This window comes from Dasypus novemcinctus, chromosome 10 (assembly GCF_030445035.2).
Source record: "Dasypus novemcinctus isolate mDasNov1 chromosome 10, mDasNov1.1.hap2, whole genome shotgun sequence".
NCBI classification, from domain to species: Eukaryota; Metazoa; Chordata; class Mammalia; order Cingulata; family Dasypodidae; genus Dasypus; species Dasypus novemcinctus.
This window is the reverse complement of record NC_080682.1, coordinates 30159597-30231685: the sequence shown is the minus strand read 5'-3', so window position 1 is coordinate 30231685 and position 72089 is coordinate 30159597. Positions and strand designations below refer to the sequence as shown.

General features: G+C 38.6%; 3 protein-coding genes and 2 pseudogenes across 3 annotated transcripts; 4 read left to right on the top strand and 1 right to left on the bottom strand.

Annotated features, from left to right (window-relative positions):
- Positions 1-2715: 2715 nt before the first annotated feature.
- Positions 2716-3321, bottom strand: LOC101444932 (cytokine receptor-like factor 3 pseudogene; annotated as a pseudogene).
- A 19400-nt stretch (positions 3322-22721) lies between these two features.
- LOC101445380 (olfactory receptor 5D13-like) lies at positions 22722-23666 on the top strand. The gene has a single exon (XM_004466638.1). The coding sequence runs from the start codon at positions 22722-22724 to the stop codon at positions 23664-23666; it is 945 nt and encodes a 314-aa protein (XP_004466695.1).
- A 943-nt stretch (positions 23667-24609) lies between these two features.
- Positions 24610-28130, top strand: LOC101445831 (olfactory receptor 5D14-like; annotated as a pseudogene).
- A 3304-nt stretch (positions 28131-31434) lies between these two features.
- LOC101446285 (uncharacterized) lies at positions 31435-61524 on the top strand. The gene is given in 6 exon segments (XM_071218346.1): positions 31435-31470; positions 31472-31518; positions 31520-32247; positions 32250-32377; positions 60522-60675; positions 60773-61524. Coding segments are annotated over 6 exon segments (1845 nt in total).
- Positions 61525-62627: 1103 nt separating this feature from the next.
- On the top strand, positions 62628-62993 carry LOC105746894 (endogenous retrovirus group K member 6 Pro protein-like). The gene has a single exon (XM_012528302.2). The coding sequence runs from the start codon at positions 62628-62630 to the stop codon at positions 62991-62993; it is 366 nt and encodes a 121-aa protein (XP_012383756.2).
- The last annotated feature ends 9096 nt before the right edge of the window (positions 62994-72089 follow it).

Sequence of the window (72089 nt, the reverse complement as noted above, 5' to 3'; positions counted from 1 at the left end):
ATTTTTCCAAATTATTTTATCATGAAAAGGATGTTTGTCAGTTGCCATTTCTGCATCAATTTAAATGATCTTTTTTTTCTTCCCTCCATTTTAATAATGTGGTATATTATGATTGATTTGATGATGTTGATCCACCCTTGCATTCTTGGGATAAATCCCACTTGGTTATGGTGTATAATCCTCTTAACATGCTGTTAGGTTCAGTTTTCTGAATCTAGCATTTTTTGAGGATTTTTACATCATATTCATAAAGGATATTGGTCTGAATTTTTCTATTCTTAAAATATCTTTATCTGGCTCTGATATCAGAGTAATGCTGACCTCAAAGAATGTGTTAGGAAGTACTCCCTGCTCTTAAATTTTTTGGAAAAGTTTGAGAAGAACTGACATTAATTCTCATTTCAGTGTTTGGTAGAATTCATCAGTGAAGCGATCTATTTCATACTTTTCTTTTTTGGAGGTTTATGATTACTGATTTGATATTTTTACTTGTTATTGGTCTATTGAGATTTTCTCTTTTTTTGTGCCAGCTTAGGTTTTTTGTTGTTTCAAAGAACTTGGTCATTTAATATAAATTATCGAATTTGCTGATGTTGTGCTATTGTTTATAGTACTTTCTTATAATATTTTAATTTCTGTTAGGTCAATAGCAATGGGTTATTTTCATTTCTAATTTAGTTATTTCTGTCTTCTCTGTCCTTTTTTGTTATTAGTTTAGCTAAAGGTTTGTCAAAGTACCATTCTTTTGGTTCCATTGATTCTATTATTTTTCTATTCTCTATTTCATTTATCTCTACCATAGTATTTATTATATCTTTCTCTGTTAACTTTCAGTTTAGTTTGTTCTTTTTTCTATGTCCTCAAGCTGTGAAGTCAGGTTATTGATTAGGAAGCTTTCTTCTTTTTTTAATGTAGATATTTACAACTTAAATTTCCCTCTGAGTGTGGCATTCCTTGTATCCCATACATTTTGTTATGTTGTGTTTCCATTTTCATTCATTCTATTCACTTTCAAATTACATTTGTGATTTCTTCTTTGACCCATTTGTTTAAGATTTTACTGTTTAATTTCCACATATTTATATATTTTCCAGTTTTTTTACTGTTATTGATTTCCAACTTCATTCCATTTTGGTCTTAGAAGATACTAGGTCTAATTCCAATCGTCAATCGAGATTTGTTTTGAGACCTAATATATGACATGTCCTGGAGAATAATTCACATACACTTGAGAGTAATGAGTATTCTGATGTTGTAGGGTGGAAAGTTTTCGATATAGCTGTTAGGTCTAGTTGGTTTATAGTGCTGTTCAAGTCCTCTGTTTCCTTATCGATCATCTGTCTAACAACTATTGAAACTATTGAAATGGTATATTGAAGTTCCCTATCATTGTAGAATTGTCTATTTCTCCTTCAATTATATTAATGTTGTATCTTATATTTTAGGACTCTTTTATCAGACTACCTATCTAGCTATCTATATTTCATTCCACCCAATATTTATTGTGCACATGTTTTGTGTCAGGCACTATGCTTGGTATCAAATATGTAGAATATAAGAAAGGACAAATTATCTTTTCATAACTTACAGTGAAGTCTGAATTAAAATGATCGGCCACAAGAAGCCCCTTTCCCCTTCTATTGAACAGTATGTGGTTAATAAAGAAAAAAGATTAAAATTAGGTTCACAAAATCTCACAGAAATAAAATATATATATGACTTTTAGTTTTTGCTTTTTTTAAAATTTTGCTTCAGACAGCTAGACAAGGCATCTACAATCTATCACATCTTTTTAACAACCTCCAATCAAAGTGAAAGACTAACAGCATAAAATGTAAGGGAAAGAAGTCATGATTACCGACAGGGAATTTGAATCCCCAAATAAATTAGTGTTAATAAATGACAAACTTTCTTTTCTAAACACTTTTCTACTGGTAAAAAATAAAAAATAAATTCACATTAGAAATCTCTAGGCTGGGGAGCAGATGTAGTTCAGTGGTTGAGCACCTGTTTCCTATGTACAAGGTCTTGGGTCCAATCTCCAGTATCTCCTTAAAAAAAAATTTGTAGGCTGATAAAGCACATTATTTTTACATCATTTTTTACATAGTAAATTTTTACATAGTAAATTCATGAAATAATTATTTTACCCAATTTAAGTTTTCAAAAAATAAGACAAATATTTACATTATATTGGTTTGGTCCCATAAAGTCCATTTAACAAACTGACATTAAACTTCAGGTCATAGACTACAAATGGTACATGCATATCACCGAGGCTGGATATACACATGTTCATATTACATACTTGTGAAATGGCTAACACTGCTCTGTTTGCTAATTCCATAAATAGTTTTACCCTTTAAAAGTTCTCTAGCCTACCATGAATCAAAATCCAAAGAGAACAAGAGAAAATACTTTGATTCTTTTATATATTTGCTCGGGATTTTTAAGATGCAATCATTATAATGCTTTTGGGACGTAGAGATTATTGAACATAAATTAAAGTCAATACTGCTTACAAAGTACCTGACAAAAGTATCACAAAATTCAAGTATCTTATTGCTAAAAAATTCCACAAATAATTCAGTAAACATTTTTCATTACTAATTGCCTGAGAAATGAATCCAACTATTTTTATCAATTTCAATTATACTGAGAACAGCTATGTTAAAACCCTGAAAACCGAAGCCAATTATCCAAAAATCTAACATACTAACACGTTCCATTAGTATAGAAAAATGAGCATTCAAAGTAAAGAGAACTGCATGATTGATCAAGTAACTAATTAAAAACCACTTGTCTGTTATTTGCATTGATAGTTACTCAAAGCTTGAAGTCTCTGCCTCCATTTTGGTTTCTAGAGTAACAGCTTCAATGTCAAACGTGACAATGAATCCAGAAGTACCTGCAGGCAAATGATTATTCATTTTATTTTCCGTAAATAAAAACTGCACTATTGGTGCTAATACACATGGCTTGATCCCATGGCAAAAAGTCATAACCATACTGTTTTTCTGCACACACTACTATAGTGTCTCTTCTGACTGGTTGTCCTACAATTTCAACTCTGAATGTTAATGTCTGCCAACAAAAATAATTTGGAACGTTATAGTAGAGAACATCTATGATTCAGTTCATTCTGGGGTGTTATATTTCTTGGACTGCTGAGCTATGTCCCTAAAAGTCAGCTGTTTATTCATGAAGTACCAATGTAGAGTGACTTATCCAGGGAACACTCCAAGGAATTCACTCCTGCAGAATCTCCTCAGTGCAGAATCTTAACTGATAATCAACACTGAGTTCTGTGTGCAATACTATGAATTAATTTCAAAGCACCAAGCACTTATCCAGGAGCTTCCCAAGGATTCCCTTTAAATCATTAAAATGCTGTTTGAGGACATTCCTTGTCTGTGATATACTGTCTTTGATGTGACTCTGAGTTTCCTGAAACCCATGCAGCCTCTGGCCCAGTTCTGGCTGGTAGCTCTGCCCATATCTTGATTTGGGACTTCTAGCATCAAAACTATAAACCAATAAATTCCCGTTGTTAAGCCAAAACCAGTTGGTGGTATTTGTGATAGCAGCTCTATCAAATTAAGACAAAATTTAAATTCCTATTATTATTCTTATTTTATATTTTAAACTTGATTTTTAAAGAAGTGTTAGATCCCAGAAAAGTTGCATAAAAAATATAGCAGATTCCAGATACCCCAGCCCTTCCCCCTCTCACATTTTCCCCAATTATTAACATCTTTCATTAGTGTGGTACATGTGTTACAATTGATGAACCAATGTCGGAGCATTGACACTCAGCTAACATGGAGGTGAAGAAGGTCAACCAACACACCAGGGAGCCAAGAGTGCCTACAACTGAAAGCAGGAGAATTGCATCCAGCATTCCTGTGGAATCTAAGCCCCCTCTTCATATAGATGTGGAGTGGACACAACCATTCTAAGGTCCACAGGATGGAGGAATAGAGTATGGATTAGAATGGACTTGCTGATATTCTATTCATGAACTATTGTGATTAATAATCAAAGAAAATATGGCCTTGGTGTGGAGAAAGTGGTCATGGTGGCTGCTAGGGTTAGGGAGTTAGAGGAAGAGATGTGATGTGGGGGCACTTTGGGGGGTTGGAGTTGTCCTGGGTGGTGCTGCAGGGACAGTTACCAGACATTGTATGTCCTCCCATGGTCCACTGGGTGGACTGTGGGAAAATGTGGGCTATGGTGTGGACCATTGACCATGAGGTGCTGCAGTGCTCAGAGATGTATTCACCAAATGCAATGAATGTCTCATGATGATGGAGGAGGTTGTTGTTATGGGGGGGAGGAGTGGGAGTGGGGGGTATATGGGGACCTCATATTTTTTTAATGTAACATTAAAAAAATAAAGACAAAAAAATTATATTTTTATTTACACTTTGCACCAATTTTATAGGTTTTGACAACATGTATAATGGCCTATATTCTTCATTGCAATATCATGCAGGACAATTCCAATGTCCCAGAAATGTCCCATTTTATACCTATTCTTTCCTCTCCCTCCTCTAGAACTTCTGGTAACAATTATTTTTATATAAGTGTTACAACTTCTTCCATTACTAGTATAATAATTGGTTTACTTTGGTCCATAGTTGCATTCCCTCCTTTTGTTTATTCATTCCTCAATCTTGAGGATTTTAGGATGGTGATGCTCACTCTGCTCCAATTGAGAGGGGGCTTAGATCCCATGGGACAGATGGATGGAACTGTCTTGCTTTCAGTTGTAGATACTCTCTGTTTTTTGGAATGGGGCTGCCCATCTTCATTTTGTTAGTTGTCCTGGGCATATCTGGTGAGCTGGAGAGTAGGTGTTGGCTGTAACTCTGCTAATATTCAGGGCTCAACCAGCATATGAACAGCTGGAAGATTGAAGTTTCAGGCATATTTTAATAGGTATAGTGCTAATTGTAGGTTTAAATAAAAGGGGCAGCAGAACCATGTTTAAGGAAATTATAAATGAGTCTAACTCTGTTACATTGGGGAGATAGGTTAACATATATTTCTAGGTAAGGCCCACTAACTGTGACCCGATTCTTGGGAATGTGTGCCCTGCCTATAGTGTCCAGATGTCTCTAGCACTCTCAGGAGCACCCCTGCTTGAGGCATTGTTTGCTGTGAAAGTCAGTGAGATCCTCCTGAGACACGTATAAGTGCAGCCTCTAAAATGATCTCCCGACTCACTTTGAAATCTCTTAGCCTAAAAAACTATTTTGTAGTTAATAATTCTCACTGTTCTTTGAGGTTTTCTTCTAAATCCATCACTAGTAGACACTTGGTAATAATCTTTCAGTGCAACGGAAGCCCATTCCCCACTGTCATGTCCCATGCCATGGGAAGGCAGTGAGTTTATATGCTGATTTTGGGTTAGAGAGAGACCACATTTGAGTAACAAGGAGGTTTTCAGGAGGTAACTCTTAGGCATTATATATTAATTCACTAAGATTGAATTTTACAGGAATAAATCTCATAAGTACAAGCATTAATATCTATAATGATCATTTGGATTTGTTTTCTCTTTGAACTACTTATTCAGATTTTTTTACCCATTTTTCTGTTGAGTTGTTTGTCTCTTTATTACTGGTTTGTAGGATTTCTTTATACATTCTGAATGTAAGTACTTTATTGAATACATGTATTTTGAGTATTTCCTCCTAGATTGCAGCTTGTATATTCACTCCCCTGCTGAGGTATTTATGTCCTAATTCTTAATGCAGTACAATTTAGCAATTTGTTCCTTTATATAGTAAAGTGCTTTTAGTTTCCTCATAATGAAACATTTCTCTCCAACATCCTGATGTTATTATATTTTATATGCTAACTTGTCTCAAATTCCATACAGTGTACTGTATTTTATATAATATTTTCTCTTATTTTCTAGATTTTATGTAAATTTAACATTTTGCTTTTTGTGTGGATTTTTATCAAAAGTAGACCATATAACAATGTATGAATTGATGTATAGCATTATGAATGCAGATTTACCTTAGCAATATTTATTTAAAATGTAATCATTTATACACTGCTCTACAGTGCCACATTTTTCATAAAGTAATTGTCCCTAATGATGACTCTATTTCTTGACCCTCTATGTATTTCCAATATCCTTGTTACCTATAATTAGAACCACCCATAATGAATAAGCGTTGATATCTAATAAAACAATCCTACAACCTTGTTCTTTTCTTTGAAGAGTGATTGAGATATTCTCAGGCCTTTGCCTTTTCAAACAAATTTTAAAATCATCTTTGTTTGGATTTAGGGTAAAATTTCAGTAGAACTGTAGAACCATTTGGAAATAAATGGAAAGTTTTCATCATCTAGTTTACAAATTAAGAGCATAGTATACATTTCTACTTATATGTATTTAGTCTAATTTCTTTCATGCAAGTTTTATCATAGCTATTTTCTAAAACTTTTCCAAGGTACTCTTTTTTTTATTTTTTTTATTGACTTTGTAATAATATTACATTAAAAATATATATGTGAGGTCCCATTCAACCCCACCCCCCCACCCCCCCTGTCCCCCCCCCAACAACACTCGTTCCCATCTCTCTTGCATATCATTTGTTAAAGTAGTCCACAGGCACTTGATATTTTTCATGTTATTTTTCCATGGCATTTAAAAAAATATCGGCTGTTTTTTTTATCAGAATACAATTTATTTTATATTGACTTTGCTTCTGCATCCTCTACCAAGATCTCATATTAATTTCATAATTTATTTATAGATTATTTTGGATTTTAAACATTTACATACATAATGTCTCTATATATTTTTATTTTGTTGTTTCCAATTTTAAACCTTTTTGTTGTTTTGGTTGCCTGTAGAGATATCAGCAGTATATTGAATAAAAATGTTAAAATAGGGCGTATCTTCCTGATCTTACAGGGAAAATATTTATATTTCATAATTTAAAATGTTGTTTACTGTAGATTTCTTATAGATTCCTTTTTTCCCCCCAGATTAGTAAAGTTCTCTCCTCTTGTTTTGGAGTTTGCTTTTTAGTGAGTTGAGATGAATTTTCCAAGGTATTTTTTCTTTATTTTATAATGCGACAATGTGATACAGCTCCTTTAATATTTAATACAGCAGCTTGCATTTATTTTATTTTTCTAATATTAAACCAAAGATGTTTTCTGAGAAAATTAATTTGGATGTGATATAATATACTGTCTTTTTAATTTGTTGATTAGTTCAATGTGTCAAAATTTTATTTAGGATTTGAAAATCTATGTTCATGGGTGAAAATGTTCTACAATTTTATCTTTTTTATATCTCCTTGTTAGTTTTGGGACAGAAAATTGTGCTGCTCTCTTAAAATGTGTTAGGAAGTCTATCATATTTAATTTTATTTTATTTAATTCAGTGACAAAGTCTACTGAAATTAGAGTGCACTGGTCAATAGCAAAATTTTGAATTGCATAGAAAAGTTTTCACTTATGGATTCACTTTCTTTAATAGTGGTAGGAAAATTATGATCTTAATTTCTTCAGTCAGTATTGTTTTTATATTTTCATTGGAATTTATCTGTTATAGTTACATTTTCAAAGTAATGTATACATTATTTGTCATACTCTCTAAAGTTGGCATAGTATCTATAGTGATGATATTGTTCATGGACAAAATACTAGTTATTTTTGCTTTCTTTCTCTTTTTCCCTTGATTAGACTTATGATGTTTTCCAAAAGAATTCAGGAAAAAATGTAAATTTGGCCAGTGTTGCAGTTGTGTTCTCTGGATATAGATGCTGAGACAGAGTGTGATGAAGGATAAGTTTTAGGGATATATAGCTGTGGGAGAAAAGAGAAGGATACAGTTTGGGACAGAGAGATAATTCAAACTGTGGTGCATCTACCAATCCCTGGCCTACCCCCATGGAAAGCTTTGCCACATATATGATCCTTAAGAGTTGTGCACCAGGGCCTAGGTCTTTATACTTTTACCTTAATCAGTTCTAAGAGCATAGTGGCTCATCAAAGCTGAGGTCACCTGTAAAGAAGTTTTAACAATTGGGAGAACATATCCTTTCTTAAAGGGGAATTTGTATAGTGCAACTCTACCCACCACAGCTAGGTGCAGAGAATCAATGAATCTCATAAATGCTGGCCAGACTGAATATTGGTAGAATTACCATACACAGCTATTTGGTAGTACACATCTAAATTAAAATATACCTTATGTCCCAATAATTCTGCTTCTGAGAATTAACTTTACAGACATTTTGACAGATAAAAAGGAATGGGCATTTAAATATTTTGAAGTATTATTTTGTAATAACAAAAGACTGGAAACCTCCACATGCCCGATAAAAATTGTTTGGCTAATAAATATAGCACGTTGAAACAATCATACCATGCAACCATTAAAAATATTACATCATTTAAAAATTATTTTTATTCAATTGCCTTTTTTAAAAAAGATACATAGATGACAAAAAATGTTACATTAAAAAAATATAAAAGGTTCCCATATACCCCACAACCCACCCTACACCATTCCTCCCACAACAACCTCTTTCATCATTGTGGCACATTTATTGCACTGGGTGAATATATTTTTGAGAACTGCTGCACCACACAGTAGTTTGCATTGTAGTTTACATTCTCCCCCGGACATATATCAGGATATGTAATGTCCAGTATCTGTCTCTGCAATATAATTTAGGACTACTCCAAGTCCTGAAAATGCCCCCACATAACATCTATTCTGCCCTCTCCCTGCCCTCAGCAACTACCATGGTCACTTTCTCCACATCAATGCTACAACTTCTTCCATTGCTAGTCACAATAGTTCGACAGTAGAATACCAGCAAGTCCACTTTAATCCACATTTTATTGCTCCACCCTGTAGACCTTGGGATGGCTCTAAATCGAGAGGGAGCTTAGATCCCACATGGTTGATGCATGTGATTCTTCTGCTTGTGGTTGCAGGCACACTTGGTTCCCTGGTGTGGTGGTTGACCATCTTCACCTCTTTGTTAGCAGACCTGGGTAAGTCCAACGAACTAGAGAGTAGGAGTCGCAATTCTGCTGAGGCTCAGGGCCCAGTTGGCACATAGTCAGTCTGGAGATTCAACTCTGCTGAGTATGCACCAACCCAGCACCAACCATGGTTTCAGTAAAAGTGAGAGAAAAGGCATGTGTAGAAAGCTCACATCTGAGTTCAACTCCATCACACTCAGGAACACAAATTTCAAAGTACAATCCACTGACAAGGGATTGAACTCCAGAGCCATCTGCCATGACCATAGAAGCTGTGGGTCTCTGTGGCCCTCAGGAGCATTAGTACTTGGGGTTGTATCTAATTTGGCTGTCTCTGGGATCCTGCTGAGATATGCATAAGTGTGACCCCTCTGATGACTTCCTGAATCTTTTTAGAAGACTCATAGCCATATAAATTCACTTGTCTTTACCATTTACCCATTTTATTTAAGGTCTTTTTGTAGTTGCATTCACCAGCTGGTGATTGGTAATAATCACTTCATGCCAGGAAGGCTCATCCCTGGGAGACATGTCCCATGCTAGGGAAAGGTAATATATTTACATCCTGAGTTTAGCTTAGAGAGTGGCCACATTTGAGTAACATGGAGGCACTCAGAAGGTAAATCTTAGGTACCCTGCAGCTCTAAGCCTTGTTGAAATTTCAGGCACACAGGCTCATAAGCATAGCCATCAGTATCCAGGGCCCATCATTAACCATCCTTCTTCACTGGTCTTTGCCCTTGGACTTGGGGAATTGTTGCTGTTCCTTTGGAGAATGTGCCAGAGCTCCTCTGGCTAGGAGTTCAGCACTCCCTCAGTTGTTATTTGTAACTGTAACTACTATGAAAATACCCAACATATATCCAAACATTTTTATATACTCTATATACACGCCCTGGATAAAGTCCTCCAACCACACATCCCCTATCAATAACACCCCACATCTGTGTTCCTCTTCTGCCATAGTTTAACCCCTTTGTGGTCCAAAACTTCTTCAAAAATGAAGCCTAATATATTGCCAAATTAATTTAGTAGGAAAATGAAATAATAATGATAAGTTTAAAGATTAGAAATAGAATACATAATAGTATAGAAGAACTAAAATATAGTAAAAAAAGAAATTAGAGTATTAAAAGAAGAAAAAGTCATAAAAATTGTTTTTGATATCTTGCCTTTTCATCACATAATAGGTGTTGCCCTGTATGTAGAGTGGTAAGGCAATTTCTTTCATTCCTTCCTCAGTGTCTACATTCTTTTTTTTTTTTTTTATTTTGACTTTATAAAAGTTTTAGATGAGAGTAAAGTCACATATACAATATAGGGGATTCCCATATATCCAACATCAAACTCTTTTCCCTCTTTCCCAACAATGATCTTTTTACATGTTCATGTTATATTTCCTGCTGCTTATATACAGATATTGACTACCAAATATGGTTCCATTTTGGTTTACATTATGGTTTATATTTTAGACTGCACAATTTTCTAAATTTTTAGTTACATTATGGTCTACATTATGGTTTATATTTTAGACTATACACTTTTATAAATTTTTGGCAAAATTTAACATGTCCTATATCCATGATTCCACGATCGTGTGGAACACTTCAATTGCCCCTCGGTTATCTTGTTTCCATCTATTCTATTCCTGTCTTCCCCTCCCCTAAGGGCCTAGAGAGACAAGCAAGCTTCACTGCTTGAAGGACCGAATTTACAGATACTTGCAACAAGGCTGAGGGCTTGACACACTAGACTGTCCTCCCACATTGGGAGCCACCAATTCTCTTGAGACACAATTCCCAAAGTTTGAGAACATCAGTCCTCCCTAGGATGGGGGTACACCTTCCCACCCATTGTAAGGGTCTCCACCCAATGATATAGCACACTATGACAAAATGAGAACTCACACACTCCCTAGAAGCCTGCTCCTGTGCCAGATGCCCCCCATTAAGCACCTTAAGCAGATAAACCTTCCTTATTATATTTTCTAAAGAGTTTTCTCAACATTACTGTTTCATCCACATAGCTGACAATCCCCCATGTTCATCTGTTCTTCCCAACTCTCCTCCCAAATCTTTGGACCATCTAAACCATCCTCTCAACCCTTGCCCTCCTCAAGCTTGCAAAGCCCCACCCAATAGTTTACCTGTGCCCGTGTCTTATCCTTTTCCTATACAACTACTTACCTCCCCTTTATTATAGATTTCACCCATGTAGGCATCATTTCACAACTTTCCTCTCCCCCACAATTTCCTGTAAGTCTATCATCCAGACTCTAGCTCCCTGAGGCAACCTGGTTTACTTATTTCATATTAGTGAGTTCATGTAGTATTTGTCCTTCAATGCCTGGCTTGCTTCACTCAACAAAAGGTCCTCAAGATTCATCTATGTTATACCATGTGTTTGTACTGTATTTCTTCTTATGGCTGAGTAGTATTCCATTGTATGTATATACCACATTTTGTTTAGCCATTCTTCTGTTGATGGGCATTTGGGTTGATTCCAACTTTTGGCAATAGTGAAAAATGCTGCTAGGAATACTGCTGTGCATATATCAGTTTTGTCCTTGTTTTCACTTCTTCTGGGTATATGCCCAGCAGTGGAATTGCTGGGTCATATGGCAAATCTGTAGCTAGTTTTTAAGAAACTGCCAAACTGTCCTCCAGAATGGCTGGATCCTTCTGCATTCCCACCAGCTGTGGATGAGTGTTCCCATTCTTCCACATCCTCTCCAACACTTGTAGTCTCCTCTTTTTTTAATAGCCACCAGTCTAATTGGAGTAAGATGTTATCTCATTGTAGTTTTGATTTATATTTCCCTAATAGCTAGTGATTTTAAGCATCTTTTCACATATTTTATTGCCATTTGTATTTCTTCTTGGAGAAGCATCTGTTCAAATCTCTTGCCCATTTTTAAAATGGGTTGTTTGTCATTTTGTTTTCCAAATATAGAATTTCTTTATACATACAGTATGTTAGTCTCCTATCAGATATATGGTCAATAAATATTTTCTCCCATTGGGTAGGCAGTCTTTTCACTTTCTTGACAAACTCCTTTGAGGAGCAAAAGGTTTTAATTTTGAGGATGTCCCATTCATCTATTTGTTCTCTTGCTGCTCATGCTTTGGGTGTGAAGTTCATGAAGCTATTCCCTATTATAAGGTCCTGTACCTGCTTCCCTACATTGTTTTCCAAGGCCTTTTTGGTCTTGGCTCTTAAATTTAGGTCTTTGTTCCATCTTCAGTTGATTTTTGTATAAGATGTGAGATGGTAACCCTCTTTCTTTCTTTTACTTATGTATATCCAGTTCTCCAGGTAATATTTTTTGAAGAAGCCATTCTCTCCCAGTTTAGGGGGCTTGGTGGTTTTGTCAAATATCAGATAACTGGATATCTGAGGATCTATATCAGTACTCTCAATTTGATTCCATTGGTCAGTATGTCTATCCTTGTGCCAATACCATGCCATTTTCATCACTTTATCTTTGTAGTATGTTTTGAAGTCAGGTAGTGTTATTCCTCCAATTTCATTTTTCTTTTTTTATATGTCTTTAGCTATTCAGGGACTCCTTCCTTTCCAAATAAATTTCATAGTTAGTTTTTCCAGTTCATTAAAAAACTGCTGTGTTGATTTTTTATTGGGGTTACATTGAATCTGTAGATCAGTCTGGGTAGGATAGACATCATAATGTTTTTAATCTTCCTATCCATGAACAGGGAATATTCTTCCATTTATTTAAGTCTTCTTTGATTTCCTTGAACAGTTCTGTGTAGTTTACTGTGTTTAAGTCGTTTTTATCTTTAGTTAAATTTATTTCTAGGTATTTGATTTCTTTTGGTTACTATTATAAATGGTATTTGTGTCTTGATTTCCTCATCAGATTGCTCATTATTGGTGTACAGAAATTAATTGCATAGATCTTATAACCTGTGACTTTACTGAAATAATTATAAATTCTAGAAACTTTGTTGTAGATTTCTCAGGACTTGCTATGTATAGGATCATATTGTTTGCAAAGGGTGAAATTTTTACTTCTTCCTTTCAATTTGGTGCCTTTTATATCTGGTTCTTGCCTCAGTGCTTGAGCAAATACTTCTAACATAATGTTAAATAGGTGGGGTGATAGTGGGTATCCTTATCTTGTTCCTGATCTTAGCAGAAAAGATTTTAAGATTTCACCATTGTAAATGATGTTAGCTGTGGGTTTTTCATATATACCCTTTATCATGTTCCAAAGGTTTCCTTCTATTCCTGTTTTTGCAATGTTTTTTCAAGAAAATGTGCTGTATTTTGTCAAATCCTTTTTCTGCATCTATAGATATGATCATGTGATTTTTTTGTTGGATCTATTTATGTGGTGTATTACATAGATTGATTTTCTTATGTTGACCCATCCTTGCATACCAGGAATGAAACCTACTTGGTCATGGTGTATAATTCATTTAATATGTTGTTGAATGTGATTAGCAAGTATTTTGTTTAAGGTTTTCACATCTAGGCTCATTAGAGAGATTGATCTTTAAATTTCCTTTCTTGTGTTGTTTTGGTGGACTTTGGTATTAGGGTAATTACAGCATCATACAATGAGTTAGGCAATGTTCCTTCTATTTTGACTTTTTGGAAGAATTTAAGCAAGATTGGTATTTGTTTTTTTCCAGAATGTTTGGTAGAATTCATCCATGAAGCCATCTGGCCCAGGGCTCTTCTCAGTTGGGAAGTTTTTAATGACTGATTCTATCTCTACTTGGTATTGGTTTGTTGAGATCATCAATTTCTTCTTTTGTCAATGTAGGCTGCTTATGTGTTTCTAGGAATTTGTCTATTTCCTCTAAATTGTCCTTCTTGTTGGCATATAGTTTTTTTAAAAAAGTATCCTCTTATGATATTCTTTATTTCTATGGAGTTAGTTGTGATATCCCCATTATTATTTCTTATTTTGTGTATTTGCATCTTCTCTCTTTTTGTCTTTGTTAATCTAGCTAAAGGTTTGAGCTCTTTGTTTTATTTTTTCTAGTATTTTCTTATTTTCTATTTCTTTTAATTCCACTCTGATCTTTGTTCTTTCTTTCTTTCTTCTTACTTCGAGGTTAGTTTTTTTTTTTCCCACTAATTCCTCCAAGTGTGCATTTTGATCTTCAATTTTAGCTCTTTCTTCTTTTTAGATTTATGAATTTATGGCTTGTGCTGCATCACATACATTTTGATATGTTGTGTTGTGATTTTCATTAGTTTCAAGGTAGTTACTTATTTTTTTTGAGTTTTCCTCCTTGACCAACTGTGTTATTTAGCTTCCATATCTTGGTAACTAATCTGGGTCTCTGGCCTTGTAGATTTCAAGTTTTATTCCACTGTGGACAGACAAATTATTTTGTATGACTTCAATCATTCTGAATTCATTGAGAGTTTCACTGTAGCCTCTCATGTGGTCTATTTTGGAGAATTATCCATGTGTGCTGGAGAAGAATTTATATCCTGCTGCATTTAGGTGTTATATTCTTGATATGTCTATTAGATCTAGCTCCTCTAATACACTGTTCAAAGTCTTTGTTTCTTTATTGATTCTCTTTTGAGATATTCTTTCCAATGGTGATAGTGGTGTATTAAAGGTATAACTGTAAGGAATCTATTCTTTCACTTAGTTTTCCAATGTTTGTCTCACATATTTTGAGGTGCATTGTTTAGGAGCATAAATGTTTATGATTATGATTGCTCTTTCTTCTTGAAACATTACCCCTTTTACTAATATGTAGTGCCTTCTTTGTCTCTCACAAAAGTTTTGCATTTAAAGTCTATTTTGTCTGATATTAATATAGCTACACCTGTCCTCTTTTGGTTATTGTTTGCCTGTAAGATTATTTTCCAGCCATTCACTTTCAACCTCCTTGAGTTCCTGGGTCTAAGATGAGTTTCTTGTAGACAACATACAGATGGGTCATATTTCCTTTTTCATTATCCCCATCTGTGTCTCTTGACAGGTGAGCTTAATCCACTGACATTCAGAGTTATCATTCTGAAGGAATTAGTCACATTAGCCACATTTTCTTTGTATTGTGTATGTCATGTTGTGTTTTTTTCTCTTTTTGTCTTTTTAGTTGTTCTCACAATCTCCTCCAACTTTGTCTCTCCTGGTTTTTTTCTTTCCTCTTGCAGAAGTCCCTTTAATATTTATTGAATGGCAGATTTCTTGTTGGCATACTCTCTTTGTTTCTGCTTATCTGTGAATATTTTTAACTCTCCATCATTTTCTAATACCACCTTTGGTAGATAGAGTATTCTTGACTGGAAATTTTTTCTTTTAGTACCTTGACTATGTCATATCAATGCCTTATTGGTTCCATGGAGTCAGATGTGAAATCACCATTTAATATTATTGAGATTCCCTTGTATGTGATGGTTCTCCTGCTGCCTGCAGTATTTTCTCTTTGTCTGAGCATTGGATAATTTGACAAGTATATGTCTTGGGGTTGGCCTGTTGAGATTTATGCTATTTGGGGTGTGCTGTGCTTCTTGGACATGTACATCCATCTCCCTCAATAGCTTTGGGAAGTTTCCAGCCATAATTTCCTCCAACATGCCTTCTGCCCCTTTCCCTTCTCTTCTCCTTCTGGGATGCCTATAATGCATATGTTTGTTCATTTTGCATTGACATTCAGGTCCCTAAGTCCCTGCTGGATTTTTTCTTTTTATAAATCAATACTACTCTCTGTTCAATTTCAGATGTACTGCCTTCCAATTCCCTAATTCTTTCCTCTGTCTCTTCAAATCTTCTATTAAAATTTGCTGAGAGTGTATTTTTGACTTCTTGGATTGTACCATCATATCCATTATATTTTTTGCATTTGTTTGCATTTTCTTTTGTATGCTCTCCAAGTGTTTTCTTAATATCCTTAATGAGGTGAGGAGCCCCCGCTTCTCTAGACAGGGGGCTCGGGGTGGGGAGGCGCAGGCATGAGAGGACGCACAGTGACTCGAAGGACAATTGCGGAGACGAGGCGGATGGCACAGGTCTACTTTATTGAGGAAGTACAAGCAGTTTTATAGAGTATGAAGAGAGGGGATTGGTGGAGGGTGATTGGGTTCTGATAGGCTAGATTAGCTGTTGTTACCTTATAAGGGCATAGAAGCAGAACTCGTCTACTAGGTTGGTCAGTAGTTACTAGGGAGAGCTTAAATTTGAGAGGGCTGAGCTGGATAGCTCACTGATAGGTGGAAGAGAGCAGGCGTGTCTTTACGAGGTAGGAGGCCCTGAGATTGGCCCAGACAGAGGTGGTGTGAGGGGCCTTGCGTGAGTTTCCCCTGCGGGGAGGCGTAGGTGCATACCTCGTCCCGAGGGGCCAACCAAGGGAGGCGTATTTCGTGCCTCAGACCTCAGAGGCGGCCAGTTCTGAGAGCCAAACTTTTGCATGCTTGCCCTCACTTAACCTTTTCCTTCACTTCATTAAATTGATCAATCATATAGGTTTGGAGAGCTTTGATTAGTTGTTCTTTGTTCTGCTCCTTTTCCTGGTTTTTAGTTTGTTCATTGGATTGGGCCATGTTTTCCTGATTATTGGTATGGTTTGTAATTTTTTGTTGCTATCTGGTCATCATTTTATCTTGATGGGTTTGTTCAGTTGATTAGCTTCTCCATCTAGTCTCAGGGTTTATTCAGGTGCTATTTTTGTGTATTGTATTAAGTCTTCTCTCTGGCACTTTTTTCTTCTTCTATTTCCTTGCTCTTGTCTAAATTCCCTTGAAAGAAAATATTAGGGCCAGGGAAAGCAAAAAAGATAAGAAAGGAAAAAGGTGTAATAGTAGTATTGATAGTAAATGTTAGCAGAAGAACCATGTGATACCTAGGAGAATGGATAGTAAACTCATGTAAGCTGTGTAGAGTTACAATAGTAAAAAAGTGGAGTACATACAATGAGATGGTAAACTGAATATGGAGAAGAATATAGTATGAAATAAAAGGCCAGTTTGGTCAGGAGAGAGGGAAAGAGAAAAGAAAGGACAATTACATAAATAGTGAATAAAAGATAGGAAACAGAATAGAGGTGCTGGAAATAATCAGTCAGAAAAATTGGGGGCTAAACAAAGATAGGTGTAATGTAAAAGAAACAATAGATGATGGAAGATAGAAAGATGTAAAGGAAAGGGGATAGCTTTGGTAGCCAAAATCAGTACACACAGAAAAGTGGAAGTCAAGGATAAGGAAGCACAGCAAAAAAGAAACACTGCCTGCAGCACCTAATAGCAAATTTTTTTAAAAAAAATGAAAGAAAGAGAAACAAAAAGTCAAAAGTGAAAAAATAAAGACCATGGAGGAATAAAGAGGAAGGAAAGACAAGAAAGCAAACAAACCAAAAAGTCAAGACAAGGCCTTAAGCAAGGAAACCTCTTTGCAATTGAATAAACTGCTTAGGAGTCTACTCTTCCCCATTTCTTCCTTCCTCTCTTCCCTCTCTCCCAGGGAAGCAGAAAGGCTGTGTGAGAGTCCCCTCTAAGTTTCAAATGGGAACCTGGTGAACCAACTCACCACAAAAAAAAAATAATAATAATAATTACTCTTAGTTTCTTTGAGAGAGAGCGTCCACACCTTGCCAGGAACCCTAAATATGCTATTGGAAGCCTACCAAGCATGTCCTACTGTCCTCCTCCCTTAAGTGTGCTGCACAGGACTAGTTAATTCTCTGACTCCACCTTTCCCCAGACCAAGTTTCCCTATCCCAGGGCATTAAAGTAAATCAAGGTCTCTCAGCAGATTCACCTCTCATCTCTTCCTAGCCTCTCCCCAAGCCAGCTGGCAAGCTCTTCCAAGCTCCAAAAAAAAAAAAGGGGGGGGGGCGGGGGCAGACAATTGAAAATGCACTCCTCAGGCCCCTCTGCACCCCTTACCAAAACCCTTCCACTCTCAGATTTTGTCCAAGACCAAAGGGCTAGGGGAATGCTGAGGTTTGGAAAATACTGGGTTTGGGGAACACTGGCTTGGGGGAAAGCGGTCTCAGGGAACACAGGTTTGGGGATCACATGTTTGGGGAACAAGGAGCTCAGGAATCCCACTGTGCGACTGGCAGTGTTCAGGGAATGATGTGGCTATCAGCCCTAGGGAAAGGGTTTAGCCTTCCCACAGCTTCAAGCTTGAATGCCAGAAACCCACAGTTTTACCTTGAATAAACACTCCTTTTGTCGCACACTCTCCAGTCAATGTCCAGAAACCTCCCGCTTTGTGGATTCCCAAAACTGCTCACTTAGCCAGGATTCTGTCCCCACTCTACTGGTTTTTGCAGGAGAGATGACGAGGTGCACTAGCTCAGACGCCATGTTGTCCCACTGGCCACCCATATCAATGGGAAATGTCTCCAAAATACAGTGTTTCAGAAAAATTGAGTAAGAATAACATAGTAATAATTGGTCAATTGATATCTAAATACACAAAATGTGTATATAATATTATATACATGTCTGTATATTTGTATATGTGAGTATCTGTCAGTCCATATACAAAGAGAGAAAGAGAGAGATGCAGATACTTTGGTGACCATAAAATTTGGAGGCCATGCCAACTGTTTTGAGTCATTGATTTCAGCATTAAAACCATTTATGGTTGGGAGTAGATATAGCTCAAGTGGTTGAGCACCTGCTTCCCATATCTAAGGTACAAGTTTGATTCCTGGCACCTGTGTGTACAAAATAAATGCTAAAAAAACAACTTGGGGGAGTTGGTGTAACTCAGTGGTTGAGTGCTGACTTCTCATATACAAGGTCCCGGTTTCAATCCCCAGCCCCAGTACTGAAAAAGAAAAAGAAAAGAAAAAAGAAAATTAAATAAAATTTATGATTAACCAAATATAAAGGTCTTTGATTAGATAAGAGATGGGGAGGCGTTTTCGGGACTTGGAGTTGTCCTGGGTGGTGCTTCACGGACAACTACGGGACATTGTAGATCCCCCCAGGGCCCACTGGTGGAACGTGGGAGAGTGTGGGCTATGATGTGGACCATTGACTATGGGGTGCAGTGATGCCCAGAGATGTACTTACCACATGCAATGGATGTGTCATGATGATGGGAGAGAGTGTTGCTGTGGGAGGAGTGAGGGGTGGGAGCGGTGGGGTTGAATGGGACTTCATATTTTTTAATGTAATATTTTTTAAAAAATGAATAAAAAAACGTATGATCAAAAGATAAGGCAAAATATTCCTACCAAGCAATTTTTCTACCTGAAAAATCTACTCCGACTTGTTTTTTTTAATGTTCAGAAATTAATAAAGCATGTACATACTCATGCCCGTAGACACACACATTTTTTTTTTACATAAATGGCATCCAATTACCAATTATTCATGTTATAAGGATCTTTCCCCATTTGAGAACTGCAGTCCTGGCTAACACTTACATTCCAGACTAGTGAGACCCTGGAAAACCCTGAGAACACTGCTAAGCTGTGCCCAGACTTCTGTCCTAGAGAAACTGTGAAATAATGTGTGTTTCTTTAAGCTGTTATTATTGTGGTAATTTTTTATGTGATATAGAAATTAATATACCAGGTGACCCAGAAGTCTGATGACTTTGAGTGGGGCCCAGTAAAGAAAAGCAATCTGAGTCTGTTCGAAGTTTCAGATGTTTTAGTGGTGGGGAAAGATGCAGTGTAGAACTCATGGCAATCTCAATGGGAGAATATCAATGAAGGTGCCTGGAATTCTGGCATAAGGTCATGCTGTCTGCAATAGAGAGTTATACGTTCTTTGATAGACTTCCTCTGGTGTCGTATAGGTAGAAAATCTGACAAGGCACAGTCAGATTGTCAAGAGTCCAGGAAAAATATAAGTGGATCTAACTGGGTAATATTTGTGTGCAATGGAACAAATGGCGTGGTCAACACTCAATAGATTTAGAGTTAAGCAAGCTTCCAATATTCACTTGTTATCTTCAAGAAGATATGGATGCCAAGATTTTATTATTTAATTATTTAATATAAACCTGGAGCATTGATGTATCCATATATGGAAGAAAACACAAATTAATTTGAATTAAGGAAATTAATGTTTTCCACAGTGATGATTATTTTATCTTAAATTAAGAAAACAAGAATCTGTCTTCTGCATATATATAGCCTATATAGCTAAACACACACATGCAAATATATGTATAGAAAAGAAAAAAAATACCATAGCAAATGTTAACCTCAGTTATCCCTAAGTAGTTGCATTTTAGCTAATTTTATTTTCACTTACATTTTACTGCACTTATAGCTTGTAAATCAATTTGCATATTTTCTACTCTTAAAGATTCAAAGAAATAAAATAGACTTGATGAAGCATTGTCATCAGTGGTTTAGAAAAAATGACATTCTTCCAAAATGACTCATAGGAGAACATTTCATCTTACTTCTGGGTTTGTAATCTAAAAAGAAACTGTTCAATAAAGAGTCTCTAGGGTCTAAATCCCTCAGGTCATCGAAGCATATATAAACCCTAGATTTTGTTCTTAGAAGCCAGCTTCTAACTTTCTCTCTTTCTCTCTCTTTCTCTCTCTCTCTCCCCATTTTCTGAGTTTTTCTTGGTACTAGAAAAGAAAACTGATATTTTTAGAACATTAATTTAAATGTAATGTGCACTCCTTGTATATATATGAGAGATCCGATATTATAAAAAGTGCTTAAATCTAAAAAGTGGGAAATTTCCTGGAGATTTTTATAGCAGTAGGATCCTCAGGTGAGTTGACTCCAGGTGACTTTTGTTATTTCTCACTTGTATGGGAGAGATTGGGGTTCTGCAATACGTGAACCAGGGAACACTTTTTGTCATGTTGGTTGTTATCTAATGCAAAACTACTAATGGTATATTACAGGTAAGCAAAATGAAAAATCAGATAAGCCAAGCAATAAATTAGAATCTATTGTTCATGATAGACTGAGAATACTGAATGTATTGAAGAAGGCTGAATACTGGGAATAACTGAGGTAAGGCTTTAGATAAAACCAAGCAGTGATAATTATACTTGAAAGATCAGGTAATTTGGGAGCAATTGAAGTCTTCAGAGCCATAGATTATCATAATAACTTCAGGAACTGAGGGATGAAGAAGTTAATGATCTTACAGTGTAGAGCAGAAACATTTCAGGGAGGTTATCTGAGTAATGGTTGCAGTTTGATGTGTCTTCCATAGGCACCAACCTGAGATGAGAAAAGGACAACAAGATTGGGCCAGATAATGATTAGGAAAAAAAGGGGGAGGATCTGAAAAATGTATTGAAGGGCAGTAGTTAGTGAGTTAAGACAAAGGGGATCAAAAGGATTTTCAGGTAAGAAAGGTGAACCTCCCATTTGTTCCAGACTACTTGCAGATTATGTCTAGTTTGGTTCTTTCTCTGTCTCTTCAAGATCCATATTTATATAGTGGTTTAAAAATCATACTGATGAGCCATAACATTAAAAATTAAAAGACTGATTCTGCTTTTCCTGTACCTTACAACAGTCAGACTCTGAACTATGGATTTTAACATAATTTTCTAGTTTAATACTTGCACACCTACCAGCTATGTATTACCACATTATTATTTTTATCATTTTACATATAATGAAGTTGAGACTTAGAAAATCAGAGTAACTGCTGAATACAATATAGCAAAAGGCAAAAACTGAAATTGAAATTAAATCTCTTTTCAAAATCCATGCTTCTTTCATTATATTGTTCTTTCAAGAGCTATTTGTTACTTTCCTGACCATTCCCTTTCCCTGTGCAGGAAATACTTTTATGAAAGTCAAAAATGACACTTATCTTTGAAAAAAGCATTTTTAGTTACCCTTCAGTTCAGAGATTTTACAGTCATATAATAGGATAATTGTTTAATGCTATAATATGACTAGTAAAGTTGCCAAATAAAAGATAACGATAGACATTAAAATGATAATGATCAAGGGCTTTTGGTGAATTGAGAACATTGGGTGACTCTAAGGAGGCACTAAAGTGGGAATGAAAACATATGAGCAAAAATAAGCCACTTGGCATAAAGTGTAACATCATCGCATTACCATGAAGCTGCATTATTTTTGAACAGTAAGGCAATTATTGAAACATTAAGAAGAGAGAATCAAAGAAAAACTTGAAAATATTTAAGGCCTTATTTCCTTCAACAGCCAACATATTTTTCAAAACTCACAAATTTTTGTGAGGTTTCTAAAAGGCTGCCTTCCCAGGGAAAGTTTCCCTCCATTGATCCTTCCTCTGGAAGTCATAACTTTATCAGTTTTATTTCCTCTAAAGTTTTACCAGATCTTTCCATAATGCTTTTTAACACTCAATTGACATTCATTGTTATATTAAGGTTTAAAGAACATTGACTTTCAGAATGATACAATTGTGAAAACAACAATTTCTACAATACTGTAGAAAACTACTCCCCTTAAGGAAACTCCTTAATCCAAGTTCTGCTTCTTAGGATATTTTCCTGGCTTCAAAATCCAGCTCACCACTCACTATGTAACATCAAACAATTTCCTTAACTTATAGATATTTCAGTTTCCTTAGGTGAAACATGGGGTACTTGTGTTATACTTCATGATGTTTTACAAAGATCTAAATTAACTAATGTATTTCACTGTTTTAGCACAATGTCTAACACATGCTAAATATTTTATTTAAGTATCTAAGCAAATAAACATTTTTATTATTTTTATCATTATTTTAGCAGATTTTCTCCTAGAACAATCATGATGTTAACTAAAGGAAATCAGAGCGCTGGAGCCACATTCATCCTCTTGGGCTTCTCAGAGAACGCTGACCTCCAAGTGCCTCTCTTCCTGGTATTCCTGACCATATATACAGTCACTGTGCTGGGGAACTTGGGCATGATCATGATTATCAAGATCAATCCCAAACTCCACACCCCCATGTACTTTTTTCTCAGCCAGTTGTCTTTTGTGGATTTCTGTTATTCCACTATAGTTACACCCAAACTCTTGGAGAACTTAGTTGTGGAGGACAGAACCATCTCCTTCACTGGGTGCATCATGCAGTTCTGCTTGGCTTGTATATTTGCAGTGACAGAAACATTCATGTTGGCAGTGATGGCGTATGACAGATTTGTGGCAGTCTGTAACCCTCTGCTTTACACAGTTATCATGTCCCAAAAAGTCTGTGCATCCTTAGTAGCTGGACCCTACACATGGGGCATAGTCTCTTCCCTGATACTGACTTATTTTCTCCTAGAATTACATTTCTGTGGGTCTAACATCATAAACAATTTTGTCTGTGAGCATTCAGTCATCGTCTCTGTCTCCTGCTCTGAACCCTACATCAGTCAAATGCTTTGTTTTGTCATTGCCATATTTGATGAAGTCAGTAGTCTTGTAATGATCCTCACTTCTTATATTTTCATTTTTGTCACTGTCATAAGAATGCCTTCTGCTGGTGGGAGCAGAAAAGCTTTCTCTACCTGTGCCTCCCACCTGACAGCCATCACCATTTTCCATGGGACTGTCCTGCTCCTGTACTGTGTACCCAATTCCAAAAACTCAGGGTTCATTATCAAAGTAGGTTCTGTATTTTATACAGTGGTGATCCCCATGCTGAACCCTTTGATCTACAGCTTCAGGAACAAAGATGTAAAGGAGACTATCAGAAAGTTAGTAAACCATTCAATAAAGGTTTGTTGATGGTTTTTTTCCCCCAAAGGAATCTGATTTATTATGTCCAGGATTATTCAATGTTACCAGTAAAGATGAAGATTCAAATTATTTTATTGAATTCATCTGGCCAGATTTTTTTAATCTATTGTAACAGACCAGTTACCTGATCATTTAATTTTTGTTCAGTTCAATATTTAATAAAAACTCAGAACATATGTGAAAGAAAATGAGTATAGAGAAATGAATAGAGTACCTCCCAAATTATTATCTCTAGCAGAACATCAGATGGTGACCTTTTTATAAAATAGTCTTTGCCAATGTAATTAAGGTAGGGCTTCAGATGAGATCACAGTGGATCATTATGACAGACAGAAACAGACCGCCAGAGACACACAGGGAGGAAGGCCATGAGGAGAGGGAGGCAGAGGCTGGAGTTATGCTGCCAAAAACCAAGAAGCATCAGAAGCAAGAAGAAGGAGGAAGAGGCAAAGAGAGATTTGCCCTTAGAGCCCTTGAAGACAGTGCAGCCCTATTAGCACATTATTTCAGACTTTGGCCTCCAGAACTGTGAAAGAATAAATTTCTGTTGTTTTACGTAAACAAGCATGTGATAATTTGTTTTGAGTGCCCTAGAAGACTATTAATAATGTAACATTTAAATACTGCAAAACCCAAATCTTTTAGCTCATATATTATTGGCATGGTAAATGATGTTTTTAAACATTTGTCAATCCCATTTAAGCTATTTCTGGACTCCCAACTATATTCCTTTTATCTAAATGTCTAGCCATATGCCAGGACCACATGGTTTTGAACACTGATTACTGATTTCAGAAGTCACTGTTCCATTACTTTAATATTCAGCTGGTGATTGGATAGCTATTTCCTCAAATGCCTAGAACCAGGAAAAGAAAATTGCCTCAGTCTTGGCAGATGAGTTTCCATTGCATGCCTTCAGCCCTGTTGATGCATGCCTTCAACATTCAGCCAGACTCTTGCTGAGCCTGATGGTCAGTCAGAGATGAAAGATCAGGGCCCTCTCCGGTCTTTCCTGAGCATACACCTAGACTTGGGTATGTGCATGTCCTCCTATATTCCTAGAAACATATCTGAGCTTCTCAAAGCATCTCATTCCCCTCAACTTTTCTCCCAGATTTTTATTAATGTACAGTTCCTCCATAACAGAATATGGACTGTTGTCTTTTAAGACACCACCAAGCAACCGAATGGGAAATACAGGGCAAGCTAAAATAGCACAAAGCACTTTACTCTTTCTGAAATTCAGCAGCTTTTTCTTAACAAAGCATTCCTCTCCTTGCTACAAGTTTTTGGTTAGGTTTCAGAGTTCAAAATAAAGTTGATTTTGACGGTTTTTGTTTTACTCCTTGCTTTTGAAGTTCTTTGCCATTTTTGCTGGCATTACTCTTTGAGGAGAAACAATGCAAAAATAAGAAAACACTTAAAAATCAAGGAAGAGTGACAAATATTTTAGGTAGGCAAAGAACATACAAAATATAGATTATAAGAGTCTCTAAGGAAGAAAACAGAAGTAAGACATTAAGAAAATGATTCAGACACTGGAGTAACCAGAAAATTCTTGTGGCTTCAGGTCTCCTGGCAGTACTATGGATTATGAGAACCCTACCCTGGAACTCAAGGAACAGGGAGCTAGGATGATGCAGCTCATTGATACCAGCCTTCTGGAGCACATAGTGAAAGGAACAAACACAAAAAGTAGACATAGTGAGGCAAACGTAAAATAATAAGCAATAATATGCATAATAGGTATTCAGTAATGTGTTGAATTTATGGGAGAATTAGCAAAACCTATATTTTATTCTTCTCATTGTTTAGTAATGTGCTAAATATACAATACAGAAATTATTAAACAAATACCGCTTCTCTTCATCTACGGAAATCATTGTGATTATTCTGAACTTTCCTTTAAAAAAATCAGTTAGCAGTGGTTCTTACGCTTTAATAATCTTAAACATCACTCAAATTCATTTTAATGTATATATTACAGGGTCCCATTGTTAGAAATTCTTATCTAAGAAATCTTATTTGGACCTAGGAATTGTCATAACCCAAATTCCAATCAGTTCTGGTATAGGTGATGCAGAGACTACCCATTGAGAAAATCTGTTTTAGCTTGGTTTTATTAATTCCAGAGGGTGTTTTAATGATATACAAACAAAGCCCAGTAGTCAATTTCAAGTTTCAAATTTTGTGTATTTCAAGGATCTTCTATTCATTAAAGTATAAGATATCTGGCATTTGACTTAATTACTTGTTTTGAGGCTTGTGAGGAATAAGTTGCTAATGATTCTCCTGAGTTCAAGTCCCAAAGGCTATAGAATTAGGTATAAGATCTATGAAGTCCCAGCTGTACTCAGCTAACTGAGAAACAGGAGGTGGTGGCCTGTTTCTTTGTAGCACATGAGTTGTTTCAGATTTTCTAAGAAATAGTGAAAATATTTTCCTAGTACAGTAACTGAGGTCTTTAACTGTTCTTTTTATGTTAAGTCAGTGTAATTGCTCTCCAATTCTGGACCCAATAATGTTAAATAAGAGGTTGGTACTTTAGAAATAAATGACTGTATTATACATTAACAACTATTTCATAAAGAATAGAATAAACTTGCCAACTGGAAATGGATATTTATCCATATCCTATTTATATAAATCTTAAATGAGTGTATATAACCTTTCATAAGAATTGACATGGTATACTATTAAACATTTACAAAGATAACATTCTTCTTAATATTGCTAGAATTCTTTTCTGATAACTTTTGGGATTCCTAAGATATATATTTATATATAAGATGCTTGGACTATAATAGAAGCTAAACTTTAGGCCATAAACCCTAATAAAATAGTTATCTCCACTGATTGGTCAAAAGGGGACATTACCTTCCTTAGTTAGCATCAACCCCACAGCAACTGAGCTATTCAATGAGTGAAGTAACTTTTACTTAATAAAAATGTGCAAACGGGATTACTATGCTTTCTTCTAACGTTCTAACACCTTATTTTATTCTGAGAATAAAACCCATATTCTCTTAAATATTTTAATTGATTCAAGTATATAAGCAAACACAAGAGCGCTATATTTTGCTTTTTGAGTAAATTACCCCCATTTTTTTTACAGAGTCTTTCACAGGTTTATATATTTCTGTACAAACATTTGCTCAGTATAATTTATGAACATTTGCTAATGATACATGGAAACAAAGGGAAAGATAAAGTGTATAAATTTTATTCTTATACATTACAATTAAGTATTTTTTGAATGAAAACTAAGTGCAATGGAAATTCAAAGATGTTTCAGAGAATCATCTTGGTTTGATACATACATTTAAGTTATTTGAACGAGGCATGATCTTCATAGAGAAAACTAGCTCCAATATCTTTTTCTTCTCTCTTTTTTTTCCCTCTATAGACAGTCATAACCTATTTGCTACTCACCCCCATAAACTTCTCTTTGGCAAGAACAACTCTGTTCCATGCTCTTCCATTAAAGGAATTGTAGTAATGGCTAAAAGAAATCTCAGTGTGGAAACCCCCTATGAACTCTTAGTTTTCACAGATTACCCAGAGCTTCAGATTTCTCTCTTTCTGGTACGTCTGTCCATGTATATTATTATTGTCATAGGAAATCTTGGGATGATAGCAATTATCAAGATTAACCCCAAATTTCACACCCCCATGTACTTTTTCCTTAGTCACCTTTCTTTTGTTGATTTTTGTTACTCTTCCATCATCACTCCCAAGCTTTTTGAGAATTTGGTCATGGCAGATAAAAATATCTCCTATATTAGCTGCAGGCTACAGTACTTCCTGTCCTGTACTGTGTGGTAACTGAGTTCTTTCTGCTGGTTCTGATGGCCTATGACTGCTTTGTGACCATCTGTAATCCTCTGCTTTATACAATGGCCATGTCACAGAAACTCTGTGCCTTGTTGGCTGGGTCATATCTCTGGGGTATGTTTGGCCTCTTAGTGCTCCTTTGCTATGCTCTCCATCTAAACTACTGTGGACATAATGTAATCAACCACTTTCTTTGTGTGAATATACTGTGCTTATTGCTGTCTCCAACTCTGATACACACATTTCCCACCTGCTGATTTTTGGTTTTGCCGCCTTCAGTGAGGTGAGCATTCTACTGATCATCCTCACTTCAGATGTTTTCATTTTTGTGACTTTACTGAGAATCTATTCCACCAGCGGATTTTGCAAATCTTCTCCACCTGTGCCTCCTGCATGACTGCCATCATCATCTTTCACGAGACCATACTTTCCCTCTACTGTGTGCCCAATTTCAAAAACTCAGCAAAGAGTCAAAGTGGTGTTGTATTTTACACAGTCGTCAATCCCATGATGAACCCCCTGATCTATAACCTGTGGAACAAAGATGCGAAGGATGCCTTTCGAAAATTGATAGGAAAGTCCTATTTCACTGAATCAAACTCAAACGTTGTTTTCTAACCCAGTGAACAACTGGGCCAGAGCCTAACCGACTTCTAAAACATACAACATGCTATTTTTATAGATAATTGTGATTTTAATAGATTTTGAACTGTTTTGTTTTGAATGCCTAGTTTCATTAATCACTTTGTCTAAAACCACCCGATTTTTCTTTGATCTTTCAACTATCTCCCTCTCTACAACTGAATCCCTAGAGTTTGGTAGTTATGACTCTATTCCCAATTCCATGGAAGTTCTTATTTATCATTCAGTAAATATTCTTGATACATTGACTTTGTGCTTGTCACTTTCTAAGTGCCTGGCCTAGATCAGTGACCAAAACAACAGAAATTCCTGGATTTCCTGGAGCTTTTATTCTAGGCTGGAGAAAACACAATGTACAATAAATGCAATACAAATGTGTGAAGCTTGTTATGTATGTTAAACACTAAAATAGGGTAGTAGGGTAACCCCTGCAGTACAGTAGTGTACTCATGGAAGTGTGTATGATTGACAAGGGGCATTTGAACAAAAACTTAAAAGGAAAGCTTTCTAGTAAGAGAATACACCAATAGAAAGGAAAAAAGAAAGGAGAAAAAGGAAAAAAAGAGAGTCCTATTTTTACAAGGAACTGCAAATAAGTCAGAATAGCTGGAAAAGACAGAGGGAAGAAGAGTAATAAAAGGGATTTAACAAAGATTAGACCACCCATCCAACTGAATATTTCCCATCTAAGTATTCATGCTTCAACTCTCAATAATACATGAGCACCTGAAAGCCAGATCTTCATACTTCTCCAGTATGGCTTGAGTGGGTCACATGGTGGAAGAGGGCTAGGTATGGCATATGTAGTCATCATTAGTATTTGTTGTGATGAATCCTGCAATTACATGTATTTCATAATTATGGGAGGGTATGGGAGTGATCATGGTGCTACAGGAAATGATTTTAAATATAAATCGTTTCATATTAAATGCCCCTAATACTACTACAATTTCCTCCAAGTTTTCTAGTACACAAAAATTATATCAGGGAAAAGTGATTAATTTTAATAGTTTATTTTGTAATCTCTAGAGAAAGGGCAAAAAAAATCTCTAGGACTCATGTCCAACAGGTTTAACTCCAGATGTAAAACTGCATACACTGATACCTCCCAACATTTCCAGACAAAAGAGAGATCCTGCTTCTACCATCAGCAGATTTGCTTTAGAATTCTAAAGATGTACTTTTATGAATTTCATTGTGGGTACTCAGAACATAACTGGGATGGGGAGGAACTTAGTCTTTAGAGCAAGAAAGTTTTTGAGAAATATTCAGTCATCTTAACAGGTTTGTATTTGAACATGCAAGGAACAGGAAGTGGACTCTTTTAAAATGGTTCCGCATAGACATCCTGGCTCAGCTCTGCTCCTAAATAACTGTGACATGAAAAACAGATTTATGAGGTGGAGGAATAGAAGATGCCTGAGAGTTTTATTAATGTGTATTTTATTCCTTCTATAGATTTTTAGAGAATTTGTCAAGGTAAAATGTATATGAGTAGAGTTGAATAATCAGGAATCAAATGAACTCTCACATGGAAAAAAGTTTTAAGGGAATCAGCTTTAATTTAGATTATAAAGCATGGAACAAATGCTTGTTCTTGCAAGCAAAGTAAGCAATAAAATAGAAAAAAAAATTATAAGGAAGAAGCTTTTAGTTATTATGTTTCCTGGGCACAAATATATAATGAATATTACCAGCAATTTAATAGCAGCAGTTGAGGCAGAAAAGAGCCAGAATACTAAATATATTAGTTAAAAATGAATTCTCAAATTACTTAAATAAATGAAATACAATGTTAGGAGGAAAGGTAGTAATTAGAATGCCTGGCTATTTGATAGATTGCCTTTTGAGATTGTCTTTAATTTTAAGATTTTGAGTATAGAAACACATGAGGCCATTTGAATGTCTCAGTCGTGCATATGACCTGACATATCTATTGCTGGGGCGTTTGAAAATTAGGACCAGAGATAAACCTTACCGGAATTGATATAGAAGATTGTCTTGGTGCAGTGATGGGTTCTGAGAGCTACTGGGCTTTAATTTTAAAGAAGTTTTACAATTCCTTTTTATTACTGTTTTCCAATGAAATGAATTCATAATGTACTATTAAGATTTTCTCCTACTCCTTTATATGTAATAAAGGCACAGAATGAGGATCTTAGGTTTCTTGAATGGAGAGAAGTGGGAGAGACCTAGGAAAGTTTCTAAGCCAAAAAGTCTTTATAATAGTATGTCTGGATGTGAACATTTCTCTAAATCCCATTCTCATGTTTTTCATACTGATGCTGCTATTATACCTCTGTCACATGTCACACTGCCACTGGAAGATTTAGCTCCCTTTTATAGTCTCTAGTTTGTTCAAATATTAAAAGTGCTAATATAAACAAAGGAAAAATTTTCACATCTAAATTTTTAACATGAATCAAAGTCTGGTATAGAAAAATGATATATGGCTGGGAGTCTGGGGATCTGGGTGCTAGTCACCAATTCAGAGACTGGTTTTTACCAGCAAGTCATCGGGAAAATCAAGATTTCTAGCTTCTGTTTTGTTACCTGCATAATAAAGAAAGTGGCCTCGATTATCATTTGTTTTAGTTTTATTATTCCTCAAACAATGAATAAGAATTGCAAGTTAATACTCCCTGATTTGAGAAGAAATTTCTCTGGAAATAATATAAGTAAAATTTATTTTGATATCAAATTTGCTGCATCAGAAATAAAAAAATTAAAGGGTTAGAACACATTAAAAACAAAGATAGAAATGAAAGGGTAAGGCTATTCATTCTTTATGCCCTATATGTTCATGGGATAAATTAATTTTAAAAACTTAAAATTTTTGGTACTCATTGTAGATATGGAATAGTCATTGTATTATGCTATACTTTTTTTTCATGAACACGTAATGTTCAAGGAAATTTCAAAATGTTATGATATTATTCAAAATTATCATCAAAGCTCTTGCATTCATTTTCCTATAATTTTATATATTATATATTACTATATTTATATATTAAAAATTACACGTAAGTATATAAACTGAAGATAGTTCAAAAATTGTATTTGTTTCTCCTTAAAAAATTAAAAAATCATAGTTTTAAAAGTGTTGTCATTCAGTTTATTTTAGATGATAAACACATAGATTTTTAAGGATAGATGTTATGTCTTATCTTCTCACAGAGCAAGGGACAGTTAATCAAATTTCCTTATGCTCACTATCTTTAATATTTTGTTTATTTGTTTGTTTCCAGGAATGATTGCCAGATTTCTACAGATAGAAAACATGCTATTGTCAGAGAGAAACAAAAGCGAGAACACAATTCACCCTCCTGGGCTTCAAATTACCTGAACTGCAGGTCCCTATCTTCTTTTAATGTTTCTGGCATCTTAAGTGTTACTGTTGTAGGAAATCTTGGAATGATTGTGATGATCAAAATTAATCCCAAACTACACATGCCCATGTACTTCTTCCTCAGCCATCTCTCATTTGTGGATTTCTGCTATTCCTCTGACACTGTTCCCAAGATGCTGGTGAACCTAGTTGTAAAAGACAGATCCATTTCATTTTTGGGATGTATACTTCAATTCCTTTTCTTTTGCCCCTTTTTGGTGACTGAATCCTTTTTATTATGTGTGATGGCCTATGACTGCTTTGTGGCTATTTACAGCCCTCTGCTTTGCACAGCTGTCATGTCCAAGAAACTCTGTGCCATGCTGGTGGTTGGATCACATGCATGGGGAATTGCCTGTTTCTTGATACGCTCAAACTCTGCTTTCAAATTTTGTTTTCATGGTTTCAACATAATCAACCACTTCTTCTGTGAGTTCCCCTCACTGCTTTCTCTCCCTTGTTCTGATACTTATATAGACAAGTTGCTACTTTTCATATTTACCACTTTCAAGGAGGTGAGCACACTACTCATCATTCTCACCTCTTACGTATTCATTGTTGTCACCATCCTGAAGATCCTTACAGCCAGTGGGTGCTGCCAGGCCTTCTCCACTCTTGCCTCACACCTGACTGCCATCATCATATTCTTTGACACCATCCTCTTCCTCTACTGTGTGCCCAACACCAAAAATTCCAGGCACATGATCCAATGGTCTCTGTGTTTTACACAGTGGTGATCTCCATGTTGAATCCCCTGATCTACAGTTTCAGGAATAAGGATGTCAAGGAAGCTGTCATTAAGATAATAGACATGTGGCCATGGTGGCTGCTGGAGGTAGCGAGTGGGAGGAAGAGATGTGATGTGGAGGCATTTTCGGGGGTTGGATTTGTCCTGGGTGGTGCTGCAGGGACAGTTAACAGACATTGTATGTCCTCCCATGGCCCACTGGGTGGACTGTGGGAGAGTGTGGGCTATGGTGTGGACCATTGACCATGAGTGCAGCGGTGCTCAGAAATGTATTCACCAAATGCAATGAATGTCTCATGATGATGGAGGAGGTTGTTGTTATGGGTGGAGGAGTGGGGTGAGGGGTGTGGGCAGTATATTGGGACCTCATTTTTTTAATGTAACATTAAAAAAATAAAGACAAAAAAAGATAATGGGCATGAAAGTCTTTTCTCTGTAAGTTTATTATTATAGTGAAGTTTGTAACTGATTTGTAAATAAATTATTTCCCAAAATGCTGCTTTTATTTTTTCTTCTTTATTTTTTAAATATTACATTAAAAAAATATGTGGTCCCCATAAACCTGCCACCCCACCCACCCCACTCCTCCCACAACAACAACCTCTTTCATCATCATGGCACATCCACTGCACCTGGCGAATACATTCTGGAGCACCACTGCACTACACAGACAGTGGTCCACATTGTAGTGCACACTCTCCCCCAGTCCACCCAGGGCCTGCCTGTCATATGGACAGTCCAGAGATTCAGGTCTCCTGAGTATACACCAACCCAAATGCCAACCGGTAAAAATAACAGAAGAGGCATGTGTGAAAAGGTCATATCTGAGTCCAACTCCATCACACTCAGGAACACAAACTCCAAAGTAGGGCCAACTACTTTGGACTCCAGAGTCCATCTGCCATGACCCTAGAACCTGTGGGTGTAGCCCTCAGGAGAACCAGAACCTGGATTTCCATCTACCTTAGTTGTCTCTGGTATCCTGCTGAGGCATGCATAAGCATCACCCCTCTGATGACCTCCCTACTCTTTTCTAGAGACTCATAGCCATGTAAACTCACTTGTCCTTTCCATTTCCCCCTTTTATCCAAAGTCAAAAATACCTTTAGATTCAATGAACAGTCAATATTTTACAATGCAAAGGACTTTAATTTTGTTTTAAAGAGACTAAATTTTGCTATATCTCCTACTTGCTGGAGAAGATCAATTAACTTGATTTCTCTCATCTTATAATTTTTCATCTACAAAATTGCAATATCATGACCTTGTGAATAATCTGATTGTGAAGATTACAAAAACTATAAATACTATGTTAAGTATGTTGTATCATCTAAACAGATAATTTTTTCCTGCTTCTTATAAGACACTTTTAATATTGTAGGTTCTTAAACACATGAATTTCTCTAAAAAAATACAAATTGCAGTTAAAATAAGATATTGTTTTTGCCTTCATAGAACACAAAAGCTAATGGTAATTGTAAGTCATCATAGAAAGTGGTAATTGTATAAGGTCCAAATAGTATGTATTATGAGAAGATTTTGGAGAAGGAGACGTTCAAATCCATTTGGGAACATTAGAATTATGTCTTCATAAGATAAGTATATTTGAACTTGGCATTGGAGAATGGGTAAAACTTTATGAGACACATTTCAGTGAGGAAGGGGTTTTATTAGATGAGAATAGCATGAACAAAATTAAGAGGGTTAGAAGGTAATATTGAGTCAATGATCTGAAAAATGATTAAGTAAACATGCAGTGTGCATGTGTGTATGTGTGTTTGTGTGTGTGTGTGTGAGTTGAGTGTACAGGTTACTTTGGCATGAATGCAGTTTTTGCATTTCAAAAGATTTTGTCTATATCCTGTATGTGTTTTGCAACAGATCTCCAAAGTAGCAGTATGATAAACTGCAGGAGACTGACCTGAAGCTTAGAAATGGTAGATTGGATCTCAAAACATATTGTATGTATAAAGCAGTTAAGAAGATTTACCTGAACATGGGTTCAGTCAGCCGTTTCAGTGGAAGTCAGGATTGGGTATGCAGTTTTGCAGGAAAGATCTGTGGAAGGTTCATTATCTGATGGGTTGGACCTCTGTGTATTGCATACAAAGCTAATAAATTTTTTTTGCAAAATCTGTATGAGCAGAACTACTGCCACACTGGACTAAAAGAGATAAGAAAGGAATAAATTACAGAAAGAATGATTTCAAGGGTAAAACCATGGAAGCTGAGGTTTGAACAAAAGATACCTCTTCGTGTCAAGAGAGTGGACCAACCAATGTGTGTGGAAAGAGCAGGTTCACCCTTCTGGAGGAGAGATTCATCTTCCTTGGTACTTAGGGGTGAGTGCGCCTTGTGTCCCATATTTCCACTCCCATGCTCAGAGAAGGTGGGACCTGTTGAGAGGCTTGCTGCCATCCTAGTGCTCTGAAAGAGTGGAGACTTCACCCTAATTTTTGGGAGAAGATGGCCACTGAACAAGCACATGCAAGGTGTGGGGCTGCCTCTCCATTAGGCCCAGAGAATAAACAACAATCCTTAGGAGATTGTTAAACCTTGAAATATAATGTAGTTTGGCCTACTGGGATTCAGAATTGTTTGGGACCCATGACTCCTTCCATTTTCTCCCTTCTAGAATGTGAATGCTTATCCTATGTTTCTCCTTCCATTATATATTGGAAACAGCTTGTTTTCTAGATTTTCCATGTTCACATAAAGAACAGAACTGTGTCCCAAGGAAGAAGACACCCATAAACAATTATGATGCGATTTTGTACTTAGCATTATTACTGAATTGACTTAAGGCTTTTCAGATATGTAATAGAATGAAAGTATTTTGCCAATGGAATGAACATGTCTTTTGGGTTCCAGACACTGGTTATGTTGGCTTGGAGATATGTATCCCCAGTAAAACATATTCTTAAACTTAATACTTTCCTCTGGGTATGGACCCATTGTAAATAAAATCTCTCCAAGACATTACTTCAGTTAAGGTGTGGCTCAGATGAATCAAATTGTACTTTATATAGATATACAGGAGTCCTTTATAAACAGAGTGAAAGAAAAAAACAGCCAGAGGGATCAGTCAGAAGCTGGAGGTGAGTGGGACCCATAAGAGAAGATAGAACCTTGGAGAGGCTCCCATGTACATCTTGATTTTGGACTTTTCCTAAACTCAGAACCACTAAATTCCTGTTATTTAAGCAAACCCATTGCATGGTATTTTATTTGGCAGGTAGAAAATTAAAACAGCAAGAATGCTGAAGGCCCAATTTGTGTCTGTGCTATCATTTTGCTATTTCCTCGTGTCTTACAAAATATCAGTCCTTTAGAATTTTCTTTCCTAAACATGTGCATAGTCTTAGAATCCTTTGCAATAAAACTCTTACCCAACCTAAAAAAAAGAAGTGATTGGAATTTCTATGGTATTGAAAACTAATATCCTGCATATAACTGTCTAAAATTAGGTGAAACACCATACAGTCATTTGCATCAATGTATACTTAAACTGACAAATTATCAGATATGTCTCTCATAAATCAATTTTACATAATAACTCAACTTCTCATTTTCTCTACTCCATATATCTAGAGAAAATTCTAAGGAAATGAGTACTATATTGAGGAAAATAATTATCCAACTATTTACTAAGGAAGAAAAATATACTCTAGGGAATAATTTTATATGAATCCAATAAAAGTAAGTGGGATGGCCATGTGATCTTGAATTTATTATAATTAATTAAAACCTCTATTTTTGGTTCATATAAATTACTCAATAAGGAGTCAGTTAAATAATCATTGTACATGAAACATTGTTTTAAATACTGATTGTCAAATAAAAGAATGTTTTCTCTTAAATTAACTTGATTCACTGGGTTTTTATAAATAATTTAACTTTCATTATATACTTGATAACTAGTTTCTAGTTTTATTTGATATTATAAAATTAGTTGTATTAACCTTGAGTTGCATTAATGATGGAAATAATATTGTTTATATCTGAAGTACATAATTTATGTAGTAAAAATTACAGAGTAATTTCACTTGCTTCTCTCCTACCTTGGCAAACAAAGATCACTTTGTGTAACGGAAATAACACAACACACTAAGCTTTAGTTATGATATGACCAAGCTAAAAGAAGGTGGGCCTTAATTTAATATGGCTGATAGAAAGGAAAGGATATTGGACAGGGAAGTAGAAGCCATAAATAGGAAAAGTCAAAGAAGTGATTGCCATGTGACAAAGGACTGTCCCCATCAGAACACTACATATTATGAAGAAAGCAGAGTCTTGTCAACACCTTAATTTTGGACTTCTAGTATCCTAAATTATGGGGCAATAAATTCCTGTTGTTGAAGTCAACCAGTCTGAATAGTATTTGTCATAACATCCCTGGCAAACTAAGGTACTAGTCTTCAAATATTTGGCCATGTGCCACTAATTGATGTGCGAAAGAATGTGCACTCCAAAAACTTATTCTGGCATATACGATATTTCATTGTAAGTTTAAATAGCAGCAAAAAGCGTAATTTCCATCATATCTAATAATTCATTTATAATACGTGAACAAGATAATTTTTGTAGTTATATTTATATCTTTCCTTTTTCTCCTTTAACCCATAATTTTCAAGTCCATTTCTCCAAAGAACATTATGAGTTTATGAATCACATTCTATTTTCTTATAATGAAATGTTTTCTTTCAGTGTTATCAAATATATTTTTCTGATTTGTTGGCCTTTTGTTGTAATGACATTTAAAAACACTGCTAATTAAGAAATGCAATTTAAGTGTAAATTTAAATTAAAATATGAATATCAAAATTATAAAATAATTATAGGAAATTTTATTTTCATTAGCAAGATGTTTGGATTTTTAAGAATTAATTAATATATCCAAGGTAGGTGATCATTGTATTAGTCAGAATTTTCTAGGATAACAGATGAAACATTATATCTAATATAAATATTAAGAGATTTTATTAGAATTGTCTCGCGAGACAATGAGGATAGGCAAGATCAAATTCCATAGGGCAGCTGAAAGCTGGGGACTCCAATGAAGGTTTTTAATGAATTCCCCAAGAGAAGTTGGGTAGTTGAAGCACAGATGTAAATTTACTCTTCTGACTGCTGAAATGATCACTTCTTTTAAAATCTTCAAATATTTGAATGAGACTTCTCTCTTGTTAAAAGCAAGCTCATCAGTTGATTGTAGATGTAATCCGTCACAGATGCAATCAAATTACTGATGATTTAAGTCCATGAATTATTCACTCAGTAACAATCAGACCAGTCCTTGCTTGACCAAACAACTGGCACCATAACCTGGACAAATTTCCACATGAACTCAACCATTGCAATCACTTATTGCCAGAAGGCAGTAGGGTTCAGCATCAATTTTATTTCTACTTTTAAATTGATGAATATGCTAAGAAAGCTTCACCATATTGAAAATAAATGGGAGTAGATAAGATGAAAATTGTTTCATTGCAAAGTCACTCAACTTTCAATTCTAAGTTATGTTCCAATATCTCATATGATTTTTATCAAAAACATTTTTTAAAAATCCATGAAACTCAGTTTGCTCTCCAATTTTGCTGAAAGCTTAAAATTAGGAAATGACCTGGCTTTCATTTATTAACCACTGTGTTAATTTGTAAACATGGCCCCAATTCTCCACTACTTTCTATATTTCTGACCTTTGCCATTGTGGCTTTGCAGCTTTTCACGTCAAGTAGTGGATTTTATTTCTCCACCCCTTGAAGGTAGGCTGATTTGCAAATTGCTTTGCTTAAAAGAATGTGGCATTGTGCCAGTTCCAAATATTTGAGAAGTCTTTTACCTTATGCACAGTCTTTTCTAATCCTGTAAACTTGCCATGTGAACAAACATTGAATGACTTGATAGAATATGAGTGACTCACAACCCAATTTCCCTTACTCTACATCCTACCAGCTGGCATGTAGCCAATGACTGCACTTGACGGTAAGGCTGTCTTAACTGCCAAGTTATCTCATATGAGCAAGGCAAGTCAAGATCAGCCAAGACTGGACTATAGATTAGCAAAATTACCCAGCTGATTCTTGCACAAGTGAGAAATAGTAATTGGTTGTTGCTTTAACAAACATGTTTCAGAGTGGCTTGCTTTACAGTCATTGAAGTCACTCATTTTCTCAAGTTTTGGAAAGGTTAGCAAGAGTTTTCCAAGATTTATCCTATGACAATTAAGGACATCTGTCATTTTTCCAATTTGAGGCAATTTGCTTAAATAATGAAATAAAAACTCAAACATCAAAGATTATTGATTTCATTGAACCTTGAAAATATATTTTATTAAAATTGTATTATTTTATTGCTTAAATTACATTTTCATCAAAGGCACAGGTTTTCACATTTAGATTATGTAATTTATGAATGATGATCATGAAATCATTCCAATCAAATTTCCTTTTAAATAGAACCAATCTTTAAAAATACCTCTAAGTTTCTTAAAACTAAAATGAAAAGGCAAGTCATCTTTGGTGTGAGTGGGTTTACTAGATGATGAAAGCCATCAGTGCAAACACAGGTTTTCAGAGATATTCCTACAATTTTGCTCTCATGGGACTCTTTTTCAGGAGTAATACATCCTTTGACAATGGTTGGGGAGTACCTAAGTAAAAAGAAAGGATGTTAAATATTATCACTTTTCTATATATCTGATTTCAAAACATTACCATGTAAGCTAAAATATATGTCTTAGGCCATTAATTTCCAAGGAAATTGTCTTAGTTTTCTGGTTGCTAAAACAAAAGCCATTAAAATGGGTTGACTTAATAACAGGACTTTTTGGTTCATTGTTTTGAAGCAAGGAGAAGTCAAAAATCAAGACATAAGCAGGACAATGACCTCCCACTGAAGACTGACAATCTGGGGCCGACCGCAATCAATGCTTGGTTCTTGTATTTTCTGTTGGTTTTTACTTCTGTGTCCAATTTTCTTTGCTTATAAGGATTTTAGTCATATTGGATTATGGTTCACCCTCATTCAGTTTGGTCACTGCTTAACTAATAACATCTTCCATGATTCTATTTACAAACGACTTCAAACCCACAGAGGCAGTGTTGGGACCTAAACACGCCTTGTTGGAGACATGATTCAATCCCTAATAGAAAGAAAAATGACAAAGCCAGGAAGAAACAAGAAGAAATACCATGTGTTTAAGTTGCTATGATTAAAGAAAACATCTTATAATAAGATTCAAATTGTCTTTTTGTTTTGACTTCGGAAGTTTATGTTCATTTTGTTTGTGTTTCTTGTAGGGAACTTAATCATGGTACTTTGTAAATGGATAGGAGGAATATCTTCATTTTTTGAAATGAAAGAAAAAAGGAATTTTAAAAGGTTCTTGATGGGAAAGGAGAACCAAAGCATTCCCCTTAACCTCAGTGCATTCTCAGATTAATTTTAGGAAAGCACATATAATGTTAAGAATTTGAACACAGATTCACCTATAATCAGAATTGTTTTCTATGTCTACAAATATCAATACAAAATGAATACTTCTGGGTTAGCAATCATAATGAAGTATTTATCCCATTACTTCAATGGACAATTCAGAGCATATTATATATTGTGCACCTTTCTTTTCTAGGATTCCAGGTATGGATAATTGAGTGAAGGAAGTAAGTGGTGGGAAAAGATTTGAAACCACACAGAAATAAAACTAATTAAATAATAATGTAGCTTCTTTTGAATGATTCAAAGTCATTTACTAAAGAGTGGAATATGGGCTTAAAGCAACATATAGGATTCTGTAGATGTCAATAACTTTAATGTTTCTTTTTATCTATGAATTAAACAGTAAAACTTATTCATACGTAATCTATAATTTCTGAATTCCTCACAAAATAAAACAATGCCTTATATCTTGTTGCCAAAATTAACTTTTCTCACACATCCCATATCTGTGGTTAAGAGAGAGCAAATATTCTAATTTGTTTCATCTAATGGATAAGGACTTTTATTCATTTTTTATTTTTTTAAGGATTTGTTTATTTATTTCTCTCCCCTTCCTCCCCACCCCAGTTGTCTGTTCTCTGTGTCTATTCACTGCGTGTTCTTCTTTTGTCGGCTTCGTTGTTGTCTGCAGCACATTCTTGGGCAGGCTGAAATTTCTTTCGCACTGGGCGGCTCTCTTTACGGGGTGCATTTTTTGAGCATGGGGCTCTCCTACGCAGGGATACCTCTGAGTGGCACGGCACTCCTTGCGTGCATCAGCACTGCACATGGGCCAGCTGCACAAGGGTCAAGGAGGTCTGTGATTTGAACCGTGGACCTCCCATGTGGTAGATGGATGCCCTGACCACTGGGCCAAGTCCGCTTCCCGAAAAGGACTTTTAGAATCATTTTTACTTTTTTTCTTTTTATCCAATCTCCAAAAGGGGAGATATGAAGAAATAAAACTGAAGCACTGAGTCAGAATAGATGCAAAGAAGGGTATTTTTAGGGCATTTAAATTATTCAGCATGATCTTGCAATAACTCAATACAGGCCACTTCAAGTTTAATCAACACCTATAAAAGTGCACAGTCCAAAACGTAAACCATAATATAAGCCAGTGACCATGGTTAGTAGTCATGCTTCAATATTTGTACATCAGTTGTAACAAATGTACCATCCTTTGTAAAATGGTATTAATAAGTAATACGGGAAAGGGAAGAGGGTGTTGGGTATATGGGAATCCCCTGTAGTCTCTATGTGACTTTTCTGTATCTTAAAACTTCTTTGAAGAGAAAATGAAATATATATGACACTGGGGGAAATATACAAGAGATTCTTTTAACCTCTTCTTTTTCATTTAGAGTTAATAAATCTGTAGAACTGAAAGTAAGCACCAAGAATTTTCAGTATTTACTGCAATTTATCAATCATCTATGCAACTGATATTTTGCAACATTTGTAAACCAATAGTGATGGGGGTGGTGGTGGTGACTAAGATCTAGGTAACTGAACTTCCATGGTTCTATTTCTAATAATAAATATAATGCTTTCTCCATAATTTATATAAAATAATTAGCCTTGTGTATTTCCTTAGCTGTTTATAGCCATGTTCAATAAGATGAAGCTCTGCTGGGCAGCTTGTTTCAAAGAATTTTTCTCATCAATAAAATGTTCTCTTAGAAGTTGGTGACCTTGGTGATATGATAGAATAGAAAGAATGATTCAGAATTAGGAAGAGGTGGGAGCAAGATGGTGGCTGAGTGAGCATACCTGATAATATCTCCTGCAAAGAAGTGGATGGGCAGCGTTGGAGGTTCTTTGGGACCACGCAGTTTCAGGATTTTTGCAGGGCAGGAGGTGTCTCAACATCGATTTGGTGGGAAGGTAACAGAGAAAATTTGTCTATAAAATATAATTGAGACTCTAGTACACAGAGGTCGGGGCTGCGCACGGGGCACTCCCTCCTGGGGTGGGCATTGGCACTGCTGCAGAGTTTACTGGAGGCTCTACAATACTGGGGAATTCATAAGTCCTGAGCAGCGTATAGGGGAGTTAATAGGACAGGAGTTTTATTGCGAAGCGGAGGATTTTTGATTGCGAACACAAATAATAGCACTTCCGCCTAGAGCCCCACCCCCCCCCAAGCCCAGCTGCCGATCTGCAGTGGACTTAAACTGATAGCAATAAAGAGACGCCACCAGGGTCTGGCAGGGTGGGAGACATCTGGAAGCCGATTAGGGGAATATTTTGTGAAGCGTGAGAATTTTGGTTTTTGACTCTGTTATCAGTGTTTCTGGCTGGAGCCCCACCCCCAGGCCTGGCTATTGATCTGTGTCATTAAATTGGCTGCAGTGTAGAGGTGGCCCCAGGTGGCTGTTCCAGGGGCTTACAGAGTGGGAGGGGTCCTGGAGTCGAATTGGTGATACATCCACAGAATAGACCCCAGTGAGTGAGTGAATTGTGGAGTTCAGACACACAGGATAGAGTTTGCGGATGTGACCTCACCCATAGGGCTGGCACCCAGCTGTGGGGATCCCTGAAAGCTGTGTTGCACTGCGGTGCTCCCAGGCTCCCTGTTAACCGGACTTGAGGTTGCCAGGTCTGAGTCCCCTAAACGCGGGTGGCTTACACCCCAGAGACTCACACCTCTTGAGTTTTCAATATCTCAGAATTCCATCCCTGAATCCATCACGCCCTGAGGTCCATCTGAGGTCCTTGAATGTCCTAGCCCTCAATGTTTGCATTTTTTCTTTTTTGTTTTGTTTTGTTTTTATTTTTTATTTATTTTATTTTTTATTTTTTTTAATGTCCTGATTGTAACATTGCATTATCCCCTAGTCTTTTCTCCCAGTGTATCCCTCAAAGTCCTTTTTTTTTCCCAGTTATTTAGGCTTTTTTTGTTGTTGTTGTTGCTGTTGTGGTTGGTGTATATCTTTTTTTGCTTTTCCCTACATGTTCTCTGCCCTTTACCCACCCTCTTTTTCTTTCTTCCTTTCTTCTCTCTTTTTTTCTCTCTCTCTCATCCCTCATTTACTTTTTATTTTATTTTATCTTAACTATACAATAGGTGCTGCAGGGAACACCTCACATTTGCTGGGTTTCTTCATCTCCACTGCTTCATTTCTGTTTGAATTGATTTTGGCTACCTACACTATCCTCTTTTCACCTACATCTTGATATCCTCCATCATCTACTGTTTCTCCTATATTCCACCTCCCTTTCTTTGATCCACAAAGTGTCTAACTCTTAATTTCTAACACCTTTGTTTTGTTTTCTGTCTGTTATCCACTCTTGAAATTATTGCCTTTCTTTTCTCTTTTCCTCTCTCATGAAAATACTAGCTTTTTAATTCATACCATTCCCTCCCATATTCAGTTGACTACCTCATTATAGGTACTCTACCTACTGCTATAACTCTATACAACTTACATGAATCTAATATCCATCCTCCCAGATCTCATACTGTTGCTCTGTTAACATTTATCACCAATACTACTTTACACTATATCCTTGCTTACACAATTGCCTTTCCCTGGCACTAATACTTTCCTTTAAAGTGAACTCAACCAGGAATAAGAAATTAGAATAGAAGAACAAAGTGACAAAGAGAAGATATAACACTTACGCAAAAACAACAGCTAATCAATCCCCAAGACTAGACAAAGAAGCTAAGGAACTGACTAACCTGTCAAGATAAAATGATGACCAGACAGCAACAAAAATCTGCAAACCAAACGAGTAATCAGGAAAACATGGATGAATCCAATGAACAAACTAAAAATCAGGAACGGGAGCAGAACTTCACACAAGTAAATAAAGATCTCAGAGCATTTATCACCAACAAATTTAATGAAGTAAAGGAAGAGGTTAACAACATGAAGACAACACTTGGAGGGGAAATTGCAGACATATGCAAAAAGATACCAGATATGATGGGAATGAACACCACAGTTCAAGAAATCAAAAATACACTTGTGGCAAATATCACCAGACTAGAAAAGGCAGAGCAGAGAATTAGTGATGTGGAAGACAGTACATCAGAAATCAAACAGACAGTAGAATTGGTCAATAAAAAGATAGAAAAAATCCAGCTAGGACTTAGGGACCTGAATGATAATGCAAAACACTAAAACATACGTATTATAGGCATCCCAGAAGGAGAAGAGAAGGGAAAGGGTCAGAAGGAGTGTTGCAGGAAATAATGGCTGAAAACTTCCCAAATCTACTGAAAGAGACAGATGTACATATCCAAGAAGCACAGTGCACCCCAATTGTCATAAACCCCAACAGGCCCACCCCAAGACATATACTTGTCAAATTATCCAATGCTCAAGACAAAGAGAAAATTCTAAAAGCAGCAAGAGAAAATAAAACCATCACATACAAGGGAAGTTCCATAAGATTAAGTGCTGATTTCTCATCTGAAACCAAGGAGGCAAGAAGGCAGAGGTATGATATAGTCAAGGTACTAAAGGAAAATAATTTCCAACCAAGAATACTCTATCCAGCTAAACTAGCATTCAAAAATGATGGAGAGTTCAAAATATTCACAGATAAACAGAAACTGAAAGACTATGCCAACAAGAAACCTCCCCTTCAAGAAATTCTAAAGGGAGTTCTGTAGGAAGAAAGGAAAAAACAGGACAGGCAGAGTTGGAGGAGAGTGTAAGAGCAACAAAAAAGACAAAAAGAAAAGGGGAAAAAAAAGCAAACAAAATACGACAAACACAAGTCCAATCAAAATATGGCTAACACAAATAATTCCTTGAAAGTAATAACACTGAATGTCAATGGATTAAACTCACCTATCAAAAGATTCAGACTGGGACATTGGATAAGGAAATATGACCCATCTATATGCTGTCTACAAGAGACACATCTTAGACACAGAGACTCATGGAGGTTGAAAGTGAATGGTTGGAAAATAATCATACAAGAAACAATAACCAAAAAAAAGCAGGACTAGCTACATTAATATCAGACAAAATAGACTTTAAATGCAAAACAATTGTGAGAGACAAAGAAGGATACTACATTTTAGTGAAAGGAACAATCTGTCAAGAAGATCGAACAATCATAAATATTTATGATCCTAACAAGAGCGCCTCTAAATACATGAGGCAAACGCTGGAAAAACTAAGTGAAAGAATAGATGCATCTACAATTATAGTGGGGGATTTTAATACACCACTATCAACTCTGGACAGAATATCTCAAAAGAGAATCACTAAAGAAACAAAATATTTGAACAGTATATTTGAGGAGTTGGATCTAATAGACATATATAGATCATTACACCCAAACACAGCAGGATATACATTTTTCACAAGTGCACATGGATCATTCTCCAAGATAGACCATATGCTAGGCTACAAAGAAAGGCTTAATAAATTCAGAAAGATTGAAATCATACAAAATAATATCTCTGACCACAGTGGAGTGAAGCTGGAAATTTGGAAAGGTCAGAGGCCCAGATTTCACACCATGATTTGGAAATTAAACAGCACACTCTTAGCAAAACAGTGGGTCAAAGAGGAAATCTCAAAAAAAATCAATGACTACCTTGAAACAAATGATAATGATAACACAGCATAACAAAATTTATGGGAAGCAGTAAAAGCAGTACTGAGAGGGAAATTTATAGCCATAAATTCATACATCAAAATAGAAGAAAGAGCAAAAATTGAAGAACTAACTGCACATTTGGAGGAATTAGAAAAAAAACAACAAAGTAATACCACAGGAAGAAGAAGGAAGGAAATAATAAAGATAAGAGCAGAACTAAATTAAATAGAAAATAAGAAAGCACTTGAAAAGATAAACAAGACAAAGAGCTGTTTTTTTGAGAAGATCAAAAAAATTGACAAACCTTTAGCGAGACTAACAAAGAAAAAAAGAAAGAAGATGCAAATACACAAAATAAGAAATGAGAAAGGAGATATCACCACTGACCCCAAAGAAATAAAGCTTATCATAAGAGGATACTTTGAAAAACTATATTCCAACAAAAATGACAATTCAGAGGAAATGGACAAATTCCTAGAAACACATGAGCAGCCCATATTGACGAAAGAAGAAATTGATGATCTCAACAAACCAATCACAAGTAAAGAGATAGAATCCGTCATTAAAAACCTCTCAACTAAGAAGAGCCCAGGGCCAGACGGCTTCACAGGTGAATTCTACAAAACATTCCGGAAAGAACTAACACCAATCCTGCTGAAACCATTCCAAAAAATCGAAACAGAAGGAACATTGCTAAACTCCTTCTATGTGCCAACATTACCCTAGTACCAAAGCCAAACAAAGACACCACAAGAAAGGAAAATTACAGACCAATTTCTCTAATGAACCTAGACACAAAAATACCTAACAAAATACTTGCTAATCATATTCAACAACACATTAAACGAATTACACACCACGACCAAGTGGGATTCATTCCAGGTATGCAAGGATGGTTCTATATAAGAAAATCAATCAATGTAATACACCATATAAACAGATAGAAGGAAAAAAATCACGATTATATCTATAGATGCAGAAAAAGCATTTGACAAAATACAGCACCCTTTCTTGATAAAAACACTCCAAAAGATCGGAATACAAGGAAATTTTTTGAGCATGATAAAGAGTATATATGAAAAACCTACAGCCAACATTGTTTACAATTGAGAAATCCTAAAATCCTTCCCTCTAAAATCAGGAACAAGACAAGGATGCCCATTGTCTCCCCTTCTATTTATCATTGTCTTAGAAGTACTTGCTTGAGCACTGAGATAATAACCAGATATAAAAGGCATTCAAATTGGAAAGGAATAAGTTAAAATTTCATTATTTGCAGATGACATGATCCTATACATAGAAAACCCTGAGAGATCTACAACAAAGCTTCTAGAACTAATAAATGAGTTTAGTAAAGTCACAGGTTATAAGATCAATGTGCAAAAATGAGAAGCATTTCTGTACACCAATAATGAGCAAGATCAGGAAGAAATCAAGAAACAAATACCATTTACAATAGTAAATAAAAAAATCAAATACTTAGGAATAAATTTAACTAAAGACGTAAAAAACTTATACACTGAGAACTATACAAAACTGTTCAAGGAAATCCAAGAAGGCCTAAATAAATGGAATAATATTCCTTGTTCATGGATAGGAAGACTAAATATTATTAAGATGTATATCCTACCCAAACTGATCTACACATTCAATGCAATACCAATAAAAATCAACACAGCCTTCTTTAAGGAACTAGAAAAACTAACTATGAAATTTATTTGGAAAGGAAAGAGGCCCTGAATAGCCAAAGACATATTGAAAAAGAAAAACGAAATTGGAGGAATCACACTACCGGACTTCAAATCATACTACAAAGCTACAGTAGGGAAAAGAGCATGGTATTGGCATAAGGAGAGACACACAGACCAATGGAATCAAATTGAAAGTTCTGATATAGAACCTCTTATATATAACCATATAATATTCGATAAAGCCACCAAACCCTCTCAACTGGGAGAGAATGGCCTATTCAACAAATGGTGCCTGGAGAACTGGATATCCATATGTAGAAGAATGAAAGAGGATTACTATCTCACACCTTATACAAAGATCAATTCAAGATGGATCAAAGACCTAAATATAAGAGCCAAGACCATAAAGATCTTGGAAAGCAGTATAGGGAAACATCTACAGGACCATGTAATAGGAAATGGCTTCATGAATATCACACCAAAAGCATGAGCAGCAAAAGAACAAATAGATAAATGGGACTTCCTCAAAATTAAAGCCTTCTGCACCTCAAAGGAGTTTGTCAAGAAAGTAAAAAGGGAACCCACACAATGGGAGAAAATATTTGGCAACCATATATCTCATAAGAGACTTATAACTTGCATATATAAAGAACTCCTATATCTTGAAAATAAAAAGATAAACCCATTTAAAAAATGGGAAAAAGATTTAAACAGACACTTCTCCAAAGAAGAAATACAAATGGCTAAAAAGCACATGAAAAAATGCTCCAAATCTCTAGCTATCAGGGAAATGAAAATCAAAACTACAATGAGATACCATCTTACTTCCATAAGATTGGCAGCTATGAAAAAAACAGAAGAATACAAATGCTGGAGAGGATGTGAAGAAATGGGAACACTCATCCACTGCCAGTGGCAATGCAGAAGGATCCAACCATTCTGTAGTACAGTTTGGCAGTTTCTCAAAAAACTAACCATAGATTTTCCATATGACCCAGCAATACCACTGCTGGGTGCGGTCACCCCTCGGGCTGAAGTGTGGTTTGCTGGCCTGGCGGGGGAGCAGCCGCGGCAGGCCAAGCCGCTGCCCCCATAATAGGGTGGCTGGTCGGACTCACCGCCACCCCTGAAGGGAGCTCGGCATGGGCGCAGAGTGCCCTCGGGTCTCCCCTTCTTGGCAGCCATGCTTCCGCGGCCGCCCCTCCTCCCGGGTGGCGCCACACGATGCCTGTGGGGCAGCACCCTTCTTCTTCTTTCTCCCTGCGCAGGCGCAGGGCGGAAAATTCCAGTCTGCCCTTTTCCCCTCCCCCAACAGCAGCAACAGCCAGGTGTGGGCGGAAAAATCCAGCCCGCCCTTTTCCCCTCCCCCGACAGCAGCAACAGCCAGGTGTGGGCGGAAAAATCCAGCCCGCCCTTTTCCCTTCCCCCGACAGCAGCAACAGCCAGGCATGGGCGGGAAACTCAAGTCTGCCCTCCACCCCAGCAACAGCAGCCACCAATCCCTAAACCCTGCCCCTTCCCCCAGCAACAGCGACAGCCAATCCCTAACCACCACCCCTCCCCCATCCAGTACCACCCACTGACCTTTCACCGGCAACCAATCAGAACAGGGCGTGGCTTCGACCAATCAGCCTTCCCCAGCCCCTATAAAACTGTTGCCTCTCCCTCAATAAAGTGGACTTGCATGTTTACCTTGTCTCCGCGGTAGTTCTTCTGCCATGCGCCCTCCAGTCCTGAGAGCCCCCGACAAGGGCCTGGCCTCCCTTGTCCCCAGTTCGTCGCCTGCTTCTCCGGGCAACCCCTTCGTCGCCGGCTTCGCCGGGCGACCCCTTCGTCGCCGGCTTCGCCGGGCGACCCCGTCAGCCGAACCGTGCCACCCCTTGTGAGACCGATCCCTCGTCTGCTGCCGGACCGATCCCTCGTCCCAGGTGGGACCGACCCCCCATCCCAAGCGGGACTGACCCCTCGTCCAGAGCTGGACCGACCCCTCATCCGCAGCCAGACCCCACCTCTACCGACCGAGCAAGCCGCCGCAGTTGGCGCCCAACGTGGGGCAAAGCAACCCCACCACAGCACAACGTGGGGCAAGGCAACTCCACCACAGCCTCACTCCATAACCTGGCGCCCCCCCCTCCTCTCTTCTCACCTTGGGACTTCTCTCGTGCAACATTGCTGCTACCTGAGCCTTGGCTACCTCATATGATCCACGGCGGTCTGGGAGAATCGCTGGATGGCTTTCTCCTTCCATGTCGGGGGCTTATACCAACCCGCTATGATTAAGAGGAGCCTTGGATTTCTCGGGAGCGCGCGCTTGCATGTCTGAAGTAATCCTACCACAGCCCTACGCCCTCCTCTCTTCTCACCTTGGGACTTCTCTCGTGCAACATTGCTGCTATCTGAGCCTTGGCTACCTCATACGACCCACGGCGGTCTGGGAGAATCGCTGGATGGCTTTCTCCTTCCATGTCGGGGGCTTATACTGACCCGCTATGGTTAAGAGGAGCCTTGGATTTCTCAGGAGCACGCGCTTGCACGTCTGAAGTAACCCTACCATAGCCCTACGCTCTCCTCTCTTCTCACCCCTATCTTTTCGCTGTGCATTGCTGCTCCTGAACCTTGGTGACCTCATATGATCCACGGCGGTCTGGGAGAATCGCTGGATGGCTTTCTCCTTCCATGTCGGGGGCTTATACCGACCCGCTATGATTAAGAGGCGCCAATAAAACTCTCAGGAGTGCGTGCCTGAGCACCTCCACCCCTGCCTTCACCTCTGCCTCCTCCCCTCCACGCTTGCTCCCCTTTGCCTTGCTCCACTGCTCGTCGTCCCGCCCTCCCCTCGTCGGGGCCTTCTCTTGGCCCACGACCACCGTCGGAGCCCCACCGGCTCCGACCCCTCGTCTCACCGCGCACCTCGGCTCCCATCGCCACGCTCTCAAGGTAAGGGCCCCTTTTCTTATCGGCTCCAAAAGGCCATTAGCAATGGGTAACATCCTATCTGCTAAGCAAGCCCCACAAGTTCGGGCCCTCGCCGGTCTCCTAGACACTCACCGGTGTAAGATCTCTTTCAAACAGCTTCAAGTATATCGGGACCTTCTTCTCCCCTTTAATCCATGGCTTACCACGTGTCAGCTTTGGGACCCGGACACCTATACTCGCCTTATAGACAGGGTCACTTTTGCTGTGGAGCAGGAAGGTAAAAGATTCCCTCCTGGCTTATTACAGGCAACATGAAGTCCAGAAGAAATCTTGAAGGGTATAATCTATGATATGCTATATAAAAAAGGATTTAAAAGCAGCTATACCAAGAAAGTAAGAATTATGAGTTAACTGTAAATAAATTATATATTTCTGTTAATGTGTTGTAATTGTTTTGTGTTTGTCTGTCTGTTCGCTCAATGTCAACATATATTGTGATACCTCTGGATGGTAAATATAAATTACTAGAAATCTTTAAAAGAGCTCTATTCAAATGGCCAAAAATTAAATAAGCGCTTATATTAATACTTAAGTTTATTATATTAATACATAAGTTTAAATGTTAATAAGATATCTACAATTAAAAAAAATTGTAAGTCTTAATTAACAAAATTAACTGTACGTCTTCATAAAAAGTTGTTCTTGCCTAGATTAAAATGAATAACTTATTTTTCTTCACAGGATAATATGAAGAATGTAAAACTTATATGAATATTAAAAAGGTTAAAAGTTTGTAAAAATGCTAATGGAAATGTAATAAGTTTTGCAAAAAGACGTATTTTGTCCTAAAGTAAGATGGCTAATTTTTCATAAACTCTTGAAACTTAATTTGCATGCGGCAAATGTAAAAGGTATTGTGATAACTTTACATAAGGGAATATATTCTGTAAAAATAAAATTTATCTTCAATAGTTTACATTAAGGTATTAAATGGCTAATTCCAAAAGGTCATTCTTAAATATATATATGTAAAACTGAATTGATGATAATAATAATAAAAGGTAATTTTATAACAGGAAAGATTAACAGCAACCAAGCTCCCCTGCCAACTTGCTTTTAGGAAACGGTTTCTAATATTGCATGCTACTAAGTATTTAAAGAAAAGTTTTTCTTAAGGAAACAGAAGATGATTTTGTCTTTGCAGCCATTGTCTATTTAGCAACACCCCTCGCTATCGGCCTAGCCACTGTTGCGCCAGATGATTGGAACCTTAAACAAAGACTCCTCCTCACTGTCATCTTCCTATCTATCGTTACTATATTTACTGCCCTCATTCTCCTTCGTTTATAAAGCAGTCTCCTACAAACCACAAAGCTTCTGTCTTAAACATACCATTCTCAACCCTATCCTCTAAATGATCTTCTCACTTCCCCCACAGCCTTTAATACTTTATTTCTTCCTCATAACCTTTGCTTTCTTGATAATATTTTCCGCCATCTGTCTAGCCGCTACCGCCCCAGAAGATTGGAACCTCAGCCAACGAATTCTACTTTCCATCGCCTTTGTTTATTATCCTCTTTTATGCTTTACTCCTTATCTTCCTCCCATAATGACTTCACCAAGCCTCCTCTTGTCCAAAACTATCACCCTTCTTTTCCTCACACTCCCCATTGCACTCACCAACCCCAGCCATCAGCCTTTTAATTGGACAGTAAGCCTCTGGCAGGAAAAAGTAATCCTCTCCTACAATGTCTTCGCTCCAAGGAGAGATCAACTACCTGCAACGCGCTGTCATCCTGGACTTTTAACAACAGATGGATCTTATAGCCGCCGAGATCAACAAGAATTGGACATTGGCCACCCTTGCTTGCAACGGCAAGATACCACCCCCTAAATTGTACATTTATAATCCCGTCATACTCACCTCCCTCTTCAGCCCCGCTTCCCTCATTGCTTACTGCCTCTTGGGCCTCAGCTACTTGTTGCTGCTGCCATCCTGGTCCTTATTTGAAAAGAAGGGGGAAATGCGGTCACCCCTCAGGCTGAAGTGTGGTTTGCTGGCCTGGCGGGGGAGCAGCCGCGGCAGGCCAAGCCACTGCCCCCATAATAGGGTGGCTGGTCGGACTCACCGCCACCCCTGAAGGAGCTCGGCATGGGCACAGAGTGCCCTCGGGTCTCCCCTTCTCGGCAGCCATGCTTCCATGGCCGCCCCTCCTCCCGGGTGGTGCCACACGATGCCTGTGGGGCAGCACCCTTCTTCTTCTTTCTCCCTGCGCAGGCGCAGGGCGGAAAATTCCAGTCTGCCCTTTTCCCCTCCCCCGACAGCAGCAACAGCCAGGTGTGGGCGGAAAAATCCAGCCCGCCCTTTTCCCCTCCCCCGACAGCAGCAACAGCCAGGTGTGGGCGGAAAAATCCAGCCCGCCCTTTTCCCTTCCCCCGACAGCAGCAACAGCCAGGCGTGGGCGGGAAACTCAAGTCTGCCCTCCACCCCAGCAACAGCAGCCACCAATCCCTAAACCCTACCCCTTCCCCCAGCAACAGCAACAGCCAATCCCTAACCACCACCCCTCCCCCATCCAGTACCGCCCACTGACCTTTCACCGGCAACCAATCATAACAGGGCGTGGCTTCGACCAATCAGCCTTCCCCAGCCCCTATAAAACTGTTGCCTCTCCCTCAATAAAGTTGGACTTGCGTGTTTACCTTGTCTCCGCGGTAGTTCTTCTGCCGTGCGCCCTCCAGTCCTGAGAGCCCCCGACAAGGGCCTGGCCTCCCTTGTCCCCAGTTCATTGCCTGCTTCTCTGGGCGACCCCTTCGTCGCCGGCTTCGCCGGGTGACCCCGTCAGCCGAACCGCGCAACCCCTTGTGAGACCGATCCCTCGTCTGCTGCCGGACCGATCCCTCGTCCCAGGTGGGACCGACCCCCCGTCCCAAGCGGGACTGACCCCTCGTCCAGAGCTGGACCGACCCCTCGTCCGCAGCCAGACCCCACCTCTACCGACCGAGCAAGCTGCCGCAGCTGGGTATATCCCCAGCAGAACTGGAAACAAGGACACAAACTGATATATGTACACCAATGTTCATAGCAGCATTGTTCACTATCGCCAAAAGTTGGAATCAACCCAAATGCCCATCAACAGATGAGTGGATCAATAAAATGTGGTATATACATACAATGGAATACTACTCGGCTGTAAGAAGAAATACACTACAAACGCACTTGATAACATGGATGAATCTTGAGAACCTTATGTTGAGTAAAGCAACCCAGGCATTGAAGGACAAATACTACATGACCTCAATAATATGAAATAAGCAAGCTGCCTCAGAGAGCTAGAGACTGGAAGATAGGCTTACAAGAAATCAGGGGGTGGAGGAAGGATGTGAGCTGACGTCTGCAAGGGTGGAATCTTTGATGAGCTGGTGGTATGTATGAGCACAAAGAAGAGATAAAATGGGGGCAAGGGGTTGCCTTTGGTGGGGCTTTGCGGGTTTGAGGGGGGCTGGGGATGGGCGGATGTGTAATATTGCCTAAAAAATTGGGAGGAGGAGGGGCAACATACGAACATAGGAGAGTGTCCAGTGTTGGTTGAGAGTAAAATGCTGAGAAAACCATATCAAAATATAACTGGGACTGTTACCTGTTTAGGATGCTCAGAGGGGATGGTCTGACATGGGACGGACTCCTGGGGAATGTCTGAATGCTCATTTTGCCAGGGTGGGTTGTACCATTGGGTAGAGACCCAAGTAGTGAAAGTGGGGGTGGACCCACATCCTGGGGCGGACTAATGCCATCAAAAAAGAGGAACTGTATCTCTCGAGAGAAAGAGTGGCTCCCAGGGCATTAGGGCAGTTGAGCAAGTCAGGCCCTGAACACTGTTGCAAGTATCTCTGGACGTGGCTCCTCGAGAAATGGAGATTGGCTGTTGCTGTGGGCCCCAAGGGGAGGGAAAAATGGATGTTGAATGGATGGAACCAAGGTAAATGTGGGAGTAAGAGAGGAGTTTCGCAAGAGTACACAAGGATGGATATAAAACATGTAATATTAAACCAAAAACATATAGGGAACGACAGACTAATAATGTAAAACATAGGATAACTAAAAATTTAGAAAACTGTATATCCTAAAGTATGGACCACAATGTAAGCACCGATGTCACTTGTTTGAAAGCTATTGTCTCAGAGTCTGTACATCAGTTTAAGTAAATATGATATGAATAAGTTATAAGATTATCGCTGTGGAAGGGAAAAGTTTTTATGGTGGATGTGTGGGAGTACTGTATATTGTATATATGAATTACTGTGATCTAAGGCTCTTGTAAAGAGAAGCTTAATAATTAGGAAAAAAGAAAAGAAAATGATAGGATGTAGAATTTTTCCAAATCAATACGTATGCTATATCTAACCTTTAAACTCATTGCTATATTCTATTTTACTAGTAAGGAAACCTGACATTATATTGGCCTTCACTTTTCAGGAAGTTTTGGATCACAGAGTGGTTCAACAATGGCAGCGGAGGATTACTGGTAAGGGATGTTATTGACAGGCAATATATGGTTGACAGGGAGTTATACAGGGCATATGTCCAGGGTGCATGGTAATGTTTGGATATACTCATAGTAGAAACAATTAAAAACAACAGCTGGGGGGTACTGGGTTACTGGCCAGAGGGGGGGGGGGCTCTGTCGTGGTTGCTAGGGGAGCAGCAGCAGTCCCCCAGGTGCAACAGTAAGGACCAGGAAGGAATGAGGGTCCAACAGTGAGCCCCTGATAATAATGACTATGCTTGTGAGCCTATATGCCTGAAATAAGAACAAGGCCCAGAGCAGCACTGTGCCTAGGAGTTCCCTCCTGATACCCTTCATGTTACTCAAATGTGGCCAGTCTCGAAGCCAAACTCAGCATGTAAATGCAATGCCTTCCCCCCAGCGTGGGACATGACACCCAGGGATGAGCCTCCCTGGCACCGAGGGATCACTACCAAGTACCAGCTGATGATGCAACTAGAAAATGACCTTGAATTAAAGGTTCAACGTGGACCAGCAGAATATCCCTGTCTACATATAATAACAGGAGTTAAAAATGCTGTTTCACATAAATTAAGGGGGAAATGGAAAGGACAAATGAGTTTAAATGGCTATGAGTCTCTAAAAAAGAGTCTGGAGGTTGTCAGAAGGATTGCCCTTATACACACCTGAGCAGAGTCTCAGAGACAGATAAAGTAGATACAACCCCAGGTATTGGTCCTTTTGAGGGCTAAAGAGACCCACAGGTTCTATGGTCATGGCAGATGGGGTTCACTGCCATGCCAGTTGACCCTTCTTTGGAGCTGGTGTTTCTGCGTGATGGAGCTGGACTCAGATGGGATCCCTTTTCACAAGACTTTCATGCTACTTTACTGGAATTGTAGTTGGTGCTGGGGTTTAAGATAGATCTAGGGAATTTGAATCTCTGGACTGACAACATGATAGCCAGGCCCTGACCTCAACAGACTTCAGCTCCTACACTCTGATTTATTGAACTTACTCCACTCAGCTAACATGGAATTGAAGAATGTCAACCACCACACCACGGAGCCTAGAGTGTCTACAACTGAAAGCAGGAGGATTGCATCTAATTTCCATGTGGAATCTAAACACCCTCTTGACATAGATGTGGAATGGACACAACCAAGCCAAGGTCCACAGGAAGGAGCAATACAGTAAGGATCAGAGTGGACTTAATGATATTCTATTCATGAACTATTGTGGTTAATAATTGAGAAAATGTGGCATTGATGTGGAAAAAGTGGTCATGGTGGCTGCTGGGTGCGGGGAAGGGGAGGAAGAGAAGAGATGTGGAGGCATTCTCGGGACTTGGAGTTGTCCTGGGTGGTGCCCCAGGGACAATTGCTGGATGTTGTATGTCCTCCCATGGCTCACTGGATGGAACGAGGGAAAGTGTGGGCTATGGTGTGGAACACGGGACATGGGGTGCAGTGATGCCCGGAGATGTACTCGCCGGATGCAATGGATGTGACATGATGATGGGGGAGAGTGTTGTTGGGGGTGGAGTGGTGGGGTAGGGGCGGTGGAGGCGAATGGGGACCTCATATTTTTTTTAATGTAATATCTTTTAAAAAATGAATAAATTGAGTAGAATTTGGAAAAAAAAAGAATTAGGAAGGGGTGAGTGAAAGACATGCATGACTGCACTAAACAGATGTAGTTGTCTCTTTTAACGTTACTTTTCATTTCTGCTGTCAAATAAAGTGATATATTCAAATTACATGAATCGCTGCAATAATGTATTTAGGACATAATAGGGTTTCAGAAAACATTCTAATGCTGATGTTATCTAGGAGAATAAATCACTTAATTGTCAACCTGAAAATCAGGCACTGAAAAATTAAGAGGTATTTCACAAATACTTGGTGAGATTTTTGTTCAAGCACTTTGTCAAAATTCCACTCAATATTATTTTCATAATGATTTGTAAGATATTTTATATTTTAAGAACACTGACTCCTAAGAATTATTTTAGAAAAGTTATCACTTTAGTATATATCATTTAGTGTTATGTTTTATACATGCTTCTTTACAGATAGTTTAATTTTTATGTATTTAAATTCATTTTTTTATAATTTAAAGAATAAATCAGTCAAAATGAATTGTGCCCTATTCTACAGTTTACCTTGAATTTGTATGACTTTTAAAGTTAACATAATGCCGTAAACTTATTGGTTTTTATGTCCTTTTGTTTGTTTTCTGAGTGAATGATTGCTGACAAGTATTTGTCTAACACCTCTTCCCAAAAGGTATAGTTATTTTCACAATACCATTTATTGAGAAATCTTTTGTTCTCTATTATTTGTGATATATTCTTTAAACCATGTAACATCCTTAAATAAGCTATGTTGTTAGTATTGTTCTTTCCCTCAGGGTCTTGATAAAAGCATAGCCTCCACCTTATTTTACCTCATAAAGAGAGTAGATATATAATTTTAAAATGCCACTTAACACCCAATGTATAAAATTTTCTCTTACAGAGACATGAAATATACTGGTTTCATACAAGGCAATAAAATATGCCTTCTCTCTTCTATTAGTCATTGCTGTATTTTTAGATGAACAAACTGTGGTGACTCTAGCTGGGTACAATACTCTCAGTGGGAGAAAGACATTTATAAACTAGGTACAGATAAAACATCAACATGAATTGGAACACACTGGAGGGCTACTTGCAAATGTTTTTCCATAAAAGTTCATCTTATTTATTAGGCAATGCTTTAATATGTGTTCATCAATTTTAACTAATGTACCACACCAATGAAGTATGTTGTTGATGTGGGGAAGTATGGGAGGGGGTGGGAGTGGGGTATATGGGATTATGTAACATTTATGTATTCTAAAGCTACTTTAAAAGTATTTTTTAATAAAAAAAGAAAAGGAAAATGAATAACCAGTAAAAAAAATCATATTTAGGCATCAAAACCTGACTCAAATATTTTATACAACACTTGTTTAAGAACTGAAGAAAGAGACTGAAGGTTAAAATAATCCACTTTCTGAAATTTTGTTCTAATACAACCAAGTTTTAAATATTTTGGTATCACTTTCATGCTATTTGTATTATAATCAGAAAAATCTTTACAAAGATAAGAGTTAGAGGTAGTTCAGTATGTTTTATCTCATAGAAACTGTACTTTAAACTCTTAGAGTCAATATGAATGTCCCTCATCTTATTGTTCTGTGCTTTATTATGCTTGTATATTACATCATTTTACATATTGAAGATTGGTGGCAATCTTGCACTGAGCAAGTTTATCTGCACCATTTCTCCAACACAATGTGCTCATATGGTGATCTCTCGTTCACATTTTAATTTTTACATACATAGTTATTGTAGACATAATGTTTTTGAGTACTGAACAGACTACAGTGCAGTGTGAACATAACATTTATTTATTTATTTATTTTTTATTGATTTTGTAAAAATATTACATTAAAAAAATATGAGGTCCCTTTCAACCCTACCACCCCCACCCCACCACTCCCCCCCAGCAACCCTCACTCCCATTAACATGACTCATCCATTGCACCTGGTAAGTACATCTCTGGGCATCTCTGCACCCCATGGTCAATGGTCTACATCATGGGCCCATACTCTCCCACATTCCATCCAGTGGGCCCTGGGAGGATTTACAATGTCTGGTGATTGTCCCTGAAGCACCATCCAGGGCAACTCTAAGTCCCAAAGGTGCCTCCACCTCTCATCTCTTCCTGCCATTCCCAATACCCATCAGCCACCATGTCCATTTTTCCCACTCCAATGCCACCTTTTCTCTGTGGACCTTGGATTGGTTGTGTCCGTTGCACCTCTATGTCAAGAGGAGGCTCAGATTCCACATGGATACTGGATGCAATCCTCTTGCTTTCAGTTGTAGGCCCTCTAGACTCCATGGTGTGGTGGTTGTTGGGAAACCAAAAATGTCATATGACTCACTTGTTTGTGATTGCTTTATGGTGGCTGTTTGTAATTGAACTCAGTATCCCCCAGGTATGGTTGTAACATCAATATAAGCTTTTATTTGTTTATTTTCATATTTTGTTCATAAGGGATAACATTTAGCTGAGGAATATACAAAACAAAGACAATATTAACAAAACTACAGATTCTATTGCAAGTTTTGCCTGTGTCACTGTGATTTTAGACAAATCCACCTAAACTCTGTGGTCACAAACTTATCAATCACATCTATTTAAAAATATACAACATTGGAAAGAATAAATCTCAATTCATTCTCAAATTAGTCTTTAGCAAACTCATTAGTATCCTAATTAGATAGATGGGGACACAGTGTCCAAGTATCAGGACGACTATCTCTAAGATGTTTCTCACTGTGCATTATTCTTTATTTCCATTCCTACCTCATGGTTAAACTCTTATAAGATTCACCATTATTAAACAAATCCCCAAAAAAATAACCTGTGTGAAACTATGATATAATACTTTTTAACTCTCAATTGTAAAATAGATACAATCTCAGGGATGTTATGGATGAAAATATATCTTAAAATCAATGAATTATGGCAAGTTTTCAGATCTGTCAGGAAAAAGAAGTATTGAGTCCATTTTTATAATATATTTAAATTAGAATTTTAATAGCTCTCTCTCAAGGTATGAATGCTTTTCAAGTCATGATTATTTGACTCTTACTCTAATAATGGAAGGCCAGTATAGGAAGGAAGTTGAGAAAACTACAAGATAAGACTGGGGACCCAGATTGGCTGCAACAATTAATACATGGGCTTGAACAATTTAAGTTCTTACTCCTAATGTGAAGAGCATTATAGCTATCTATACTTATCAAATGAGAAAAATGAGGCTAAGAGTTCTGTTTCAGTAACACTTAGCAACATGCATTCTTGTGAGGCAGGTCAAGATAGGGAACTGGGAAAGGGGAGTAAGGCAGTGAAGACATCTCAGGGGCATCAAAAAGTCCTGTGGGGAGCCAGGTCTGAGCTATTGTGAGCAGCCAGACCTGAGCTAGTATATGTAAAACTCAGAAAATAAGTGATAATATCTGTTTTTGCCCTACTGAAGGGGACAGAGCACAATAGCCCTAACCCTTTCTTACCAACTAAAGTCACAAGGCAAAAAGACCTCTCATTTCATACCTTCTTAAACCCCAACCCCAGATCCCTAGGGGTACCTCTTCACTAGTAAGAGTTCCCTCACTCATGTCTTGAGTGTGTATTTTCATTTTTTCACTTTGCAATAAAATCTCTGCTTGCTTGCTTAATTCATGGCAAGTCTTAGAATTCTTTCTCACTAAGTGACAACAAACCTGGAAATTAGCTCCAGCAACACTTAATTAGACATAGACATAGGTAAGGAGAATACACATGTGAAAGAGAAATAGTTTGTGATCTCCAGAACCCACACTCTATTTGTAGAGAGGGCCACATAAATCTATAAACAAATAAGTACAACACATTATGGTCTGAGAAATAAGTAAAGAATGGACAATCAGAATATGAATTTGGTCCAGATGAGTCAGATAAATTGTTCTGCAATGGTTCATATCTCAGTAGTTTTGATGGATGAAATCACTGAGCTTAATGAGATATTGCACAAATGTGCAAATATGTAGAATAGTGAGGGCAAGCATGCAAAAGTTTGGTTCTCAGAACTGGTCGCCTCCGAGGTCTGAGGCACGAAATATGCCTCCCTTGGTTGGCCCCTTGGGACGAGGTATGCACCTACGCCTCCCCGCAGGGGAAACTCACGCAAGCCCCCTCACACCACCTCCGTCTGGGCCAATCTCAGGGCCTCCTACCTCGTAAAGACACTCCTGCTCTCTTCCACCTATCAGCGAGCTATCCAGCTCAGCCCTCTCAAATTTAATCTCTCCCTAGTAACTACTGACCAACCTAGTAGACGAGTTCTGCTTCTATGCCCTTATAAGGTAACAACAGCTAATCTAGCCTATCAGAACCCAGTCATCCTCCACCAATCCCCTCTCTTCATACTCTATAAAACTGCTTGTACTTCCTCAATAAAGTAAACCTGCGCCATCCGCCTTGTCTCCACAGTTGTCCTTCGAGCCACTGCACGTCCTCTCACGCCTGTGCCTCCCCACCCCGAGCCCCCTGTCTAGAGAAACGGGGGCTCCTCACCTCATTTGGCGCCCAACGTGGGGCTCCCCATGGGGCCTGGCTTCGACTGCTCGCCGTCGTCCAGGAGCAGGTAAGGACCCCTCCGGGTGCACCTCCCCTAGCTAGCATGGGGAGCTCACTCCCCTGACAGCAAAGCCCGCAGGTTCGGGCCCTTGCCGCCCTCTTAGACTGCCACAGATGTAAAGTCTCAGCCTGTCAGCTTCAGACCTTCTGGGACCTCCTTCTTCCCTTTAACCCCTGGCTTACCACCGCCAACCTCTGGGACCCAGACACTTATCGTGTGCTCATAGATCGGGTCACCTCTGCCATGGAGCACGAAAATAAGTGTTTCCCTCCTGGCCTCATTCCTACCCTCATCACCATTCGCTCCTGCCTCCAAGGAGCCGCTCCTCCCGCCGCGGCTTACAGCTGCGAGGAGGCCAACCCCACTGACGACAGGGATGACGACTCCGTCTCCCTCGTGTCCCAGCTTAACAATCTCTTAGAGCCCGCGCAGCCGCAGGCGCTCTCTCCTAAAGTGCAAAATCTTGAGCCATCGGCACCTCCGCTTAAGCATCAAGATGGAGCATTTCCGCCTTCTTCCCCGTCCGAGCCCAAACATGGCGCACTTCCGCTTTCTTCCCTGCTCGCCGTGCCCAAGGACCCAAGCGGCCACCCCCCATCTCCTCTCCCAGGGAAGGCACCACCTCCCTCCGCAGCAGCTACGTCACTCTACCCTGAACTTCCTGCTGCCTCAGCACAGGAAGTCCCCAACTTCCCCCACCCTCCCTGTCTGCAGGGCGGGGCCGCCGCAACCACCCCGTTTGCCCAGGCGGCTAGCACCTGCCTAGGACTAACCAACCCATACCCGCACGCCGGCTCCTCCATGTCTGCCCCTTGGCCGTTCATTCCCCACCAGTCTCAAGTCGCAGCCAAATAATAATTCCCCATCATTTCCCGCTGCACACTTCCAAATGATGTGTCAGGAGCCTTTACCTCTGCCCGCCCCGAGCGGCTCCGCTCAGCCTGCAGCCGGCTTCCCCCAGCTCTTCCCCCTCAACATCCAACAGACTCCACAGCGCCCCCTCCCTTGGTACCCCCACGAACGCGCAGAGGTCAAACGCCTCAGGGAGGCAGTGAAAGAGGACGGTCTCGGCAGCCCATATGCCAGACAGCTCCTCGATGACAACTCTCTTCACTTAAATCTCCCTTACGATTGGCTCTCTGTTGCCCGCGCCATCCTAACTCCCAGTCAATTTGTCAACTGGCGCGCGCATTTCCAGAACCAAGCCGAACTCCAGGCAGCCACCAACCTGCAGAACGACGTCCCCTTCCCGGTCGAGGCCTTCTTAGGCACTGGGCCTTTTGCCAACCCTGGGGTATATGCCAGGGCGCCTGCCGCCTTTTGGGATCAATGCCGTTCGGTTGCCTTGCGAGCCTTTCAAAGCTGCTCGGCTATTAAGACTGATGGTCTCGCTAAACTTACCCAAAGGAAGGACGAGGACTTCTCAGCCTTCATTTCGTGAGTCCAAGAGGCCTGTGAACGAAAAGTAGAAAATGGTCAGGCCTGCCGAGCCCTTGCTAGGGAACTTATCCTAGAAGGGGCAAACTCGGCCTGCAAGCAGGCCATCTTGCCTGTGTGTGATAAAGACATACATGAATGGATATTGGCGTGCAAAGACTTAGATCAAACCACCCAAGTCCTAGCCACCACCCTAGCCACCTCCATAAAACATTCCACCCAGAACCTCACCGACACCTTGGCCTCATCCCTGGCCAAGGCCCTCTCCCTTACCGGAGGCTGCTTTAAATGCGGGGAAATGGGCCATTTCGCCCGCAACTGCCCCCAAGGACCCCGCCCTTCTAACCATCGGGCTCCAGGGCCTCCCACTCCTTGCCCAAGGTGCGGGCATGGCTATCACTGGGCCAGAGACTGCCGGTCACGCACAAATAAGAGCGGCAAGCCTTTAAACTTCCAAGGGGGCGGACCCCAGCCCCACAACCAAGGGGTCCCCCCCCCACAGGCAAACCACCAAAGCCATAATGTGGTCCATCCCCATCCACCAAAATAAACCTCTTCTAGCCATAAAAGTTGGAGGAAAAGGTGGAGGGCAATGGTTTCATGGCACCCTTGACTCCGGAGCTGAAGTCTCCTGTTTCCCCATTTGTTATGAACACCTATGGGAAACCATACCGGGTCCTCCCATACAAGGTGCCACTGGGGAAGCGCCCTCCCGAAAGACTAGGAAATTAATTCCATGGGAGGACGAAGATGGACACAAAGGGCTATTTCAGCCTCTCATTGTGCCAGAACTCCCTACTATTCTATGGGGCCGTGATATCCTCGAACAAAGCGGTGCTATCATCTCCACTGAGCACCCTGGGTCTACGGAGCACACCCAATTCTAAGCGCCATTGCTCATAATTTACCGCCTCAACCCGTTCCTCTTCAATGGGACACAGAGGAACCTATCTGGGTTGAGCAATGGCCTCTCCCGTCTCATAAATTGGAAGCTTTAAAGTTATTAGTACAAGAGCAGCTACACCTGAGACACATAGAACCCTCTGTTAGCCCATGGAATTCCTCAGTCTTTGTCATACACAAAAAAGACAAACAGGCATACCGATTCCTCCATGACCTACGCGAGATAAATAAGCATATAAAACCAATGGGTTCCCCACAACCGGGGCTACCTCACCCGTCAACTATTCCCAAAAAATACCACATACTTATTATTGACATCAAAGACTGTTTCTTCTCCATACCACTGCATCCTAATGACCGCAAAAAGTTCGCCTTCACGGTTCCACTGCCCAATCATCAAGGGGCTAATGCTAGATATCAATGGACCGTGTTACCGCAAGGTATGAGAAACAGTCCAGCAATGTGCCAAAATTATGTCAATCAGGCCATTGAACCTCTTAGATCCTCATATTACGTCATCCACTATATGGATGACATTCTCATTGCTCACAGTGAAGAAGAAATGCTAATCGAAGGGCTAAACCAATTAAAATTAAACCTCTAACAAATAAACTTAACCATCAAAGAAGAAAAGGTACAAAAGGTAGCCCCATTCACATTTCTTGGATACCGAATAACCTCCCATATAAACCCCATATCACCCCAACTCGAGACTCCGGAAGCTCTCACTCTTACCGAGCTGCAACAGCTTTGCGGACATATCAATTGGATTAGAACCTCCATCCCTATCACTACACAAGACCTTGACCCCCTTTTCCAGCTGCTTAAAACACCTGGACACCCTTCCAATATAATTCATAAAAAGATTAAAATCACCCCGGCTGCCAAACAAGCCATAGAAAAGGTGTCCCAGGCTTTGTCGAAAGCAGTTATCAATATATATAACCCTGAGGAACCAATCTTAGCTCTAGTCCTCAAAACCCTAGGCACCCCAATGGGAGTGTTATGGCAAAATGGGCCTCTTCTTTGGGTGCATTTGTCTAAATCTTGCATTCCAAAGCTCCTGCCACTAATACAGGCCTTTATATCCTTGGCATCAGACCTTGTCACTTTGTGTAGGCAAAGGTACAGTGTAGAACCTGCACGAATTATATGGCCATTAAATAAAGAACAAACTACCACCCTCTTGCAGGAGAACTATAGCATGCAAGTGCTCAAGGAACAGTATACTGGGGACTTTAACACACATTACCCTTCGAGCAAGTTGTTGCAAGGCCTTACAGGCATAAAGTTAATGGAACAAAACCATGCATTCCCTTCTGGAGTGCCTATTCCTCATGCCACAGTAGTATTCACTGATGCATCCAAACGTGGATTTGGCTTTGTAGCATATACAACCAACAAATGCACACCCTCATATCAGGCCTATAAGTTAACTAATTCAGTCCAGAGGGGCGAGCTACATGCAATCATAGCAACCCTTCAAACATTTAGTCAGGAACCACTTAACATATTTTCAGACAGCCAGTATGCCTGCCAGGTTTGTAAAACCATAGCGTACTGCACCTTCTTCCCCACAGACTCACCTCTAGATGCAGCCGTGGTTGACCTAAAAAAGGCCCTGGAGCATAGACATCACCCCTGGTATATTAGCCATGTTAGAAGTCATACCTCACTTCCAGGACCTATAGCAAAAGGAAACCATTTGGTTGACTCTTTAGTCTCGGCACTCTTAATGCAACAATTGACCGTTGATCCCATCAGTCAGGCAAAAAATCTGCACGCGCGCTTTCATTTTTCAGCTGCGTCCTTAAAGCACTTACTCCCTGACGTACCTTTAGACACATGCAAACACCTAGTGTGCCTTTGCAAAACCTGCGCACCATTCTTACCATTGGGACCCCTACAACCTCAAGGGGTTAACCCCCGAGGCCTGAAGCCCAATGCACGCTGGCAAATGGATGTCACCCACATCCCAACATTTGCTAGGCTAAAATATGTACATGTCATCATAGATACTTATTCTCATTTAACTTATGCGGCAGCCTTGGCCAGTGAAAAGGCTAGGCACTGCATAAAGGCACTGCGACAAGCCATCCTGTTCATGGGAGTGCCTTGGGACCTAAAAACAGACAATGGCCCTGCCTATACTAGCAGAGAGTTCCAAAATTTTATCAGAACGTACAACATCACACACCATTTTGGCATCCCATACAATCCACAAGGTCAAGCCATAGTAGAAAATACACACCATCGCTTAAAGGTTCTCATTGAAAAAGAGAGGGGTATACAGCCCCAAGCTACACCAGATGAACTATTAACTTCATGCCTAATACACTTAAATTTGATGACATTTGACAAGAATGGCCTCTCGCCAATGCATAAGCATTGGGGGCCCTCTATAATATCTACTCCTCTTCCCCTCGTATATTGGAAGAACCCAGAATCCAACAACTGGCAGGGACCCAGCCCCCTTCTAACCCAAGGACGAGGGTTTGCTTGTATTTTTCCAGATAACGTCCCACAGCCCATCTGGATCCCTGGAAGGAATGTCCGCCCAGCAACTGGAGAGACCAAACCGACCCAGTCAGGGTCCATGGAAGCCGTCCCGGAGGGACCGCCGGCGGATGCGAGTTCTCCAACACCAGATACAACACCTCAACATGTCGGATGAAGCTCCAGACATCACCGCCCTGATCCACCTGTATAGGAGAGCCAGAGCCACGGGCCCAACGAAGCCCCCTAACCTCGTTGCCCTGCTGCTTGCTATGCTTTCGCTCGCCTCTACAGGCCAGTCCATGGAGGTCTGTCCATCATCCTCCTGGACTCCTTTCCCTTTCCCCGCAGAGCCTTGTTTTCCCCCAACTCATCCTAAGCAACTGCTCTCTACAGCTACCATGCAACCCCACCTTCGTACCCACATCGATAACTCTCACTGTTTCTCTTACTCCCCCCGCCCCAGACGCTCTCTTAGTTATAGCCTTTGGCAGTGTTGCCAATCCTATAACCAACCCTTTTGGAATTATACCCTCTCTCTGCAGCATGGCATAGAAACCTTTAATGACCTCGTTGTCCCCGAATTTACTATTAGCCTCCTCAGTCAGCTACTCAATAAGTTCACCCAAATTTTCAACCCTGCCACTCTCATTTTCTATGGTATCCTTTTCCTAATAGCTGTTATTCTTCTCATAGTGTTCAGATGTGTCTTTACCTCCCTAACCGCATTAAAGCAGAACCAGCGAGTTCTGGCTATCTCCACCCTAGCCTTAAAAGAAAACAAAGGGGAATTGAGGGCAAGCATGCAAAAGTTTGGCTCTCAGAACTGGCCACCTCCGAGATCTGAGGCACGAAATATGCCTCCCTTGGTTGGCCCCTCGGGACGAGGTATGCACCTACGCCTCCCCGCAGAGGAAACTCACGCAAGCCCCCTCACACCACCTCCGTCTGGGCCAATCTCAGGGCCTCCTACCTTGTAAAGACACGCCTGCTCTCTTCCACCTATCAGCGAGCTATCCAGCTCAGCCCTCTCAAATTTAATCTCTCCCTAGTAACTACTGACCAGCCTAGTAGACGAATTCTGCTTCTATGCCCTTATAAGGTAACAACAGCTAATCTAGCCTATCAGAACCCAATCACCCTCCACCAATCCCCTCTCTTCATACTCTATAAAACTGCTTGTACTTCCTCAATAAAGTAGACCTGCGCCATCCACCTCATCTCCGCAGTTGTCCTTCAAGCCACTGCGCGTCCTCTCACGCCTGCGCCTCCCCACCCCGAGCCCCCTGTCTAGAGAAGCGGGGGCTCCTCACCTCAGAATAGGGCATTGAATTATGTACTCCACAAATGCCATGTTCAAGTCTTAATGTGCATTTTGTGGCTATGTACCCACTATTGAATATGTTAAGGGAAGATTCGGATTTCCAAAGATACTATTTAGGGTAGCCAAACTTTATAAGGGATTACCATAAATTTAATCCTTATGACTGAAAGTGTTTTAAATAGAAGAAATTGAGATTAGAGAAGTCATAAGGAACAAAGGGAAGACAGAGAGAGGAAGAGATCTCTATGTGATGGAGGATTGCTGTCACTAGAACTCCAGGATAAAGTGTGGCCTGTTGATGTCTTGATGTTGGACTTAAATCCTTCAAAACAATGTATTTTAATTTCTTAGTTGCAAAAACAAATAACATACAGTAGGTTGGCTTAAATAATGAGGACTAGTGGCTCACTTTTTTGAGGCAACAGGAAGTCCAAAATCAAGGCATCAGCAAAGTCTTAAAGACTGTAACTTTTGGGGCTGACTGGCTGCAAATGTGAATCTTACATTTTCTATCACATGACAATGCTCATGGTAGCATACGGCAATGCTTTCTCTTCCAGGTTCCATTGACCTTTGGCTTCTGACTGCTCTCTGTGGCTGTCTCTCTTTGTGTTTGAATTTCATTCTGCTTATAAAGGCCTCCAGTAATCTGGATTAAAGCTCAATCTGGTTCAGTTGAACCATAGCTTTTCTGTATCGCCTTAAACAGATCTTATTTATGAGTCCACACCCAATAAAATGTGCACAAATACTAAGAACATGCCCAAACAGGGGCAGAAAATTCAATCCATCATGCTGTGAGACAATAAACTCTTGTTATATATGTATAGGCCAATCACTGTGGTGTAGTACTTGTCATATCAGCTCTAACAAACTAAGATGATATATATATATATGTATTTGATATTTATGAATCTAAAATTTTTGCAGAATATTGGAGAGGAATAATGTTAGGAGAGAAGCACTTGAATGCCATTTTAGGTATTTGGACATGCACCTATGACTGGAGACATTCCCACTTATACACTGAATAATACTCATTCTAGCCCCAGATGTAAATTTGTCTGTGGACACTGAGAAAATGAATTTTCAACATTTTTTCTCCTATCCTCATTTTACATGAAGAGATATTTTACACCTAACACCCTTGGCTGAAGACAACCAAGTAGCAGAAGGAACTTAAGGCAGGAATTTCCCCATTTCCACAGTGTGGCTAGTACCACTGAAAGAATGATTATGACTTGTAAAGGCTAGGAACTTGGAAGAAATGTAAGAAATATTTTTGAGTAAATTAAAAAGGTTACTTCTATGATTCCTTATTATACAGAAATTTTTGGAGATTATAGCAAGATCATGGAGCACAGTGAGAAGACATTTTAAATCTTTGACTAAGGTCATATAAAATGTTTCTAAAATTGTTGTTTTCCTTCAGGGATTCCAAGGAACTCAAATTACAGCAGAAAGCAGTGGTTAAAAATAATTGCTTTCTTTGAGGGTTCTGGATAATGAGGCAACAGATTTACTTAGGGTCCTGATGCCAAAGGGAGTGGAAGGAAATATATATATATGGAATGTTAGCATCTCCCCCAAACAAGCTCTCCAGAGCCAGAAAATAGATTGCACTTTGTCTGCTGAATCTGAGAAAATATGGATATTCTTTTAGACATAAGGCATGTAGAACATGCTTTTGGTTCAAGAATTTCTTCATGGGGAAAATAATTTTGTAAAATTTCCAGCAAATGTCAATATTATATATCTGTATGTTTTAAAAAGAGAAAACAGATTCTTCCTACTGAGATTTGTGTAGAGGACCTGGCTTAGTATAGCTCCTTAACTGCAGTGTCTTGAAAAAACATTTCCTGGGAGTAGGAGGAATTAGAAGTCCCTGAGCTGAGAGTTTTCAGCTTTTGTGAATTTCTGAAAGAGTTTTGCAAGGGAGAATAGGCAGGTACTTAAATAAAATTTGCATAAAATGAATTACATGAGCCTTCTGGAAAAAGAAAATACACCAAACCCTTATGAAATATGATTTTAGAGCATGGAAAAGATATTAGGACAAACAGAAAAAAAACTAGAAGGAAATTATAAAGAAGAGTATATTAGATACCTTATGTCCTGGATTGAAGATAATACTTTTTAAAAAAAAACTACATAGTGGCAATCATTTGTATTAAAAGAAACCATGATATTAAAGATGTACATTGGTTGATTTAACAGTATTAAAATCTAACACAATCAAGGAAATATGGAAGAGTTTTTTCAGCAATAGGTGATTATGGACAGTTACAACTGAAGGGGATATTTTATCATGTCTGGGGACATTTTTATTTTTCCTGAGTGGGGTGCAACAGGTCAGGGATGTTGCTAAGCATGGTAAAATGCAAGGAAACCTAGCCACAATAAAGTGTTTTCAAGCCCAAAATATTTATAGTGCTGAGGTGGAGAAAGCCAGAAACAGGGACTAAGAAAGAATTTTATAACAGTAAGAATTTTGAAAAAATTGTCTTGTAATTTTTCCTTAAATCCTTGGATACCTAGGACCATTGCAAGCTCTTCTTTTTGCTTCGGACCTCAGGCCTTCAGTGTTAGAACATCTGGAACTTATTTCTTAATTTGCAGAACCAAAGATGGCACCAGTGATAGTATTATTCCCTAGAACGACGGGATCTTCATTCTAGGGAATCTGATAAAGGGAATTATTGACATGTGGAATTACAGCACTAAATAGGAAAGTCCCCACCCTTTGAATTAGTGAATCTGAGATTATAAGTTGTTCTGAGCACAGGGTTGCCAGATTTAGCAAATAAAAATACACGATGCCCAATTTAATTTGAACTTTAGATAAATAATGAAAACATTTTAAAATATGAGTATATTCCAAGTAATATTTGTGATATACTATACCAAAAAAAAAATCATTATCTATCTGAAAGTCAAATTTAACTGGGTGTGGAGACAGTGGGCACTAGAGATGCTGAAGGCAGGAAAGAGGTATAATATGGGGGCATTTTTGGACTTGGAATTGTCATGAATAACACTGCAATGATATGATAGATACAGGCCATTGCGTATTCTGCCTTAAACTACAGAATTGAGTGGGAGAGAATGTAAACTACAATGTAAACTATAATCCATTCTTAGTGTCAATGCTCCAAAATGTTCATCAATTGCAAGGAATATACCACACTAATGAAAGAAATTGTTAATGTGGGGAAAAGTGGGAGGTGAGGGGAGTGAGGCATATGGGAATCCCTTATATTTTTTTTAAGTAAAATTTTATGTAAACTATCTTTAAAAGAATAAAAAAATATATATTTTTAAAAATTTAATTGGGTTTCCTATATTTAATTGACAGCCTTATCTGGAAAACAACTTAAGAAATCTTACCATTCTTTCTGTATTAAGAATAACTTTATCATAAATGTGTATAGAGTATGGTGACACTTTAAGATTTTTATACAACTTCCTAACAAGTAATAAAGATATAGAATGCATATTCTAGGTCCTTTGAAAGTGAGAAAATAGATGAGTCTAGAAAATCTGTAAAACTTTGTCAAAGTTTAATACTTTTTACCATACTTAATCCTGAATGGGAGCATGTCCCTAAATTCCATTCTTCTATGATTCATCTTGACACAGCTCATTAGAACCCCTTTGCGACTCCAAGCACTCTAAACATTTTCATGAGAATAATTTCCATGTTTTTATAGTTTGTCTTATATTGATTAAAGGTTTTAACAAAATGAAGAATTTCTAAACATAATCTTTACAAAGTGAAAATATTACTATATCACCCTGTAATAAGACTGGCGTAGTGAGTTGGGTACATGTCTGTTAGTAGGGGGAATTGGAGTTGTAGTTGTAGGTTGATTATCTAAAATCTTCATGTCATTGGGAAAGTCATGGCTTCCTTGGGATCCCTCTTGCTCACCCACAGAAAGAAGCAGTTTGATATATTCTTTTTTCAAAAACATAATACTGACATTGATGTCTGACTTACTTGGCCAGAAAGAGGAATGATGAGAAAGTGCTAAACTGCACTTAAAATCTGGCATTAAATGATATAAAATGAATATTCTTTCTGTATATTACAGCATATTTGCATATCATTAATATTTAGAAATTTGCTTTAATTATAGACTTTACTTCAGATCTTTTCACTTTTCATTAGTTTCTGTAAGAAAGACATAAATAGTTCTTTTATGTACACTCCAGAACTCATGAAGTTCAATAAAATGGGCATGTCTTACATGAGGATTTACTTACCTGTTACCATCCAAATTGCTTGATTTAATATTTAGCACACTTCTAAGTCTTTAAATTACATTTCAGAACATGAACAGAATTGTTTTACAACTCTTAGAAAGTAAAATGAACTAGTAATCCTATTTCTGAAATTGTAGATATTCCTGTCTTAGATAATTAATAACCATAAGGATTATGAAAGAGGTCTATTTTCTTTCACCTTGCACTCTACACATGGGACAGTGTGACAGTTTGATATTATTTATGAATTCCAAAAATAGGTATTGATTATGTTTATAAAACTGTCTATTCCTCTGGAACCCTTTGATTGTACTAGAGTCAACTGAAATGTCTGGTTAACTTATGTTAAGATTAGGGCTTTTATTCAACAATGTCATTAGAGTGAGACTCTGTGTTGAGTCCCAACTCCCTCCTTGGGCTGATGAAACAAACTCTCACATGGAAGTAGACACACAGAGAAGTACGTAAACAGAAAAAGACATGACAGAGGTGAGAACTTAGTTTTGATTCTGGAATCCCTGGGAAGAGAGATGAGCTTAATAGTTTATAAATGACTTGTGAAGAGAACATAGCAGCCGAGGCCAGAAAAAATTGAACCCTGGGAAGGAAGGTGAGCCCTATGCCAGCCTACAGCTGAGATCAGAAGAAACTAGACCATTGGAGCCTTAAGAGGAAAGAGGAAGGCTGGACCCTTGCAGATATTGTCAATCATCTTGCTTCAGTACATGGCAACAGACTTAGGATGAGAAATTATCTATTGTGGTACCTTGGGTTGAGCACTTTGGGGCCTGGTAACTATAAGCTTCTACCCCAAATAAATACCCTTTATAGAAGCCAACAGATTTCTGGTACTTTGCATCAGCACCCCTTTTTGGCTGAGTAATACAGACAGTCATGTTTCACATATCCATCATTCTCCTTAATATGTTTTTTTTTCCAAGATTGATTTTCAGATTCTATCAATAGGATAGGTGTTTCTGGTGGAGAAAAATAT

Excerpts from the sequence above, each read along its gene's own strand:
- LOC101445380 (XM_004466638.1), top strand. The coding sequence starts at position 22,722 with ATGATGTTAACTAAAGGAAATCAGAGCGCTGGAGCCACATTCATCCTC.
- LOC105746894 (XM_012528302.2), top strand. The coding sequence starts at position 62,628 with ATGTGGTCCATCCCCATCCACCAAAATAAACCTCTTCTAGCCATAAAA.